Below are 54,677 nucleotides of genomic sequence, written 5' to 3' on the forward strand. Positions count from 1 at the left end.
ATCCCTGACAGATGGTTGTCCAGCTGCCTCTTGAATGCCTCTAGTGTGGGAGAGCCCACAACCTCCGTAGGTAGCTGATTCCACCGTCGCGCTGCTCTAACAGTCAGGAAGTTTTTCCTGATGTCCAGCCGGAATCTGGCTTCCTTTAACTTGAGCCCGTTATTCCATGTCCTGCACTCTGGGAGGATCGAGAAGAGATCCTGGCCCTCCTCTGTGTGACAACCTTTTAAGTATTTGAAGAGTGCTATCATGTCTCCCCTCAATCTTCTCTTCTCCAGGCTAAACATGCCCAGTTCTTTCAGTCTCTCTTCATAGGGCTTTGTTTCTAGACCTCTGATCATCCTGGTTGCCCTCCTCTGAACACGCTCCAGCTTGTCTGCGTCCTTCTTGAATTGTGGAGCCCAGAACTGGACACAATACTCTAGATGAGGCCTAACCAGGGCCGAATAGAGAGGAACCAGTACCTCACGTGATTTGGAAGCTATACTTCTATTAATGCAGCCCAAAATAGCATTTGCCTTTCTTGCAGCCATATTGCACTGTTGGCTCATATTCAGCTTGTGATCTACAACAATTCCAAGATCCTTCTCTTTTGTGGTATTGCTGAGCCAAGTGTCCCCCATCTTGTAACTGTGCATTTGGTTTCTATTCCCTAAATGTAGAACTTGGCATTTATCCCTATTAAATTTCATTCTGTTGTTTTCAGCCCAGCACTCCAGCCTATCAAGATCACTTTGAAGTTTGTTTCTGTCTTCCAGGGTATTAACTATCCCACCCAATTTTGTGTCATCTGCAAATTTGATCAGCGTTCCCTGCACCTCCTCGTCCAAATCATTAATAAAAATGTTGAAGAGCACTGGGCCCAGGACTGAGCCCTGCGGCACCCCACTCGTTGCCTCTCCCCAGTTTGAGAAGGTTCCATTGATAAGTACTCTTTGAGTCCGATTCTGTAGCCAACTGTGGATCCACCTAATAGTTGTTCCATCTAGCCCACTTTTAGCTAGTTTGTTAATCAGAATGTCATGTGTTACTTTGTCAAAAGCTTTGCTGAAGTCAAGATATATGACAGCCACAGCATTCCCACAGTCCACAAGGGAGGTTATCCTATCAAAAAATGAGATCAAATTAGTCTGACAGGATTTGTTCCTGACAAATCCATGTTGGCTTCTAGTAATCACTGCATTGATTTCAAGGTGTTTACAGATTGACTTCTTTATAATCTGCTGTGATAATCAGAATTTGATTCATGTGCTTATTTGAGTCTAATTCTAGAATCAATGCCCTTATTTGATTGTGGGGGTATGGTTAGAGCCTGGATTGGGGAGTAACGGGGCACATAAGGAATCAATATACAGAGTGTTTAGATGCTTGGGTTATGGGAAGCTTTTAAAATGAAGCTGGGGGTGGTGGTAGTATGGTTTGATATCATTTAATATATTAGAGCTTTATCACACCAGCGTTATACTGCGCAATCACTGCGGCTTGCGTGCAAAGGATTCAAAAGTTTTCCATCTTATAATCTGCTTTTATTGTGAAGTACTCCCATGCATCCTGCTTTAATTGCACTTCTTAACCAAAAGAAGTGCAATATTTTGCTACTAGCTTTCGAGTGTATCATTTGTTGTTTTCCAAGTGGCCACTGGGGCGCAGGAGCAGGATTTGAAGAAAAATTAAACAAATGCTTACATCTGCATAAGTTTTAAAGATAAAGACATCAAAATTGGCACAGTAACAGATATTAAGAAGAGCTTTAAGCATACCACATTTCAATTGGATTGGGTCATCCATTGATTTTTTAATGATTTTTTTACATTTCCTCCCTTAAACCCATTTCCTGGTATGCAAAGGATCTAGCCGCCCGGTTACAACAACAACAATGGTGACAGCTTAGCACTGTAGGGGATAATTCGAGGGAAACCAGTATGTGGGATGAAACTCTTAGTCATAGAAACATGTGGCTTATGCCAATGTTCTTATTCCATATAAGGGGGTGAGGGAACTGCTATAAAGTTATTGTAGGAGAGAGTTGCAGTTTGGAAACCCCTTACTATTGGAGAAACAAAAGTAAAAGAGGGCTGCTGACTACTAATATAAGGACCTGGACCCTTCTTTGTAGTAAACAAGGGGCTGTTCCAAGAAAGAGGGTGGAATTTTCCCAAGAAGAGGGTGTTCTTAAAGGTGATGAGGACCACAGAAGCGGCTGTTGCTGCTCTCAGAATGATTAGGGTGACCCTATGAAAAGGAGGACAGGGCTCCTGGATCTTTAACACTTGTATTGAAAAGGGAATTTCAGCAGGTGTCATTTGTATATATGGAGAACCTGGTGAAATTTCCTCTTCATCACAACAGTTAAAGCTGCAGGTGCCCTGCCCTCTTTTAAATCTGGTCACAGTATAGCTGCAGTAGTATAGCTCCTGCAGCTTTAACTGTTGTGATGAAGAGGAAATTTCACCAGGTGCTGCATGCATACAAATGACACCTGCTGAAATTCCCTTTTCTATGCAACTGTTAAAGATACAGGAGCCCTGTCCTCCTTTTCAGATGGTCACCCTAAGAATGATGTCATCAGTGGAATCTGGAGGCGGGGGGGGTGGGGCAGCTGCACCCTCCTGCCTGTATGAGCAGATGCCCATGCTTGGGAGCTTCTTTAAACTCTCTGGGGCATGTTGTACCAAATTAATGGGAGCAATTCAAATTAAGTCAATGATCCATTGAGTACCCTATAGAGCTCTCTAGTCCATCCTTGTTTCCTGCTGCTAATTACACTTACTCAGGGCCAAACTACATAAGGCCTTAATTACAACGTTGCCTCTTTACTGTAGGATTTCTCATTGAAAAACAGGCCAACATGATTTGGGGATGGAAGTGAGGGAATCTAGGTTGGTACTTTAGGATAGAGAGGTTTTAGCCCTAAGTTCCAAATCTGGATGGGGGCACCCCTTCCACTTGCATGGGGGAAAGGCTACCATTAAAGCAGAAAGGAGCTTTATTCCCACGCAAGTTGCAGGCACAGGGGGTCTCCAAGGTATTTAACTGGTCACGGTGCGTCATTTCACAACTCCTTCTGTGTTATATGCCATCTCATCGTTGATTTTTTTTTGTTTTTGCTTGAATGTATAGCTGGATGGCTCATTGTGCATTCTTATAACGGTAAAGCAGTAGAAGTGCCCCAGACTAAATGTCGCCAAGTAGATCAAAAGATCTTTCCAGTCACCATGTTTAATACTCTCACTGGACTGGAGCCAGATGTGGTCATGCATCAAGTAAGATTCCATTGGCATTACATAATTGATATCTCTGGACTGGCTCCAGATTTTGAGAGCTTGTTCTGTGTATCCTTGTTGATCACTTAGACATCCTGCAAAACTAGCTGCCACCCTGAGTAGGGTAACCATATGAAAAGGAGGACAGGGCTCCTGTATCTTTAACAGTTGCATAGAAAAGAGGATTTCAGCAGGTATCATTTGTATATATGGAGAACCTGGTGAAATTCCCTCTTCATCACCACAGTTAAAGGTGCAGGAGCTATACTAGAGTGACCAGATTTCATAGAATAGTAGAGTTGGAAGAGGCCATCGAGTCCAACCCCCTGCTCAAGAGGGCAGGGCACCTGCAGCTTTAACTCATGTGATGAAGAGGAAATTTCACCAGGTTCTCCATGTATACAAATGAGACCTGCTGAAATTCTCTTTTCAATAGAATTGTTAAAGATACAGGAGACCTGTCCTCCTTTTCATATGGGGGGCGGGAATCTACACTACTGCTTTAAAGTGATTTATAACAGTTTTGACAACTGTTGGGGCCCAGGACGTATTGCTTATACAGGTTTCAAAACGTTTTCAAAGTGCTTTAAAGCGCTTTAAAAGCAGTAGTGTATGGTCATTCTAAGGAATCCTGAGAAGGGATAAAAGCCATGATAGTTTCTTTTCTTTCATGTCCAAAAGCTATCCAATGGAACACAGCTTCTTCCTGCAAATTGGGGGGCTGCAGATGGCTCTGATTTGGCTTCTGGCAGTCTGTTTTCCTCTGCCCCAGTCGAGGAGGTAAGTCCCCACCTATAGCCAGAGATAAGCCACCAATCCATATGCAATATCACCCTCTTTCATCTTTAAAGAAGTACTTTGAGCTGGGGAAATGGTGGGCATGCTGGAATGGATGGGGAGACACCCAAAGCAGTACCACCCACAGGGGCACCCCTTTCCTTTCCCACCCCACACCTCCCTACTTCCAAGTAAGCCTCTTCCCTTAGACTGGAAGAAAAGAATTTCTTCCGCGTCTTGATGTTGATCCCAGGCATGTGAGTGGGTGGCTGCTTAAAGGCCCTGACTGGAGTGGAGGAGAGGAAAGCCAGAGCTATCTCCTCACAAATTAGTCCCTTCCTTTTCATTAGCTCATTCCTTTTCTAGCACATGCTAGCCCTAATGTGAGAAATGGGTTTTCCCCGTCCACGTGCAACTTCTGTGGTTATTGAAATGGGCTAGGCCACCCTTCCCAACATGGAACCTTCCAACAAATGGGAAAAGTTATTTTATTATGCAAAACACAGGTAATGTTTGAGCAGTGCTGCATCACTAAGCATCACTATCTGCTATTTATCTCTTGTTTCAGAATGCAGGAGTTTCTTGTGCTGTCTTCTGTAATGCATTGTTCTGCCACTAGGTGTCAATGTCTTCTGCTTATGATATTTGACCTTTAAAATGTGAATTTATTATTGATGTGCTTACTCCATTTATATACCGTCTTTTTGCCAAAGAATTCTGCATACTTTACGTTTCAATAACAACAATAATCTAAGAGCTACAGAACACAAAAGGGAAATAGGAAAGGATGAAGAAAATAAGCAAATTCAATTCAGGTACCAACCATTTTCTACTATTCCAAATAAATTTACACAATGATCAAGTGGAAGGGCTCATGGGAAGTGTTTCTGGAAAAGGAGGCACCAAAATGGAAGTTTCTCCCGTCATAAAAGCTAGAAGCAACTATTTCTGGATTCCTGCATTGAGCAGGGGGTTGGACTCGATGGCCTTGTAGGCTCCTTCCAACTCTGCTATTCTATGATTCTATGATTCTATGATTTATTTGCATGCTGCTGTTCCTCCAAAAGAGCTCCAGGATTTTAGATTCTCAAGCAGCACTTTTTTCGAGTATTTTTGAGGCCCAGCTCTTCCCAGCTTCTGTGACAGAACAGTTTTGGAGGGCTTCAGGCCATTTTCCTGTAATAAAGAACAAAAGGAGAACCCACATTGCAACAGGGCGTGCTACTAAGGATAAAGCGTGCAAGCTATTGGCAGCACATGATACAAAATAATCCATGTCCATTGGCCAGTATGGAATCCTGAACTCTGTTCAGACAGCTTCATGTGTGCATTTTTTATGCATCCTGTATAAGACAACATAATAACAGAAGCCATCTTTGATTTGATGTACCAAATAGTTGACAGTTGTATCAGAGTTTCAGAACAACTATATCAGTCAGGCTGGTCTATTTGACAACAACTATGAGAGTAATGTCTGATCTATTTGTTGTTAAGCTGTAAACTATTTGGCACAATTGCACTTGCAACTATTTTTATTACAGATTTTGCAATTAATGGGCCCAGTGCTGTCTTGTTGCTCTCTTACAATTATTAATAAAGGTCTTGTCTTAAACCAAAGTCAACTCACAAAGCAAACTGGGTTTAGGAAAACCTATGAAGTTTAGAATTCAGATGGAGCTATCACAAAATAATCATTAATAGAATTTAATAAAATAACTAATCCATACTACAAAATATAAAAATTGTAAAAATTAAATTATATAACAAACCATATAAAATTATACCCATATGGAAACTAAAAGAGTCCATAAACATAGTGACCTTACTTCCCCCCTAAAAGTCATTTAATAATAATAATAATAATAATAATAATAATAATAATATATTTATTTATTTCTTACCCGCCTCTCCCTTTGGATCGAGGCAGGGAACAACATTAGTACAGAATCAATACATCTTAAAAATTCTTGATTTTACATTGATCTGGATAGGCCTGCCGGAAAAGGCTAAAGCTGCCTTAAAATATAGTAGGCTATATTAATACACATCCACCTGTCCCAAACATGTTTCAACCTCAAGGGTCTTCATCAGTGGGATAAAGAATAAAGCCTGCCATGCACAGATCCTTCATGTGCAGAATTTCTATTGAAAGACTTGTTCAAGTTCTGATTGGGTTTATGGATGCTTCAGTTCTACACTATCAGCTATGAGATAGGAGGGCATGTTATTTCCCCCTTCCTCTTATGATGCATCTATAGACTGACCAAAACAAACTGTGCAAGAGGGACTTTCTGGTCTGAATTGGATAATGATAATATTAACAACAACAACAGCAACATAGTGTTTTAGGTTATAGTTTGATAAAAAAATTCTTTGTTTTAAGATAGCTCCATCTGAATTCTGCACTTTCCAGGTTTTCTGAAACCCAGTTTGCTTTAGTTGTTGCTCTCTTACACTAGGAATGTTTATATTCATATTGCTATTGGTGACCTTGTCTTTTTTGTTTTGTTTTATTGGATGGTATAGAATGAAATGAAATATAATCTAGTCGTCGTCTTCTTCTTCTTCTTCTTCTTCTTCTTCTTCTTCTTCTTCTTCTTCTTCTTCTTCTTCTTCTTCTGTTTGTACGATCTTCTATTCTTGGAATAGTAAATATGCATTTACGAATGGTTCCCCCCCCCCCTATTTTTCAAAGACTAAAAAATAAAATTTGGGGGGAAATGTTTGAAGGGGGGCTGCACGGATATGCAGGCAAGCCCAGTCCTCAGCACCTGACCTGTTTGGCAACCACATTCCAAGTGTTCATGCATAGAGGGGGGATCATGACCATATTAGATTCACACACACACACACACACACACACACACACACACACTCGGTATGGAACTCTAAGTATGTATATTGGTACACAAGTGGAGTTCCTTCAGGCACACTCTGAGTGCATAGATGGCAGGAGAGGTAGTTTGAACAGCTCTGCAATCCCTCTCACCATGTTCATAAGAATGTAAGAGGAGCCATGCTGGATCAGACCAAAGGTCCATCTAGTCCAGCGTTTTGTTCACACAGTGGCCAACCAGCTATTGACCAGGAACCTACAAACAGGACATGGGTGCAACAGCATCCTCCCACCCCTGTTGCTCAACAACTGGTGTATGCAGGCATACTGCTTATGATCTTGGAGGTAGCATATAGCCATCAGGACTAACAGGCATGTTCATTGAGTGTGCAGAAAAGGATTGCTTAAACCCTCACCTCTTCTGTATTCTCTTCCTGCTCAGGTGGCCTTGTTGTCAGATAGAGCCCCCAACAATTTCTCCCGGACTACCTTCCTATGGTTTCTAATTTAGGGTCATAAAGTAGTGATGCTGCTGAATTTCATAATTAGTTGGCTTGCAGGTCAAACTTCACTGATTCGTAATGCTCACCTTTTTTAAAGAACCTGCCCATTGCTTTACAAATTCTCTTATTAAGTTTGGAACTGGTTGTGTACTTCTGAGCATGCTCAGTCTCTATCAAAACACTGTTATTTCCATGCATGTACTGAGGTGGTTGGATTAATGTAGAAAGACCACAAGAAAACAACCAATCAGAAAAGAGGTACATTACATGACACACTAAATGGGCTCAAGTTACAGGAAGCCAGATTCCTGGCTGGATATGACGAAAAACTTCCTGACTGTTAGAGCAGTATGACCATGGGACCAGTTACCTAGGGAGGTCGTGGGCTCTCCCACACTAGAGGCCTTCAAGAGGCAGCTGGACAACCATCTGTCAGGTATGCTTTAAGGTGGATTCCTACATTGGGCAGAGGTTTGGACTCGATGGCCTTATAGGCCCCTTCCAACTCTACTATTCTGTGATTCTATGTATTTTCAAACTTCAGCTGCCAAGATGCACTTTGTTTTTGCACATGCAAAAAAGCTTGTTTTCACAGAATGAGAGTTCATTTTTATGTAAATCTCACCCGAGTTACATGGGAGCATTCATCATTATGTGAGGAAAAAACTAATTCCACTCAGGGTACGTTTTCCCATCACTACTCATAAATCCTTTCTCTGACCCTGAAGCCCTGCAATACCACACTATTTATTTATTTATTTATTATATTTTTATACTGCCCAATAGCCAAAGGTCTGTGGGCGGTTCACAAACATTATCTGAGAAGGGCTGTCTCTAATGCCACATGGTCTGTATTAACCACTTCACCCTCACAGCAACCCACCTGTGTCCTCCTCATAGTCCTCTCCATTGACACTTGCGCTACCTTTTCTACGTCACCTTCTCCCCCCATTCCACTGCCACCACATACACACACACACTTTTCACCTGAACCTGCACACGAATTCTGTCGATTAATATCCAGTCCCATTCTTTGTGCCATTCGCTTGGTCTGATGAAACAGGATATCCTTGGGATAAATCTGCAAAAAGAAAAACGAAAAAAAAAAAAAAGGGGGGGAGCCAATGGAGTCAGTGGAGTATTTTCATATTTTCGATTCTCATAGCTCATTCTCATTCTCACTTTAAGGGTACAATCCATCAACCCTTACCTGGAAGAAAATTTCACAAACGCAATGGGGCTTACTTCAAAGTAGACGTGCATAGGATAGCACTACAGTTTAGGAAACCCAAGCTCCTTCTAGCCTTTTAAAATCTATGGCACTTTTATGCCACTTGAACTGTCATTCCTTCCACCAAAGAAACCTGGAAATTATAGTTTGGTGCTGAGAATTGTCTTAGGGATCCAGAAACCCATCCACCCCCCATTAAACTAAAATCTCAACATTTAAGGGCCAAACTAGATACTTCCTTGACAACTTAGGGTGTGGGGAAATAATTAATAGCTGGCAAAAATTGATTTTCATCAGAACTGTAGTATGTGAGGCGGGGAGGTGGGTAGTGGGTTTTTTTGTTTTTTGTTAGCTCACTTGTGCGTGTTGTATTGAATAAATGGGTTCCAAGAAAACTGCAGTGCTGGGCAGGTGAGATCTTCATGATCTGGGGGGCTTCTCTGCTGATGTGGAAGAAGTTCCGCTCTGTGACATTGTAGAGTGGCCACTGCTCCCCATCGGATGCGGATCCTGTGGGATTCCTGTGAAGAAAATGAAGAGATATTGGTCATATTACTGCAAGAGAGAGTAGCCGTATTAAGGCGTTAGCAATTAACATTCAGCAAGTGCGCGATTTGGCAGAGTGTACTACACATGGAAGATAACTTCATGAAGATCCAAAGAAAATAAAGCAGGTGGCGACCAGGAAAAAGGACTTTTCTGCTGTGGTACCCTGGCTGTGGAATGAGCTCCCTTGAGAGGTTCGCCTGGCACCTACTTTGTAAGACAGTTTATTCTGAGGCATGTAGATGGGGAAACAAGATGTTATCAGTGGAAGCAACTGTTTCACTGAGTTGGAAGCATCAGAAATAAGAGTCCCTTCACACAAGCATCTCACCGTGTGATGCCTTCACAAAGTGGTTTGATTGATTTGCAATGTGGATTTAACTTTGGGGTGGGTTGAGACAAAGTCTTCCCCATCTGAATCAGTGCTGTGGAAAGGTGATGATTAGAGACCTTCAAGCTATCCAAGAATATTTCATGCAGGAATTACCACAGGACAGAAAGGTTGAAAGAAAACAAGAGTGCCCATCTTGTATGAATGAATCGGGAGGATTTCCTCGTAAGCCCACATTGCTATTTGAGCCCAACAACCAAATCAGCATAAACTGAGCTGAGCTTGATTCAGGTTTAGATATGGATTATCCCTTGAATACACTCTAAAAACAATCCAGTTTTACCAGACTTAGGCCTTATTTATTTATTATTTATTTATTTATTACATTTTTATACCGCCCAATAGCCGAAGCTCTCTGGGCGGTTCACAAAAATTAAAACCACAGTAAAACAACCAACAGTTTAAAACACAATTACGAAATACAGTATAAAAAGCGCAACCAGGATAAAACCACACAGCAAAGTTGATATAGGATTAAAATACAGAGTTAAAACAGTAAAATTTAAATTTAAGTTAAAATTAAGTGTTAAAATACTGAGTGAATAAAAAGGTCTTCAGCTGGCGACGAAAGCAGTACAGTGTAGGCGCCAAGCGGACCTCTCTGGGGAGCTCGTTCCACAACCGGGGTGCCACAGCGGAGAAAGCCCTCCTCCTAGTAGCCACCTGCCTCACTTCCTTTGGCAGGGGCTCATGGAGAAGGCCCCCTGTAGATGATCTTAAGGTCCGGGTAGGTACATATGGGAGGAGGCGTTCCTTCAGATAACCTGGCCCCAAACCGTTTAGGGCTTTAAATGTTAATACCAGCACTTTGAATTGGGCCCGGACCTGGACTGGCAGCCAGTGAAGTTGTAAAAGGACTGGCGTAATGTGATCTCGCCGGCCAGTCCCTGTTAATAACCTTGCTGCCCTGTTTTGCACCAGTTGAAGTTTCCGGACCGTTTTCAAAGGCAGCCCCACGTATAACGCATTGCAGTAATCCAAACGAGAGGTTATCAGAGCATGGATAACTGTAGCTAAGCTATCTCTGTCCAGATAAGGGCGCAGCTGGTATATCAGCCTGAGCTGATAAAAGGTGCTCTTTGCCACTGAGTTCACCTGTGCCTCAAGTGACAGTTCTGGATCCAAGAGCACCCCCAAACTACGGACCCGATCCTTTAGGGGGAGTGCAACCCCGTCCAGGACAGGGCAAACATCACCTCGCCGGACAGAAGAACCACCCGCTAACAGTACCTCCGTCTTGTCTGGATTGAGTCTCAGTTTATTAGCCCTCATCCAGTCCATTACCGTGCCCAGACACTGGTTCAGAACAGCCACTGCCTCACCTGGGTTTGATGAAAAGGAAAGGTAGAGCTGGGTATCATCCGCATATTGATGACACCTCAGTCCACATCTCCGGATAACCTCCCCCAGCGGCTTCATGTATATGTTAAACAGCATAGGGGATAAGATAGAGCCCTGTGGAACCCCATGGCTTAGGTGCCACGGCACAGAGCAATAATCCCCCAGCACCACCTTCTGGAATCGGCCATCCAAGTAGGAGCGGAACCACTGCAACGCAGTACCTCCAACTCCCAGCTCAGACAACCTATCCAGAAGGATACCATGGTCGATGGTATCGAAGGCCGCTGAGAGGTCCAGGAGAACCAACAGGGTCGCACTCCCCCTGTCTCTCTCCCGACAGAGGTCATCCCACAGGGCGACCAAGGCAGTTTCCGTTCCAAAACCAGGCCTGAAGCCCGATTGAAATGGATCTAGATAATCCGTTTCATTCAAGAGTGCCTGGAGTTGTCCTGCAACCACCCGCTCAAGCACCTTGCCCAGGAAAGGGATATTAGCCACCGGCCTATAGTTGTTAACATCCTCCGGGTCCAGATTAGGCTTCTTCAGGAGTGGTCTAATTACCGCCTCTTTTAAAGAGGCCGGCACCACTCCCTCTCTCAAGGAGGCATTTACAACCTCCTGGACCCAGCCGGCGATCCCCTCCTTATTTGATGTAATGAGCCATGAGGGGCAAGGGTCAAGCACACAGGTGGTCGACCGGACTTGGCCTTTGCTAGACCTACCTGTAAATCCATGCGGGAGGAGGGGCTCACCCTCCTGCGGGCTGTCACCCCAGTCTAAAGTCAGACGCGACGAGCTGAAGGAAAGCCCCGTCGCATCCGCCATTTTTTAAAAAAATTAAAGGGCTGGGTGCACAGGAGCACACGAACGACCAAAGGTAAGGCTTTTTTTTCAAAAAAAATGCTTTCCCCGCTCCCCCCACCCTGCCCCGATGGGCGCAGCGCTCCTGGGGAGTACTGCAGATTGTGCTCAGCTTCTCCCGGCTACGCGCGAGTAAGCGCTTATAGCCGGGAAAAGCGGCGGACCAGTCTACACCTTCCACGGTCTCAGGCTCAACCCGAGACCATGGGAAATACCGGGCTACAAGTGTACGCACAGGGGGCGATCCCAGGAATCAGCCCAGGCTAAAGCCTAACAAACTTATCAAGTACTCTGCTCCACTATGGGGGAAGAGCAGCAGCAACAGCTGGGCCTTAGTAGGGCCAGAACCAAGCCGGATGTGTCCACAGGTAGATACAATGCCTGGGCATTGTCCAAAGGCACACAATGGGCCTGTTCAGACAACACACTAAGCCATGGTTAAGCAGCAAATGGTTAATGAGCATGTTTAAACCATGGTTATATAGCCACCATGATTAGGAATGGTTCACATGACACACTAAGACATATATTTGCCTGCCCTATATATCTGCCTACCCTAAACCTGAGATCCGTCGAAAAAGCCCTTCTCTGTGCCCCACCAACGCGAGATATATGCATAATGGGGCACCCACCATTACAGGCAAAGAGTGAGGGGGGGAAAGGGAAGTAGATCCCAATATGCCATTTTTATTTTTGCACATTTTTTTTCTGTGATGAAATTTGTGCAAAATTACCGAAGGTTAGAAAAACATCCTGCATATCTGTGAAAAGTTTCAAGCCCTTTATACACAACAAACTCTTATGATAGACCCAACAAACTCTTATAATATTTCAGATCTTCAGCACATTAAGTTGCAAAGGGTCTAATTGACAACCTGCTCCTAAGAACTCATGGACTCTCATCACAGAAAAAAATGTGCAAAAATAAAAATGGCATATTTTCCCCATAGGCTAACACATGAAAATGTGTATTTTGGGAGGGATTCGCACATTTGAGCAAATGTCGAAACAAAAAGTCCAATTCCATCATTGAGTGGGTGCCTGACAATCTGCAAAACACAGATTTATTTTATTTATTTATTTATTTATTACATTTCTATACTGCCCAATAGCCGGAGCTCTCTGGGCGGTTCACAAAAATTAAAAAATGTAGATGGAGTGAATTTTACACCATCTGCACATCCCTATTTAGAGTACATAAAAGCAGATAGGAAGAGAAAAGTAGGTTGCATTAATCCCAAGATGAAAGGCCCAAGCCTATCGAACGAATGTCCAGAGGCATATAACTGGGAATGTTAATGCACCTTACCCACTTCTGGCAAACTCCGCCCAGTAGCGCATCACCCTGCGGCTCAGTGCAGCGTCAGCTTCTGTGCGTGTTTGGTTTATCCCTGGTAATGCTGAGAGGGTTCCGAACAGGTAAGGCAGCTCTGCTCCATGGGCGGCTCCCATCCACTCAGGCCAAACGGAGCCGGAGATGTGGTGGTTGAAGGAGTAAACATACACAGGACCCCCGGCTGCTGCCATGTTTTCAGCCACTTCGGCCAGTGGGCAGAGAAAGAAATAATCTCTGCAAAAGTGGGAGAGGGCCTGACGGTACCGGTCTGTCCCATGGCTATTTTCAATGTACTTCAATCCTAGAGCAGTCACAACATTTCCTTGAACATTCTTTCGTAATGAGTAAACCATCCCTTCTAGGAGCTGCTCCCAGGTCATTACTGCTTCATTTTTTAGGGCGCTGGGGACGCCAGATACCAAAAAGAGAGAGCCGTCATCCCTGGTAACACCTATGAGTAGTGGTTTAGCCCGCATGCCTCCAGTCTGTAGAAGTTTCTTTGGCTCATCAGGAAGGAAGTCCCTGTCTGAGGTGGGTAGGAATAAAGGACTCCTATAAGCAAATGAATCCCCCTGAAGGTCTGTATCCTGCAGGCAGCTCACTACAGAACTGTGATTTTTTTTAGGACAATCCCATAGGTCACCTAATGAGGAAGCAAGGCTCTTGACAACCTCAGGATCCTTCCAAGCCCAGGGGGCATTAGGAGCTCCACTCTGAACCACAGCACGGGCAAAAAGGGGTTGGCTTGTTGGGGAGAGGAGGTGGAAACCCACGGAAGCTGCTCCAGCACTGTGGCCAAGGAGAGTCAATTGAGCTGAATTGCCACCAAAGGCTGCTGCATTCTCGTTCAACCACTTGAGAGCCAGATGTTGGTCCCACAATCCCATGTTCCCTGGGGCATCTGGTGGGAAGAAGAGAAAGCCTAGTGTCCCCAGCCGGTAATTAATGGAAGCCACAATGACATTCTCAGTAGCAGCTAAAAGTGCTCCATTGTATAAGTCCAGAGAGCCTGCTCCGGCTATATATCCCCCACCATGGATCCATACAAGGATTGGAACTGGCATGGAGGGCCTTGGGTGAGGTGCCCATATGTTCAGGAAGAGGCAGTCTTCTGAATTGGATGTGTTGGCAACCCATATGTTTGAAAAAGCATAGCGAAAAGAACTTCTCTGGTGGCAGGGGTTGCCATAATTGGTGGCCTCCAAGACATGGGTCCATGGCTGATGTGGACGGGGCTTCTGGAAACGCAATTTCCCCACTGGGGGCTCAGCATAGGGAATGCCCAGATAGGCAGTCACAGAGCCAGAGCCAGCTGGGAGATGCTTGCCTTTGATGGGACCACTGCTGGTGACCACCACGGTGTCATCTTCAGAGGCAGAACTGGAAGCCAATAGGCAGAGGCCCAAGAAAAAGCAGAGGAAAGAGGACATTGCAGCAGCAGCTGAAAAACATACAGTACTTTCAGTCATGCACTCAATTCTCATTCAGAATTGAACAATGACATTCACCAAAACTTTTATAACATCTAACAACTTTGGGCATCTGGTGACACCTGTTCTGGCCTCCACAACCTCATGTTAGGAAAATATCCGATCTTTTTTCTATTTTTTCCCAATAAAGATTGGCTGTCAGGTGGATCTCTTGGACTTGGCCATAAAAGAGAAAGTAGCATTTAGCAGGTGGCAGGTAAGCAAAATACGTCTAAGTACTTGGTCCATGTTCTAAGAACTATTTGATGATTAGCCTAGATCTCTGAGGGAATATGAAAACTATTATTTGGAAGTCACCTTCTCTGTCCCCTTCACTTCTGACCCTATGCCTGCTTCCCCCTTGCCCTTTGTCTCTTGTGTATTTGATTTGTTTGTTTCTGTAAGTCTGTATGTGTGGCTATTTGTTGTAGAGTGAATACTAGTTGCGGTTAAAGACCCGGGTTATTACACAGTATGGGGAAGGAATAATTTTAAGGGAGTGAGGTTGGGAAAATGGTATGTATTCATCTGCTTTATTACACAGAGCTTTATCACACCAGCGTTATACTGTGCAATCACTGCGAATTGCATGCAAAAGACTCTGAAGTTTTCCAGTTTATAATCGGCTTTGACTGTGAAGTACTCCCATGCATCCTGCTTTAATTGTGCTATAAAGGGAAAAGAATCAAGGTATTTTGCTAGTAGTTTTCAAGTGAATAATTTTGTTGTTTTCCAAGTGGCCACTGGGACGCAGGAGCAGGATTTGAAGAAAATTTAAATAAATGCTTACATCTGCGTAAGATTTAAAGATAAAGACATCAAAATTGGCACAGTAATAGATATTAAGGAGAGCTTTAAGCATGCCAAATTTGAATCAGATTGGGTGATCCATTGATTTTTTATGATTTTCTTTTACATTTCCCCCCTTAAACCCTTTGCAAAGGAGCTTAGGAGCACTGCCGCCCGGGGTGTGATTTAGCAACAACAACAATGATGCCGGCTTAGCGCTGTAGGGGATAATTCAAGGGAAACAGGTACATGGGATGAAGCTTAAAATCTAATACAGATTATGACAGTGATGATGGGCTGTCAAGACAGAATGTTGTAATCCCCTGGCTGGAATCTGTCAATTTCTATCCTTGTCCTCCTCTATTTATCAACCTTGAATTCCTTTAGCAAATATGCAGTGGTCACTCAATAACCTGGCATCTGGCTTTGTTAGCCCCTCGAACACCTCTCTCCTCTTTGACACTCACAAACATCTGCCCAAAGCGTTACAGCTGAGAGGGAGATGCTAGCTAGATGGGGATTAATTTCCAAAACTCTGAACAGCTAAAATAAAACTAGGCAAGAAGACATGGTGCTCGGACTCAGGATTCCTGGCTCCCCTTTCTCGTTGCCATCTCTCTTGTTGCTTTGCCCCCCCCCCCACAATATCTCACCCCAATTTCCATCCATTCTTCTTCTATGCCTTTAGGACTCACCTCCTTTCTTCCCTGGGGGGTTTGGCTTTGGCTTCTCCTCTGTGTCCCCCACAGCTCAGGCCAAGGGGAAAGGTGGCTTTCGTGATGCTTCTAGCTCTTACAAATAACAGATAGCCTAGGGAGAAGGCAGCTGCCCACGTGTATGTATAAGAAGGGCAACGACCTCCTGGGCTCTGCTGTTCCCTGGGAGGAATCTGCCCCTTGGATGACGTACATTTCATGGGTCAGACAGCGTAGAGTGGGAGGTGCTGCAGGTGAAAGGGGCAGCAGTGATGGAAATGCTTCTGTACCTGGATGCAGGCAGTGACAGACAGCAGGGCCTTCAAGAAGAATAAAAGACAGGCACCGGCTGTATCTTTGTTTATGGGAAACATAATGCCCCACCATATGAATGCCTGATGGAGTGCTGGTGCCACCGCATTAACCTTTTCCTGTCTGAAATTCCAACCCCGATTCCTGCCACCAGTGCAGCACTCCCCTCCCTCTCCCCCCACCAAATCCCCCCCACAGTCACTGCTCCCACTGCACTGACCACCACTTCCTCTTCCTCCCATGTGAAATTTCTTCCCCCCACGCACACATCACCCACACACACCCACACACACACACAGTTGCCGCCTGCTTCCTCTTTAGGAGAATTCCTGCTCTCTCGTTAGGGCTGCTGAAATGAGCATGGAAAACAGTGGGGAGGTAGGTGGGTAGAGAGGCAGGAGGAAATCCCAAGGACTCCTGGGTACACTCAGGAGTCCTTGAGCTCCATCACACCAGCGATTTACCCAAGAGGGAAGGTTGCAGGCCCTGGATCATTTCCCACCCCATCCCAAGATGTCCCAGTTACAAAAGTCCTGCCCTGAATGGAGGGTTTGCTTGATGGGATCATGTGACCATTCTACGAACTCCTCATGCTATTGTAGCCGAATTGGAAGAGGTGGCATGATGGGTTGATAAACAGGTCACATGATCTCATCAGGTGATCACTCCCTCCAGGGTAGAACTTCTTGGCATGGGGTTGGAAATGACCTCTACAGGGTCACTCCCAGTCCCCCCACATATACAGCAGGGGTTTACGCCTCATCCTATTGGTCCATGGGGGCATGATGAGTTTTTAGAGGAGTCACATGACACCCATCCAGTGATCCCTCCTTCCGGGGCAGGACTCTGGATGTGGGACTTGCGGGAATGGGATCAGACTTCTGGCAGGGGCTGAGTTAACCACTAGGGCTGTGCACGGACCCTCTGATCCGCTCCAGACCCCGATCTGCTCCTTTCAGATTGGGTCCACTCCACTTTGGGTCAATCCACCTCTGCTCCACTCCACTCCACTGTGGATCCGGATCTGGATCCGGAGCTCCGTTCCCCCCCCCCAACTTGCATTGCAAATGTAAAACACCTATAACTTTTTTAGTTTTCAAGTTAGAAACATGAAAATGGGCACCATGATAGCTTCTAAATAGATCCTTAGTCATGGCCACTTTGAAGGAAATGGGATTATCCCCTGATTTGGGGGGATTTTTAAAAAGATTTCCCCCATTTACAGAAATGCAGTTATCTCCATTATTTTTTTAAGCTACACACATGTAACTTGGCACCATGATAGCTTCCACATAGGACCTTAGGCATGGCTACTTTGAAGGAAATCAGATCATCCCCTGAATTTTAACGAATTTTTAAAGATTTCAGCATTCCCCCCATTTACAAAACTGCATTCATCTCCGTCATTTTTCGAGATACACCCATGTAACTGGGCAGCATGATAACTTCTAAATAGATCCTTAGTCGTGCCAATTTTGAAGCAAATTGGATCATCCCCTGATTTTTAGGAAATTTTTAAAGTTAAACCTAAACCACAAAATCCTTCAGAAATAAAGGAGATAGTGAAAGTGCATCTCAGGACAATATTAGCACTTCAAAGGGAACACAGTGCAAAGGGAACACTGTGTTCCCTTTGAAGTGTTAATATTGTCCTGAGATTGGACTGCCCCTCTAGTGGAAGGGACATTAAACAGATGACAGTCCTCTGATAAACCCTGAAATAGAGGACTATCTTCAGTAAAATAGCACTTCTGGCCACCCTAGTCCTGGGCTCTACAACGTGGTTTCTTTTGGTGCCTCCTTTGGTGTCCGCCAGACTCCCTCATTTTTATCGTATTTCATAAGATTTTTTTTTTAATTAAAAAGCATGTGTGTGTTTGTTTTGTAAAAAACTGAGAGCTTAAAGTGCCGCCTTCCAGAGCCATCTTTACTTGGGTTCAAAAGAGCAGTTTTGTGTTTTGGAGCTTGAACCCCACCTCTTCCTTGGACTTAAGTTCTTGGGCAAGTTCCTTTTCTTTTAGCCTCACCAGTTGGCCTTCTGGGAACCAAATGTTTTGTGAGCAACCATGGCAACCAAATGGACAACTTACCCCCATTGGCAGCCATTTTGTGAGACAACTCATGACACTCTCTCAAAATCCTAAATGTGCCCGCTGACCAAAAAGATTGGGAACCATGGTGATTGCTGCTGTTTTGTCCTGGCCTTTTCTCAGCCTCCTCAGGGCCTGCTTTTTCTGTCTCCTTTTCCCATTTCCTCAGGACCTTTCTTCACCATCTCAATCTCCCTTTTTCTCCTGAAAACCTCACTTCCTCCTGTAGCCCTTCAGGGTCAAAAAGGGATCAAATCTGAGATATTTTCCCCTGAGGGCTACATATTGCAAAGAGTTGCTGGATCCTGGAATGGATCCTGGTTATGTTTTCCATTGATTTGTTAATTGCTGAGGATCTGGACGAACAGAGGACTCAGCAGAAACTTAAAGGTCAACGCTACACCTGGACATTGAGTGTCATAATTGAATAATTGTCTAACTGATTGTCTTCAATTAAGGGTTGCAAGGAGTTGCATCATTGTACAGGTTGTCTATAAAAGTAAATGTATTTTCATGTGCAAGTATAACTTCCATAACTTCCATGTCCCTCATGTGAGCTGTATTGACTGACCGTTTGTAAGTATTTGTATCTGTACTGCCATAACTAAAGTATATATTTATTTGCCAGTAAAAAGGTTTATTTGAACCTACATAAATCTCTGTCTTAATTCACGTCTTTGCTGACTTGGCTGAGAACCGCTGTAATCTCTGCTAGTCTCTGGAAGGCCCAGACAGAGGCTTAACACAAAAGGTTATGTGCCAGAAGCCCAGTCTGTGCAATAACTGAACAGCTTATAAAGCCATAACTCAACAAGAGTTACACTAGTTTTGTCCATGATGTATTAAACCATTCGAGTCTCTGAATGAGACCAAAGAGCAACACTGAGGTGGGGACATGCAATTTACTCCTCTGCCTCACACAGTAAATTGGCTTTTGGCCAGCCTGTTGGGTAGGAAAGTGCAACTGAGATGGTACACAAAACTATGTAGGGCCAGGAAACAACTGGGGGTAAAGCGAGATCTGTGGATGGGGAACATGTTCAGGATTACATCAAATTTACTGTGCAATCCTAAACATGTTTACTTAGAAGTAAGCTTAAGTAGGGTTGGAGATTTACTCCTTAACATACTGCAACCTGCCTTATGCACCCGGAAGCTAGTTCCAGTATATGGATCTAGAGAGAACCCTTGGGATTTATAACTTTGGTAATTTAAAAAGCAAATAACCAAAACGAAGGTAGCCATGTTGGTGCATGAGAAATAAAAACCCCAAATCCACAGTTGCACCATGAGGAATTGATTAGGAATGTTGTTGCTTGGTCCTAATAAAGGTACCCAGCTATGCAGGATCAGGGCTAGTGTGTTACTCTTCTTTGAGCTGCCTAGAAGGGAGAAAATGCCTCTAAGCATGTGCAGAGGGCCTCTTTCTCTCTCCCCCTCCCACAGTAAATCAAAGCTTAAAGCCCATCCCCACCTGAAAGCTCTCATAATAGTGGTGTTTTACTCAGGGCTGTAGCCAGAGGTGGGATAGTGGGCCCAATCATAAAAATAACACCGGATGCTATTTCCGTTCTATTTGTATCTCAGCAGTTTATTTTCTTGGTTTTATTTATTTATTTATTTATTTATTACATTTTTATACCGCCCAATAGCCGAAGCTCTCTGGGCGGTTCACAAAAAATACATTTGTTCAGGTTCACCCCATAAACAATCACCACATTACATATTTGCACCTGGATACAGATGCCACAATGTATGTACCTTGCTAAACTGTTTCTAGGCATCTGTGATTGACACTGTAAGCAACTGATCAATTGTCACAAGTAACGCAAAGTATTTTGTATTCTGGCTTTGTAGGTTCTTGCAGCGTTTTTCGAGTCTTTCTCTAAAATGGGTCAAGCCGTGTCTTCTTCGGAGTTCTCTGCAAAAGAAAAAAGGCAAGAGGAAATAATTGAGGAGCAGAGGGCCAAATGACTCTTCACACAGGAGATCTGATTGGTCTCCTGGCTTTTGTTTTTAATTGAAATGCATCCACAAAGGACTACCAAACACTTTGGAGTGCCAGCAAAGTGGGGGTGTTAACCCTTCCCTCACCCTGTTGCTTTCCTGATAAATATTGCCTCCCATCCAAGTTGTTGTTTGACCCATAGGAGAAAACTTATATATACTATATTGATAAGGAAAACAGTACAGGAAGAAAGGATAAACTTCACATATGCTCTCTACTATGAACTCAGGTGCAGCCCCTGCAGAGGCATTGGAATGAGATTAAAAAACTTAGGAGATCAGTCATGGGTCTCCCACGAAATGTGCAGTTCAGCCTTGAGTACAAACACATCACTTTCAGAATCCAAAGTAAGATGGAATTGGAGGAGCCGAAGACCATGAGAGCTGTAGTAGTATTCTCACAAATTATTATTTTTTAATGTAATCTTTGAGATGTTGCAAGTTTACACCTCATAATGAGGGCCCAATCTACACGATCAATACAATACAGAGAGAGAGCGCATCAGGGTCATTCAGCACAGATGATGCTGTCACCAATATGCAAACAGCCTTGCATTATCCAAGCACATAAAGCCAACTTTTGAACCTATTAAGAGAAAGCAACTCCTGGGGTTGCTAGGTACTGTCTCCTTCTTCTGCACATTTGGAAAACGTTATTTTCTTCCTCAAAACTCCAGATCTACACCAAGCAAGATAAGGCACTTTGAAAATGGTTTGAAAACTGTGTATGGAGTGTGTCCTGGGCCCCAACAGTTGTCACTACTGTTATAAACTGTATTAAATGGGGCTGTGCAACGCCTCGGGCTGAGGCCCTGAATCTGAGCTGAGGCAGGCTGATTTGGCCCACCTCGCCTCAGTTCCAAGGTGGTTCTGGCTCAGCCCGAGGGGCCCGAAGCTGAAGCCGATCAGCTCTGAAGCTTCAGGGCACCTCGGGGCACTTCAGAGTGGCACTGGGTGGGTCTTACCTGCTGCCATCACTGCCACTTCCTCGTCCTCCTCGCTACTGCCAGCTGCCGCCGCCGCCGCCAACACATGTGAGAGGAACTAGGCTGCGCACGATTTTACGATATCGCAGGGGCTCTGAGTGATTAGTTTCTCTATGGCCACCATAGCTTGTGGCCATATAGGTACTAAACTGTTTAGTTTAGTAGAGAGCAGGGAAAGAGAGACTTTTCTGGTTGCCAGCTGCACAGCTGGCACCTAGAAAAGGCCAATCACTGTGGAGGGCCCAAATCTCACTTCGGCTTTGGCACCGAGGCAAGGCAGGCAACCCCTGAAGCACCCCGAGGCGAATCGGGGCTGCTTCAGGGGCTCCGAACCGGCCTCCAAGGTGAATCGGGGGGTCCTTGCACAGCCCTAGTATTAAAGCACATGTGTAGATCCTGCCTGCATTCACAGAAGAGATGCCACATTTCCATGATATCCCTTCTCACTGGTGTTTTGACCTAGCATACTTATACTTTTACCGCCAGGCCCTAGAGGTGCAGATTCCAAGGCCCAAATTCCATTTAAAGACACTCTTGAGGGCTACATTCCAGTGGTGGATGGGGCCAAAATACCAGCATGTTGCAACTTAAAGTTCTTACTATTAGTAATTAACCATTAGGAGAGGCATTATATCTTTAGAATGGGGGGTGGGAACTGCACAAAGGCTGGAAAACCATCAAACTATTGGTGTTTGGGGAAAAGGGAGCGGGGCCAAAGGAAGGGGTGGGGGCTTCTGAAAAAACCCAGAGGGCTCCATTGAGCACCTTGGAGGGCCAGATTTGAGCCCTGGACCTGAGGTTCTGCACCCCTGCACTAGGAGGTGTAGTTTCCCAACCCAGAGAAAGGCCTTTGAAGATTGTCTTCAGAAGTCCTGAACTCACTTGTCCGTATTGCAGTCACACGAAGTCCATCCAGGAAGTCACAGTGTGGGGCAGGTGATGGGTGTTTGACCTGGGGAGCATCTGTGCTGATGCAGAAGACTTTCTTCTCTGTGGCGTCGTACACTGGCCATTGTACCTTATTCGTGGATGGAGTGGGTTTCCTATGGGTTCAATGAAGTTATGTTACCAACATAGGCCTTAGCTAGATCTAAAGTTTATCCCGGGATCGACCCGGGGTCATCCCTGCCTGCTCCCGGGATATCCTGTGTGTCATTTACGTGAACAGGGATGACCCCAGGATGATCCCAGGATAAACCTTAGGTCTAGCTAAGGCCATAGATTCATTCAGGATGTTCCCCCCTCCCCAGCACATGAAGTAGAAAAAGGGGCACCAGTCAGCAGCAAATTTCTATTAGAACAATTTCTAGAGCAACTTATGCCCCATCCCCCCATCATTCCTCATCATTGGTTATGCTGGCTAAGACTGATGGGAGTTGTAGGCCGAAACACTTGCAGGGCCAGAAGTTGTCCACCCCTGCATTGGACCATTTTCAAACCTGAAATGATTTTCTGGTTTTGTAAACCACCCAGAGAGCTCCGGCTATGGGGCGGTATATAAATGCAACAAATAAAATAAATAAATTATCAAGTTATCATGAGAATATTTAGATCTGTATATATCGTAATGTATTTGTAGATGAGTTTAATAATATTTTTTATGGTTTCAGAAATCAGAATAATATATCCATGAACCCTAATCATGTCATGGTTGCAGGCACAGATTTGAGGAGCCCCTGAGGAAATTCCCTCTAATTCACCTCCAATCCGTCAGTAGGCCTCCAAATCTGGCAGAGCACCTGACCAGATAGCCATTTTAATTTTCCAACATGCCCCTGAGCACTGGGCTGCAAACAAACTAAAGGGGCTACCTGGCAGGCATCAGCAATGGGCAGTAGCTCGAGGACTCCAGTTGCTGATACCATCCCTACATGGACATCAAATTGTCCTTAGTCAAAATGGCTGAATCACAAAATGTTGACCTTGGCCCAGAATTACTATGGTCTGATTTACATTTATTCACAGCTGCTATCAGGTAAAAATCCACAACACCTAGAAAACTGATACCTTTGGCAAAGCCAAGAGGCTGGGATGTCGACCACCCACAACATTCAAGGTGAACCACGTTCATGATGCAAAGGTGCCATCTACCAAAGGGATGAGCACAGGTTGCTCACAGACTGGCACATTTACCACACGGATGCACACAATTATATGGCACAGAATGGTTAATGCCTTACCCACTTCTGGCAAACTCGGCCCAATATCGCATCACCTGGCGGCTCAATGCAACCTCAGATGGTTTGGCTGATTCGTTTCTTGGCAACACTGATGCTAAGCTTCCAAATAAGTAAGGAATCTCAACTCCATAGGGTGTCTGTACCCATGCAGGCCATTCAGAGCCTGAAGTGCGATGATCGAAGGAATAAACGTACACAGGGGTCTCCATATCTTCATACACGACACTAAATATATCAGGTCTGTAATAAAACGTCTGGATTTTGGTTTCTCTCATCTTTGCAGCAAATTCATCCATTGCGCACAAAAAGAAATAATCTCGGAAATACTGAGCGAAGGCCAAACGGTACCGTTCTGGGCCCTGGTAACCTTCACTAAACTTCAGCGCTACGGCCTTGGCAACGTGTTTTTTAGTTCCTTTTTTCATGGTTCCCATCACTCCCTTAAGGAGCTGCTCCCAGGTTAATATCCCACCATTTTCTTTGGTCTCAGGATACATAAGTAACACATAGGGTGACCCTTCATCAGCTGTGATTCCAGTGAGAATTGGTTTGCCCCGAAAGGGTATGGTCTCCAAGAGCTTCTGGGGCTCATCTGGGAGGAACTCTCCATCAATTGTCAATGAGTTGATTGTATTGAAGTGAGAAAATGCCTGGCCCCCAATCTCTATATCCTGTAGGCAGCTGATCACGGCACTCTGGCTATCATTAGCACACCCCACAAGGCCGCTGAGCATCACTGCATCTAGTTTGGCCTCTTGGGGGCTCTTCCAAGGCCAGATGGCATTGGGGACCCCACTCTGAAGCACAGCACGGGCAAAAAGAGGGTTGCTTACTGGTGAGAGCAGATGGAAACCCACCATGGCTGCTCCAGCACTGTGGCCAACGAGAGTCAATTGATTCGCTTGACTACCAAAGACATCAGCATTCGCTTTCAACCACTTGAGAGCCAGCCATTGGTCCCACAAGCCAACATTTCCTGGGGCATCTGGTGGCATGTATAGAAAACCCAGTGCCCCCAAGCGGTAATTGATGGAGGCCACAATGACATTCTCAGTTGCAGCTAATAACGCTCCATTATAGATATCAAGTGAGGCTGTGCCAGTTATAAAACCCATTCCTTGGAACCATACAAGGATAGGCATTGACCCCAAGGGGGGTGGATGGGGCACCCAGATGTTGAGAAAGAGGCAGTCCTCCGAAAGTGGTGTGTTGGCAGCCCATATTTCTGCATTGGGGAAGCCAGAAATATTTGTCTGGGGACAAGAGTTGCCAAATTTGGTGACCTCCAAGACTGAATTCCATGGCCGATGTAGGCGGGGCTTCTGGAAACGCAGTTTTCCCAGAGGTGGCTCAGCGTAGGGGATGCCCAGATAGGCTGTCACAGAACCAGCGCCAGTTAAGACCCGCTTGCCTTTAATAGGACCACTGCTGGTGACCACCATGGTGTCATTTTCAGAGGCAGAGGTGGACGTCAGTGAAAGGAAGAAAAAAAGGCCAAAGAATGGCAGGAGGAGATGAGGCATAGCAGCTACAGCTGAAAGAATCAGAAAGAATTAGGTGTTTTTTTATTTCTTTATTGAATTCATATCCCTCAATTCCTTCAAATCAATTGATTTAAAAAACAAAACACTCATATAACTAATAGGTTTACTTGACCATTTTAAATTATATTGTTGGACTATTTCTTCTCTGTCTTGTTCTTGAACATGTATTCCCATAATTTTTGTCTTTATTTTAATTTATATCCACAGATTTGGCTGTATTGATCTATTATTTGTAATATGTGAGCCAGAGATTCCTCAGAGCCTTGTAGTGATAACATCACATCATCAGCATATAAACTGAACTTTAAGTCCTGATCTCCGACTCTTGTTCCTTTAATATTCTGACTTTTCCTAATCTTCTCTGGTACAGGCTCTATGCTTATGGCAAATAAAAGTGCAGATAATGATCGGCCTTCTTGGGTTCCTTCATTGATAGGGATGGGCAAACTCACGTGAGTCCAACTTGTGGGACACTTGGCCCACCACTACCACTGTTCACCCCACCCACACACAGCACAAGCTCCTTTTGTGGCTCAGCAAGCATCCAATGAGCACCCAGCAGCCGTCCACCCCCAGGAATGGAGTCTTCGCATCTTTACTCTTGCATAAATGGGGTCTTTACAGCTGCTATTTACACAGCGGAGCGGAATTACATAATTTTTGGAGCCCCCATTGTCATGCACAAATGGAGACCCTGGACAGGTCACTCGACCCATGGGTCCAATCGGATCCCAATCAGGTGCACACACCATGGGTACCCAATTGGGCTCCCGGACTCAGTCAGGCATCCGCAACATGCCTGTTCTTTGAAGACTAAACATTTTTGACAGTTCACCATTAATCATTATTCTTGCTTCTGTTTCTTTATAGTGTACTCTTATCCAGTCAAGAAAAGCTCCGTCCATATTCAATTTTGGAGAGTGGTTAATAGAATTTGTCATTTTTCAAAGGTTTTATATGCATGAAGAAAGACCATGATGGCTTTATGTTTCAGTTCGTTACTAAAAAAAAAAAAAAAGTGTGAGATCTCAGCTAGTGTTGTCTGCTATTTTTCTATTGTAAATAAATGCAGTTTGATCAATATGTACATTTTGGCCAATTACTTTATTTACTCTTAGGGATGGATGGACTCACCCATTTGGCTTCACCGGGGGCACGCTGAGCCACCAGCCTCGCCTGCCTCTGCTCACAGTGCCGCCTGAGCTTGTCAATGGCTTGCCAAGTACCCAACGAAGCTGTGGGGCCATCTGTTCTCCTACTGAACTGCCATTTTGCACAACAGTGGTGGCGCAGGCATTTCTGGGAAGCGGGCGTTGCATAAATGGAGACTGTAAGGAGCTGTTTATACAAGATTACAGGCATGAATCTTCCATTCATGGCTGTAATGTTGCGTAAATGCCCCCTTACAGGCACTCTCTTCCTGGAAATGTCTCAGCCACTCAAAATGCCATTGCTGCACAGAATGGCAGCTTGGTTAGGGACAGGAAGCTTTACTGGGCTCTCGCCAAGCCATGGAGTATTCAACGAGCGGGTCTGCAAGCATCCCACAGCTCACACTGTCCACGAGTGAGGCCAGAGGAGTTCACACGCACACCGTGGACACTCACGACATCCTTCTTTAATCTTGATGCCAATTTTTGTAACCTTAATTCAAAAGGGAGATTGGCCTATAAGAATTTGTAATAGTGGAGTCCTCTTCTAATTTGTATATTATCCAGTTCTTCTCATTTACCTTCCATTATTTGTGCATCTATCAAACTATCATGTGACGCATGCACAAGTCTGATTCATTCTGACTCAAGTCCAAATGAGTTTACCGTCCCATCAAAGAAGCAAGACAAGGAAGCTTTTCAGGTTAGAAAGGCATTTCTTCCAGTAAATTCTACTGTCTGTTGCTCTTATTTAAATACAGGGGAGTAGGCACTAATGATCACTATTGGACATTCAATTCTAGCTCAGAAAAATGTGCTAGGCCTCACTAGATACCTCGGTTCCACTCTCTTTCACTGAAAATGCATTTTAGGACACACCCCAGAATCCCTGTCCTGTTTGAGGCATCCCTGTTTGAGAAGCAGTGGCCTCCATCAAGGTCAGGCCCCCAGCTGTAGAAGAGAGGTCTCACCCTCTCCTGAGTCTCACCCTCTCCTGGCTTGTAATCAGGTGAGTGACTAGGGGCCCGTCTACACTTGTCTAGATGAAACGTAACAAGTTGGCAGAGATGACGTCAGCAGTCACGTGATGCTGTTGTTGTTACATTTCTTCTGACTTTTAAAACCGTTCCACTTTCTGTTAAAATCGTTTTAAAACTAACAATGTGCCCCAACCTTTCGTTGTTTTCAATGCCGTCTTTCAAAGTCATGTCTCGTGACCATGGTCTTTGCTTCTTGATTAGGACAAGTGAGGGCTTTTCTAGACAAGGGGAGGGAGAGCTGGCACAACGCGATGAGGGGGAGGGGGAGGGGGAGGGAGGGCGGTGAAAAAGGGGACAGAGGCTTAATTTTTTAAAAAAACTGCTTATCTTTCGGGGCGCACGTGGCCCCTTTAAGACGCTGCAGGGCTTCCCTCGTCCCTACGCGTCGCCCTGCCTCCCTGCCGGCTTATCCCGGCAGGTCTAGCTCAGAGTCACCAGAAGAAGGAGGTTTACTTCAGAGCTGGTATGAGCATAATGAAGAACGTTCTAAAGAAGAGTGTGCCGGGGTAAAACGATAGAAGAAAAGGTATTTCGATTGACTGGGCTCAAGTTGCATTTTGTAACGTAGCAAGGGAGGACGCAACAATGCACTTAAACAACGGTGTAATGAATAGTGTAGATCCTGCCTTGGTAGAACTTAATTCTCAGGCGCCTGACTTCCCACGGCTGGGCCTGGCTTCACAGTATCTCCTTCTGACTCATAATTGACTACAGATAGGGTGACCATATGAAAAGGAGGACAGGGCTCCTGTATCTTTAACAGTGTACAGAAAAGGGAATTTCAGCAGGTGACATCTGTATGCATGTCACACCTGGTGAAATTTCCTCTTCATCACAACAGTTAAAGCTGCAGGAGCTATACTGCAGCTATAATGTCACCAGATTTAAAAGAGGGCAGGGCACCTGCAGTTTTAACTGTTGTGCTGAAGAGGAAATTTCACCACGTTCCCCATATATACAAATGACACCTGCTGAAATTGCCTTTTCAATACAACTGTTAAAGATACAGGAGCCCTGTCCTCCTTTTCATATGGTCACCCTACTACAGATACCCCGCCCTCTGACAGACTGGGACAAGGTCTGGCATTTACCAGATTAGTGTTTAAGTGTTTCTTTAAACTTTTAAAATGTCTGTGATAATTTTTTTCAAGGTTTGTTAACCTATCTTATATTTCTTTTCTTTTCGTCTCATCCAGCTTGCCTATAATTTCCTCAAATTTAGTAAACTGTGCTTCCAATATTTGTTTAAATTCATCCATTTCTATACTATATGCCTCTAAGGGTGTTTTTTTCTTGAAACTTCTTGTAGTCACACTCACATTTCTTATAATTATTCTACAATTTCTTAATTACTTACTCCCTTCAGGAAAAGTCTCAAAGCTGTTCATACTAATCATTACTATAATGACACTCTTATAGGATACATTTACACTAAAAATAATGAAACATTAAGAAAAACTCCCAAAAAGAATAAAGAATAATAGAAAAAGGACTAATAATAATTGAATAACATCTCACAGATTTCTACAGAGAGAGAAAAAATCTTAAATTTTCATTGACAGTTAATTCTCCCTACAACCCCTATTAGTTCTACTCAGATAATAATAATAATAATAATAATAATAATAATAATAATAACAACAACAACAACAACAACAACAACAACAACTATATCTCCTTATCTGTCTCTATATTTCAATGTTAGGAGTTAGTTGGTCATCCCTGTTTGACTGCTTTTCCATTGACCAATTGTCATGAAACACACTCCATTAAAAAGCTCGTGACATGCAGATTCCATAAATAACAAAGGTTTTCACTATAATTCAAAGTTGGGAGTTTATTTATGATCATAAAGCCTTTTTTTTTCTTTTTAAGAATTAGGTTCTCTTCCATAACAGTGTACTATAAAGTTTTGTTTTTAATACCAAACAAATGTCAAGTATAATTAAACAAAATAATTAATTGCAAATTGAAGCAAAATGAAATATGAATACAAAAAGGTCTCTGTACACCTTTACAAACACAGATGCAGGCCAAAGTAGAATGATATTCCAGTAACATACAGGCTGGAAACAAATCATGAAGGATTAAGAGACACCTACTGCTGGAAGTAACCTGGTCCAAGTTTAGTTTACATGAAGAGCATTGTATTTAAGGAAGTTTTGTAAAGGTCAAAGATCTAACAGTTTGAATGTTTCAATAAATGCAGTTAGTTAACTTTAAACTTTTATTAGATTTGATTTTTCACTGCAAACTGTTTGCGAGTAACCAATTGCTATTGTCATCTAAAACTTCAAATAGCACAAAGAAAAACTTGTACATTGGGGGCGGGGTAAGGAGGAAAAGAAAAGGGGGGTTAAGTCATTCAAATCTTCCAAGATTTACAGCAATTTTCTAACATTGGACAGCAGTTGAAGCTTTCCCACAGTAGTTGATATGTTAATGCACAGATATCAGTGTTAAATAATTTAGGATAACAAAGGACAAGATAAAGACCTGATGAACAGAAAGTAACTTAATTGATTCATTGCACATCAATAACAGTAAGACACTCATTAGAAAATTGGTCAGTATTAATTTGTTACCTTAGGGATTAGCTGCTAATGTTGATAAATTCACCAAGACATAGGACTCATCTACACCAAGCAGATATTCCACTATGAAAGTGGTATAAAAAGGGCAGGAGCCAAATTACAGCTTTATAGCAGTATTGAAGTGCACTGTCAAATGTTGGGACCCATGACACATACCATATATCACTTTCATACCACTTTCATAGTGCTATATCCTGCTTGGTGTAGATGTGTCCTGGGCCCCAACAGTTGTCAGTGCACTTCATTACCACTATAAAGTAGGGTGACCAACTGTCAGGATTTCCCCGGATTTGTCCTGGTTTTTGTTCTTTCCATGGTGTCAGGGGGGATTTTCTATAATTTTCAATAATGTCCTGGAATGACACACCTTCCCCTTTAAGGCTGCCATTAGCATGGCAGGAGGGAATGACATGCTTTCTTGAGGCACATCATTCCCCCACCCCGAGCTCCAATTGGGGTCTTAAAGGGGAAAGTGGGTCATTCGTGGACATTATAGAAAAGGCCCCAATTGGAGTGGATGGTGGTGGTGCAGAATGAAATCCTTTCCCCTCCTCCACTCCAATCGGGTTCTTTAAGGTGGCAGGGGAATAACGTACTTTCTGCAGGACTCAGAAAGCTGCTTCCCCACACACACACTAGGTGTCCTCTTTTTTGGTTTCCCAAATATGGTCACCCTACTATAAAGCAGTAGTGTAGATCCTGCAGTGCACTTCAACACCGCTATAAAGAAGTAGTGTGGCTTCTGCCTTTTATATACCACTTTCATAGCAGAATATCCTGCTTGGTGTAGATGAGCCCTCAGTAAAGAGGAGGTCACTTGGCATACAGCTGTTAAGTCCATCAATTCTGCCAAAAAGAGAGGAGACGGCAACCACCAGACGCTTTTCAGGGCAGCTAATTTAAGTCACGTTGCACCAGGTCCTGCTTTGTTGGTCCCTGGCCAACAGCTGGTTGGCCACTGTGTGAACAGAGTGCTGGACTAGATGGACTCTTGGTCTGATCCAGCAGGGCTCTTCTTATGTTCATACCTTATGTTCTTTTTAAGTCTCCCTCTCCGCTGAAGCCCTTGGTTCATTCATTGTCCTTTGTTCCACCGCTCCTCTCCTCATGGTTCCCTAAGGGAGTCTCAAGTGCTCTTGGCTGTCCGAGAGGATCTTATTGGCAAAGAGCTGGAAGCACCCTCTCCGGCTGTAAAAAGCCCTTTAGCGGCGTCTCACGCCCTGGGACTGCTCCAAACGCTGCAGCTGGGGTAGCTTCAGGGAATTCACAACTGACGGAGCTTGTACTCCCTGTAATCTTCTCTGTGGCCCTTTCTTTCTACACCTAAGGATTATCCCAGGAAAATGAAGGGATCGTCCTTGCCTGCTCCCGGGATCCCCTGTGTGTCATTTGGATGCACAGGGATGATCCCAGGACGATCCTGGGGGGAAAGCAGGTGTAGTAACGACCTGTGACTTGGCAGCAGGATGCTCCAGCCCTTCTGCTCCTTCTCGGGGCATGGGACTGCTCCAAATACCGCAGCTGGGATAGCTTCAGGGAAATTACACCCTCTTTTTTAGCTTTCTACAACAGGGTAAAAACTTTTCTTTCTAAAAAAAACAGAAGGGGGGCATCTGGCTCGTATAAAGGAAGTTGAGCAGAAACTGTTACGCCAAATTCCCCACCCCATTCATAGTGAGAAAGTTAGGAATGCTTTTCATATTATTTCTGGTCCCTTAACCCCTCCCCCCTTTACTTCAGTGGCTTTTTAAACTCTTTGAACGGAGGACCGTCCCTTTTGAAAGTCATTTATGACTGAGGCCACTCTAGCATCCTGTAGCAATGGTTCTGTGAAAATGTCAGAGTAGAGGCAAGTGAATATCTGCGGTTAACCTGCCCAAAGTGTCCTTTATTTAAGATTTCAGCTTTAAAGATTAGCAAGTGGGTGTTTTCCATAAGCCGGGTGAGAGAAAATACGGTCCTTGAGGTTGGAAAATTGACCTTTTTTCTTTTCTTTTTTGAGGTGTTGTAAGAGTAAGTGAACAATTAAATAATTGACTTCAGGAAAGGTTTGACAGGGATCCAGCAATATTGCTCTGCCCTGAAAGCTCTGATGCAGTAGATATGAAGATAAGAAGTGCCATACTGGATCAAGTCCATCTGTTCCAGCACTCTGTTCACACATTAGCCAGCCAGCTGTCGACCAGAGATCCAAAAGCAGGACATGGGTGCAACAGCACCCTCCCACCCATGTTCCCCTGCAACTGGTGCATCAGAAAAGATTTTTGAGGGAAGGGGAGACTATCACAAAAGCTACAAAAGTAGGAATGAGTGAAGTTAATTTCAGCTACATTGAATATCTCGCTTGTTCTTTATTTCAGTGATTTTAGCATTAAGATGTTATGTAGAATAGGTTTGTCTTTATTGTGTGCTGTGAAATCAGACATGTGACCAAGGTCATGTTTGGGTGGGCACGCCCCCTTGGGGGCTGGGCATGTTGGTGGGCACGCCCCTTTGGGGGCTGGGCATGTTGGTGGGCACGCCCCCTTGGGGGCTGGGCATGTTGGTGGGCACACCCCTTTGGGGGCTGGGCATGTTGGTAAGCACATCCCCTTGGGGGCGGACATGTTGTCTTCCTTTTTGGTTTCCAAAATATGGTCACCCTACCTTATTTAGCTAGCAGGTGATGGCTTGTAGTACCCAGAACCAGAACAATTGATTCCACTCAACCAAAAGAATTAAGGAAAAACCAAAATGTACTTTAAAGCATTTATTAATATAATATGAAAATTAGACAAGCACTCTGGAACCTCCACACAGCAAAGCAAAACTAAATCATACTCACATACCCGTTCCTCCCCAAATACGACACCGGTAAAGGACTCTCTTTCCCTCTCTGAGAAAGAACGTGGCTTTAGGCCTTAGAGGCCCAAGCTACTGCGAATGTTAGTTTAAGGTCTTTTAATTGTCCGAGAGAAGAAAGAAGAGCCCCCCTTTTCCTGTGTGTCTACTCTTAAATACTTAAATTGACATCACCAAAGCCTTCCCCGGATATCTTCCAACTTTCTGAATTCATTGGTCCACAGATATTTTAGGACTCCCTCTTTCTGGAAATCCTACCTTCCTCTCACGGTAAGTTGTCAGGGCAACCCGGGACCAGCTTCCCTGTTCTTGTGGTTAACTTGTTTATTCTAAAGGAAACTGGGGTCTCTGTCCTTGTGGTTAGACAACTCTTCTGTACTTCCCCTTTTCCCAGTTGAAACCAGTCCTCCATGCTCATTTCGAACCCCCTCCCAATGCTATATTTCTCCATACCACCTCCAGTTCTATCCTTGTTACTAGTTCTGGAAACTACCTAATACTCTGGTTACAATTATGAGACCTACTTAATTACTATGAACTTACCCCTCCCATATATATATATATATATATATATATATATATATATATACCTATTCCTATTATCCCCAAGCATCTAACTCTGATACAAATGTTCCCTACTTGCCCCGTTCCAACCCCCTCTATGTTAGGTCCTCCCCAGAATCAGAAAGATGAGCAGAAATATAGATATGATACCCAACCATAACCCATATCAGACCCCGATAAGTAGAAAGATGAAAGTAACCCTCATTTTATTTTCCTACAGAGTACTAGGGTAACCATATTTTGGAAACCAAAAAGGAGGACAACATGGCCGCACCCAAGGGGGCATGCCCACCAACATGCCCAGCCCCCAAGTGGGCGTGCTCACCAACATGTCCAACATTTTCATTGTCTACATACCCCATCTCGTAACAATTACTAAAACAAAAAATATTACTCAGGGCAGTATTTTCTTTTTGACAAACTCCAGTGCTTCCTCAGAGGCTTCTGTTTGTCATAACTTGTGAGGGAAGCAGCTTGCAGCCCTGCACGCTCTCCAGTTCCATTTTATAGCACTCAGATGGAAAACAAAAACTTTGCCGCCTGTATTTCACTTTTATGGGACACGTGGATGGGAAAGTTACGGTTGTAACCTAGAAAAGCAAAACACCCTACCCCTGCCCCCACCCTACCCCACACATACATACACCTCCAGCATACCTCTTTCTTCAGATAGAAAGAAAAGCTGGTTGCCATGGCATCATTGTTTTTCATTAATGAATAGCAAGTGGGGTGATGATTGTCAGGCCTTGAAAATGTTGATTCAGTGCATTTTCATAGTATATAATGTATGCTAGCTCATACTTGATATTATGAGGCTACAGTGGAAATCAAGTAATGCCACAAATACAGAGGGAGCTGGTAGCTTATGGATTATCAGCATTATCCATCCTTCATTAATGCTTCTTAGATGGCCAATGGAAAGAACCATAGATACCACTGGTTAGGGCCGGCACCAGGGTTAGGCAATATTGGGCACCTGTTAAAACACACATAGGATGACCATATTTTGGAAACTGAAAACGAGGATAACATGGCCACCCCCAAGGGGGCAGGCCCACCAACATGTCCAGCCCCCAAAGGGGCATGCTCACCAACATGACCAGCACCCAAACATGGCCTTGGTCACAGCACACAATTAAGACGAACCTGTTCTACATAACATCTTAATGTTAAAATCACTGGAATAAAGATCAAGCGAGACATTCAATGTATCTGGAATTAACTTCACTCATTCTTACTTTTGTAGCTTTTGCTGTACCTTTGCTATGCTCTGTGATACAGTCTCCCCTTCCCTCAAATATCTTTTCTGACTGCAAAACCTTCACTGGATGACCATAGTCTCACCTTTCCTAACATTTAACACTCTTCCCCATCACCTTTCTCATATCCACACCCACAGATTCAGCCTACTGCAACCACTAAATGAATGAAGTAGTGGTCAAGTACAGAAAAATATAGTACAACAAACAAGCATACTATTACCCTGCAAACATTAGCCATGGAACAAAATGGACTAAAGGCTAGCACCTTTTAGTTTGTTTCAACTTTGAATAATAGGATCATAGAATAGTAGAGTTGGAAGTGGCCTATAAGGCCATTGACTCCAACCCCCCGCTCAGTGCAGGAATCCACCCTAAAGCATGCCTGATAGATGGTTGTCCAGCTGACTCTTGAATGCCTCTACTTGGGAGAGCCCACAACCTCCCTAGGTTCCATTGTCATACTGCTCTAACAGTCAGGAAATTTTTCCTGATGTCCAGCTGGAATCTGGCTTCCTCTAACTTGAGCCCATTATTATGTGTCCAGCACTCTGGGTGAATTGAGAAGAGATCCTGGCCCTCTTTGATTTTGCAATTTAATTATCTTGGGGACTTCAGTCTGATCCAGCAGAACTCTTCTTATGTTGTTAAGTTCTTACGCATTTTAGTGATAACAGGAGAGAAATACATGTATTTGGGAAACATAAAATTGGTATTGACATTATTTTTGGACACTTTAAATTAGCAAGCCAAAAAAGTTAAGGAAGAATAAAAAATTACACTGAGATTCTTGGCATTATGAAGTTGGAGAAGTGGCAATACCATCAAGCTTTAAAGAAACAGGAGGAAGAAAAGGAAACGAAAGAGGAGGATAAATCTTCCACTTTACCATCCCCCTTCTGCATGTGGTGAAATAGTCCTTGCCTATGAAAGCCCAAAGTACAATAAACAAGAGATGTTGTTGTAAGTATTAGCTTCTCAAAGGAATGGGAACTAATCCTTTCACTTGACATTTTCAACCTGCCAACATCCGGACCCTGCTCTGATAAACAACTCACAGAGCACAACGCAGTTTACTCACCTTGGACTCTAAGAAAATAATCTGGGCTGTGGCTTTGGTCATCTACCCTCATTCCCCTTAGTCCTAGCTTCTAGTTCCTCCACTAGCTGCACAATTTTATACATATCTACTCAAGTAGGAGTAGATATGTATACAATTCTGTAGGTCTTACTCCAGGGTAACTGGGTAAAGGATTGCAGCCAGGTGCCATATCGCACTGTCATCAGTCATATACATTTTTCCTAATATCTACATCTTAGAAATAGTTGGGGCTGAGGATCCCAAATTTATCAGATCTCTTGGGCATTCCCATTCAACTGCTCAAAGAGACCCCCAACTATTTTATACCCATTCTGGCTCTTTTCCCACTCATATTTAAACACACACTTCCATTACACAAGTGCTCCTCATGCAAGTTGGGCAGAAAAGGTGAACTTTCCAATCTACAAAGAACAACAAAAATTGTGTGAAGAAGTATTTCTTTTTGACTGTCCTGAATCTCCCATCAATCAGCTTCATAGGAAGACTCCAGATTCTAGTACTATGGAAGAGGGGAAAAAATGTCTCGCTGTCCACATTCTCCACACCATGCATAATTTTGTACGCCTCTGTCATGTCTCCCTATTGTAACTAGGGCAGTGCACCCTTTTGGGGTCCAGATTCAGATCCCGAACCAAAACAGGCCAATTCAGCCCTTTATAGCTGCGATAGTTAGCTACGGAGCCCCCATCTTCCTTTGAAATGGCGGCTCTCATGGAGGATGGATGGCTGCTAAGGTCAGAGGAGTATAATAGACTCCCAGTAGGCTTCATGACCAGCTTTCCCAGGAGCACCTGGAAAACAGCAATCTGCCTCAGGAGTGGTTTGTACCGAGCCCGAATTGGGGTGAAGCAGATCAGGGCCAAATCAGAAGTTCAGATTCAGCCCCCGAAGCAGGTTGGGGTTCCCTGCGCAGCCCTAGTTGGGAGTTGTTCTAGTCTCTCTGAATGACGTGGCAAAAAAAAAAAAGTTTTCTTTTACAGCAGTGATGATATTAAGTATACCAAGGAGCCTTTTTGAACCAAAGTGCTTTTGGCCTATTACTGGCTGCCAGCTTGACCTGGAGAAAAAACAACATGATGAGAGAAATTCTTGCTCAGTAAGGTCCATAAGGCCTCACACAGGCTAATACCACAGAGAACAAATTGGGAATTTTCTATTGAACATAAAATAAACATGACATCAGGAAATACGGATAAAAATGAAGTTTACAGTAAGAGATCACATCACATATCATGTTCAAGCACAAAGCTATAAAAGTAAAGGAGAAATACTGGGTGCGTTCAATTGTCTTAAATATATTTGCTGTTGTTGTTGGAGAACAAATGATTTAAAATATACTCTATAAGCATCTATGTATAAAGTAACTGTCTTGTCTGTATATGACTCAGTGCGGCTCAAGACACTGTGACTTCTTATCTAGTCATTTTGGTTGACTGAAGTGCTCTGACTTCCCTTGCACTCCTGACTTACCTAACCCACCTGTGAATTATGGACTCACCGTGTGTGTTTTTCTCCCGGATGGGATTGTGCTACTGCTCCGTATCAGTTCGCAGCTCCCTCTCAAGTGGCAATTTGAGTGTTGAGAGCTGAAGCTCTTACAAGTAACACCTGGAGAGACGGTAGCTGCCCCTCTGTCATGAAGCTCAATGGCCATAAAGCCTATGTTCACACCATGGGAGGAGCTACCTCTTGGCAGGGTAAAATAAATTTATCTCTGTTCTGATCTTGCCACCTCATTTGCTTGCCATGGGTAAAACTATATGCCAGAGGTCAGAAAGAGACCCAGCTTTTGCATGGAACTGGCAAGTGGAGCAAAATCAAGGGAACACTGTTATGAAATTCTTCTGTCATTAGGGCATGGAGAAATACAAGAGTCCCTGGATATTGGCAAGAGCAGCCTGGCTCCCAAGAAGATGAGGAAATTACTCAGTGGAGGAATTGCAGCAGTTCCGAATCACTTCTCAATCTCTCTGGCTGTACGAAGCACTGGATAGTCCCACAGATCTATGGGCTTTTGACAAATATGCCTTTGAGATGCTATTTCTATATATCGCTGGCTGTAAAACATGGGTGCAAAACTAGGGGTGGGTGAACTCAACCACATCCGATTCGCCGGACAGTGTCCACCACTGCTCATGGGCCACGCAAGCTTCTTTTGAGGCTCGGCAAGGCCTGAGGACCATTTGGCAGCCATTACACATTTTCCCCCATTGTGTAAATGAGGCCTTAACGGCCACCATTTACACAACATGGAAATGCACAATTTCCGGAGCCTCCATCATGCACCACAATGGAGGCTCCGGAAATTGCGCATTTCCCCTGTTGCGTAACTGGGGCCTTTACGGCCACCATTTACACGATGAGAGGATATATAATTTCCAGGTCCGGGGAGGGGGCAGACATGGGGGAGTCTCTTGGATGCCCAGATTCCATTGGACAACCAACAACATCCCTATGCCAAATCTCATGCATGAAGACCAAATCCAGATCTCTGGGATTGCCCAGAAGGCCGTGTCCCTTCCCCAGGCCCCAACTCTTTAACTCTACCACATATTGTTGGGTTGTTTCTTTCCCAGCTTTTGTGCTGTTTTTTCCCATTCTAAAGGTTTAAATGTGCCTTCCAAGGCTTCATTATTAGTAGTAAGAGCTTTAAGCTAAAATATGCTGACATTCTTGTTTTTTCTGACCCTGCCCCTTCTGCCCTCAGCCCTGCCCAACATGAGAATGCAGCCACGAAGAGCTTCTCTAAAAACACGTGGTAGTTAAGGCATCTTACCAGATCTTTCTAAATCAAGCAAAGAAAATGAGTTCTCTCTGAGAAAACTGAAATCTATGGCATTTCGTCTGCTTTTTATCCCGGTTAAATATCCTTACATGTCTTCATTTGCTTCCATACATTCACATTTTACATTTCCTCTTAATACAATAGAGGTACAAAAACATTACCTAAATCAAAAAATATGTCTAAGTAAGATTATCAACTCTTGTCACCAAACCGGATTTCTAGCTACAAAAACATCCCTATAAAAACATCAATGCATCTCATAACATGTGAGAGATGTGACAGTAACATAATGAACTCCCTGTCTCAAAGTAGTACTGCTTGTGACCCTATTTCTGCCCATCAAAATCTGATGCCTTTCATTTCAGGAATCCCTTCAAGGTTGATAATATCTCTAGTTTCAAGGCTGTTGTTGTTCATATCTTAATAGCACTGTGGCCCTCTTGGTTTAAAATGTTTTGGTGCAAGAAAACCCATGGTCAGCTATTTGCCACTCTGCATCCTGGAATGGGTGGTTCCTAGAATGTTAAGGGCCACACCAAGAATCCCATGGACTATGATCTGAGAGATACTCATTTTCAGCCTAAGAGCCCCAGCAGTGTGGCATTGGTGGCTGGAATAAAATTATAAACACTTAATGCAGTATATTCTTTGATACATCTGATCATGGGATCTCCCAAGTGCTTAGCTAGGTCAGGTTGGGAAATAGGGACCCCAATATTAACCCCAAGGCATTTTATCTACATACTTTTGTTATGTGAATAGAATGCCTTTTCCTCAGCTAAATTCTGATGAGTGTCATTCCCTGGGACTCCTCTTCTTGCAGCCTAACTCTCTTTAGATGATGATGATGATGAGGGCCAGGATCTCTTCTCGATCCTCCCAGAGTGCAGGACACGGAATAACGGGCTCAAGTTAAAGGAAGCCAGATTCCGGCTGGACATCAGGAAAAACTTCCTGACCGTTAGAGCAGTACGACAATGGAATCAGTTACCTAGGGAGGTTGTGGGCTCTCCCACACTAGAGGCCTTCAAGAGGCAGCTGGACAACCATCTGTCAAGTATGCTGTAGGGTGGACTCCTGCATTGAGCAGGGGGCTGGACTCGATGGCCTTGTAGGCCCCTTCCAACTCTGCTATTCTATGATTCTATGATTCTAAGTTGTGTGGGTGTTTGTTTTTAATGAAATCCCCAAAATCACCCTTTCTCAGTCTAGTGCCCTCTGTGTTTTGGACTTGAACTCCTATCAGTTCCAGTTAGCACAGCCCATAGTTGGCAGCCCCAAATCACAGAGACAGAAAGAGAGAGAAGAGCAAGGCTGGAGGCTAGAAAGGGAGATGAAGAAGAAGGCTAGAGAAGGGAGAGAATATAAGTTTCATCACACCAGCATTATACTGTTCAATCACTGCGACTTGCATGCAAAGGACTCTGAAGTTTTCCAGCTTATAATCTGCTTTGACTGTCAAGTACTCCCATGCATCCTGCTATAATTGCGCTTCTTAGCCAAAAGAAGTATCGTATTTTGTACCCCTTTAAGAGCAAATCTTTTGTTGTTCTCCGAGCGGCCACTGGGGGAGCAGGAGGATGATTTGATATTTTTAAACTGCAAATTAAACAAATGCTTACATCTGCATAAGTTTTAAAGATAAAGACATCAAAATCAGCACAGTAATACATGTTAAGGACGGCTTTCAGCATACCACATTTGAATTGGATTGGGTCATCTGTTGATTTTTAATGATTTTTTTTTTACATTTCCCCCCTTAAACCCTTTTCCTAGTATGCAAAGGATCTGAGGAGCACCACCACCTCCTGGGTGTGACTTATCTAACAACAACAACAGCTTTATGCTATGGGGATAATTAGAGAGAAACGGGTACACGGGATGAAGTTATCAGGGCTAGTAGCCATTGATAGCTTTCACCTCCAGGAATTGATAGCCTTCTCCAGGGATTTATCCAACCCCCTTTTAAAGCCATCCAAATTGGTGGCCATCACTACATCTTGTGGTAGTGGGTTCCATAATTTAACTATGTGCTGTGTGAAGAAGAACTTTGTTTTATTTGTCCTGGATCTCCCACCAATCAGCTTCATGGGATGACCCTTGGTTCTAGTATTTTGAGAGAGGGAGAAAAACGTCTCCCTATCCACATTCTTCACACTATTTTGTTCACCTCTGTCATGTCTCCCCTTAGCCTCCTTTTTTCCAAGCGAAAGAATCCCAGTTGATGTAACCTTCCCTCATAGGGGAGATGCTCCAGCCCCTTCAACATTTTAGTTGCCCTTTTCTGCACTTTCTCCAGCTCTATCATATCCTTCTTTTAGGTGTGGTGACCAGAGCTGTACACAGTATTCTAAGCGTGGTCGCACCATAGATTTGTATAAGAGCGGTATGATACTGGCCGTTTTAGCATCACTTCTTGAAGGAGCTCAGTATCAAACCATCTTCTTTAATGCTAGGATACATAAGTAATGTATAGGCAGACCCTTCATCAGCTGTGACACCAGCTAGGATGGTTTTACTTGGTGGATCCTCAGTCTCCAAAAATGTTCGGGGCTTACTGGGAGGATCTCCCCATCTGTAGTCAATGAGGAGATAATGCTCAAGAGAGAAACTGTCTTCTGCCCAATCTCTATCCCCTGTAGGCAGCTAACCATAGCTGTGTGTGATTATCTTTAATACACCCCATTCACTCAACCTCATACACTCAACCTCATTGCATCTTTTTTTTTTTTTTTTGGCATTATCACTTTGACAATCCAATCTGCAGCGTTGGTTATTTTAACCCATCATTGTGCTGCTTGGCAGTCATAGTAGGTTATTTTGGTCACCTTCAGAGTTGCTTGGCAAGAGTGGTCAAAACTGCTACTGCTGCTGCTCCCCTCCAGCTTTCAGATCTTTCTGTGATCTTCCTAGCAGCTGATTGTGCTTGCAGCCTGGCCTGACCCTAACCCTTCCCCCAGCAGACCAAGGGTCTGATCTTGATAGGCTGGAGTGCTGGGCTGAAAACAACAGAATGAAATTTAATAGGGATAAATGCCAAGTTCTACATCTAGGAAATAGAAACCAAAGGCACAGTTACAAGATGGGGGATACTTGGCTCAGCAATACTACAAACGAGAAGGATCTTGGAATTGTTGTAGATCACAAGCTGAATATGAGCCAACAGTGTGATATGGCTGCAAGAAAGGCAAATGCTATTTTGGGCTGCATAGCTTCCAAATCATGTGAGGTACTGGTTCCTCTCTATTTGGCCCTGGTTAGGCCTCATCTAGAGTATTGTGTCCAGTTCTGGGCTCCACAATTCAAGAAGGACGCAGACAAGCTGGAGCGTGTTCAGAGGAGGGCAACCATGATGATCAGGGGTCTGGAAACAAAGCCCTATGAAGAGAGACTGAATGAACTGGGCATGTTTAGCCTGGAGAAGAGAAGATTGAGGAGAGACATGGGCCATAGCTAGACCTAAGGTTTATCCCAGGATCATCCTGGGTTCGTCCCTGCCTGAGCGCTGGATGCCCTGTGTGGCACTTAGATGAACAGGTTTGACCCCAGGCCAATCCTGGGATAAACCTTAGGTCTAGCTATAGCCATGATAGCACTCTTCAAATACTTAAAAGGTTGTCACACAGAGGAGGGCCAGGATCTCTTCTCGATCCTGCCGGTGTGCAGGACATGGAATAATGGGCTCAAGTTAAAGGAAGCCAGATTCCAGCTGGACATCAGGAAAAACTTCCTGACTGTTAGAGCAGTACAACAATGGAATCAGTTACCTAGGGGGGTTGTGGGCTCTCCCACACTAGAAACATTCAAAAGGCAACTGGACAAGCATCTGTCAGGGGTGCTTTAGGGTGAATTCCTGCATTGAGCAGGGGGTTGGACTCGATGGCCTTGTAGGCCCCTTCCAACTCTGTTATTCTATGATTCTAGTCTAGCACTCTGTTCACACAGTGGCCAACCAGCTGTTGACCACGGACCAACAGCACCCTCCCACCCATGTTTTGTGCTATAGCGCAAAACACTGTCTTTCCATGTATGAGACTATACAAAATTCAAGGTATGAAAAGTCATCATGGAAATATGCTACAAAACACATGGGGCAGAGGGGAAAGGGGAAAATAATAATAAAAATAAAGAAGATACATAACACTACGTCTAATAACTGGTGCACACCAGCTTACTGCCTCAAATACCTAACAGAACAAGTCTGTATGAGACGGGAACTACAGTACTGCTTTAAAATGTTTTATAACAGTAGTGACAACTCTTGGGGCCCAGGACACTCTCCATATACAGTTTTCAAACCATTTTCAAAGTGTCATATATTCTAGCATTTAATTTGTTCCATGTTTCAGGATTTCCTCACACAGTGAATAGTGGCACTGTGTTTGCATGTATCAGTTATGACTTCCATTTGCACTTGATGTTTGATGTGAAATCTTTTGCATTCCACTTATTAAAATTCTTGTCTCATTCTTCAGGTCTTTCTCCAAAATGGGTGGAGCAGAATGATCTTGGGATTTCTCTGCAAAGAAAAAAAAACTCATCAAGAAAGGGCCAAATAATCCTTCAAACAGAAGATCACATAGGTTTCCTAACTTTTGTTTTCAATGGAAAGGCATCCACAGAGGACTGCATTAATGTGACCAAAACATTTTTGCAACTTCATGATTCACACAGGTGCACTCATCGAGAATGCAGGACCAGCTGGATGCAGCCAGACAGAAGGGGATGTGGCTGTAGAATCATAGAATCATAGAATAGAAAGTTGGAAGGGGCCTCCAAGGCCATCAAGTCCAACCCCCTGCTCATTGCAGGAATCTTCCTTAAAGCATACAGGCCTTAAAGCATTTAGGTCTGTACAATGGGTCCAGACCTAAATCGGATGCCCTGTAATCAGTGAAGTTGTACGACCTTGTTCTAAAGCAATCTCTCTTTCTCCACATGAGAACCTACAATTCTGAGCACACAATTAATACAAATCAAGAACTCTCTAGGTCAGCCTTCTGCCACCCATAGCCCCTCCCCCCAGCCTTTTGGACTGACTACAACTCCTATCACCCCAGTCAGAATGGGCAATAGCCCCATAGTCAAGAATCCCGGGTTAGCATCCGAAACATCTGGAGGTACCATTTGTAGGAAAGTGGATCTAAGTCCACACAGCAGATGGTTGATGTTGATTACATTCCTACCCATTTCTATTTCTCATCTGAGGATTGTGTGGGTCTTTACGGTCATGGAGGTGCAGGTTCTGATCAGGATCCCATTAGCTGCAAAATCTACTTATACTCTCATACTCCATGGATCTGAACTCACGTGTGTGTGTAGCATTGAACAGGTGTGTTGCCAAGAAGTCGCATTGTGGGTTGGGTGATAACTGCTTAAGCTGTGGTGCCTCTGCACTGATGTGGAAGAATTTCCGCTCAGTAGAATTGTAGAGTGGCCACTGTTCCTCTTTTGGTTTGGAACCGGTGGGATTCCTGTGGATGAAATGAAGAAATCCTGGTTGGATTACAGCCAGAGAGTATACTACTAGTTTATACAGAGTATACACTGCTGTACATGAAGTAGAATTAATGTCACCACATTCAGCGTCAAATCCAACCAAACCATTTTCAGAGTTGAGTTCTTTTTTTAAAAAAAAGTGTGCCAAAAGTGTGATGTGGCTGCAAAAAAGCAAATGCTACTTTGTGCTGCATTAATAGAAGTATAAAGCTCCATCCGATGAGTGTTTTATTGCACGCTCATTACTGGGCACTCATGGAGTTTGCTCAGGTCCCTCACATGATGTCATCTGCCTCCCCCGTGCCTTCCGCCCCTTCTGGCAGTTATACCTTCCACACTGACATCTGCTACATTCCTGATACTAGAGCAATAGCATATGTATTATGATTCAACACATGTGAGGAGTTTCACATTTTAAACTCAATTAAGGTGCAACCCTATGCATGTTTAGAAAGAAAAACGTCCTACAATTCTCAGTATATCCCAGCCAGCCATGGCTTTTATGACTATGCACCTTCACTTCAGATGGTGTGCTGGTGATTATTTTGAGTTTATTATTTCGCTTGGGTGGAGAAGGACAATGAGTCCTTCCCTCCCACCTTCCCTCATTCAGAACCACATCACCCAGGTAACCCTGGTTTTATGGGATGGGGAAAAAGACAACACTTTCCCTTGGGTTTCATCTGAATTCACTAACCAATCTCTAAATTAAGAAAGAGTGTCCATTACAAAAGTACTACAAAGACAAGAAGGAAAGCAAAGATGGGCACACCACCCCGCACACGCCCCATGCACCACTCGCAGGACCCCTGCCACTTACCTGCCCATGTTCGGCTCCCTAGTTGAGACAGCAGATGGTCCTCAGGTGTCTGGGGAGGGCGACTGGCTGCCCAATTCCTCAGCGAACCACCATGTTGCCTAAAAATGGCAGCTCATTGCTTTACGTAAATGATGTTTTAGGCAAATGACATCCTTGAAACAGCCATTTATGAAAGATTACATTTGTGTAAAGTGTCTTTTACGTAAATCAGGCAACTGCACAACTCTCACTGAGTCCAGGCCACCAGCTCAACCAGGAAACCAAATATGGCAGGCAAATAGCAGCTGTCTTCAGATGGGAGTTCAGCAGATTCCACCATCCTCTCCAAAGGCACAAAAACAAAATACAAAACTTACCTACTATAAGTTCAATTAGTTCTTCAATAAAATGCCAAGAATGGAAACACAAGGCACCTCTAAACATTTAGAAATATCAGGAACCCACTGAGAATGACCTTCCCCCAGCCAAGTAGTGCATACATCTCAGGGGGGAAAGACACTGAACAATATCTCAATGTCACAGTGCCATTTACTGCTTTGCCACTGGCAGCATGATGTCTTAAGCCATTTTTCACCACAGTCTAGGGTTCACTGTTACTGAAGCAAGATTTGAATCTGGTTCGGTGTGAGTCTCCAGTCTGAACTACGCTTGGGTCTGTCCAGGATTCTGTCTTCAAACTCAAATCTTACTTTGAACTGGAACTCCCACTAGAAGCACCTGCTTAGGATTCAACTATGAGTGCCACCTGGAAGAGAACAAGTTCATCCCTTACCCAGTTCTGGCAAACTCTGCCCAATATCCCATCATTTTGCGACTCAGTGCAATATCAACCTCTGATTGGTTTGTTCCCAACAAGGTTGCCAGGGTTCCAAACAAGTAAGGCACCTCAGCTCCATGGGGTGTCCCTATCCACTCAGGCCACTCAGCGCCAAATATGTGGCCCTTGAAGGAATAAACATACACAGGATTCCCAGCTTCTGCCATCTTGGAAGCAATTTCAGTCACTGGACACACAAACAAGCAATCTCTAAAATATTGAGCCAAGATCCAATGGTACCATTCTGGCTCATGGCCACTATCGCTGTATCTCAGTGCTATAGTCTTCACGACATCTTCATCATGCGTTGTTGAAGTAAACCCTTGAACAAGCTGTTCCCAGGTTAGTTTCCCATCATTTGACTTGATATTAGGAAACACAATTAACACAAAGACAGATCCTTCATCAAGGGTGACGCCAGTGAGAACTGGTTTAGCTTGAACAGCTCCACTCTCCAGAAGCTTCCGTGGTTCATTGAGGAGGAAGTCCTCATCCGTTGTCACTGAGGAGAGATAATTCAGAACGGACAACTCCTTGTGCCCAATAGTGTTCCCCTGTAGGCAGCTCACCAAAGCACTGTGATTTTGTTCAGTACATCCCAACTTGGTGCCTATAATTAAGGCATTCGACTTGGCATCTTCAGGATCTTTCCAAGCCCAGGGGGCATTGGGAGCTCCACTCTGGAGCACAGCATGGGCAAAAAGGGGTTGGCTTGCTGGTGACAGCAGATGGAAACCTACTGAGGCTCCTCCAGCACTGTGGCCAAAGAGAGTCAACAGAGCTGGATCACCGCCAAAGACCGCTGCGTTCTCCTTGACCCACTTCAGAGCCAGCCATTGGTCCCACAAGCCAACATTTCCTGGAGCATCTGGTGGAAAGTACAGAAAACCCAGAACCCCCAAGCGGTAGTTCATGGAGGCCACAATGACATTCTCTGTAGCAGCTAAGAATGCTCCATTGTAGATATCTAGTGAGGCTGTGCCAGTGATAAAACCACCACCATAGATCCAAACCAGGACAGGAACTGGCATTGAGGGCCGTGGATGGGGCACCCAGATGTTGAGAAAGAGACAGTCCTCAGAAAGTGGGGTGTTGGCAGCCAATATCGCAGCATCTGGGTAGCTAGAATCTTCTTGGGGACAAGAGTTGCCATAGGTGGTGGCCTCCAAGACATGGCTCCATGACTGATGTGGGCGGGGCTTCTGGAAACGCAGTTTCCCCACAGGGGGCTCAGCATAGGGGATGCCCAGATATGCCGTCACAGAGCAAGAGCCAGCCGGGACTTGCTTGCCTTTAACCGGGCCACTGCTGGTCACCACCACAGTGTCATCTTCAGAGGCAAAACTTGAGGCCAATAGGCAGAGGAGGAGGAAGAGGGGACACATAAATGAAGAGAAGATACCAGGCATAGTAGCTGTGGTTGAAAGAAACAAGAGTTGTTACAGAAGACACAGTGTATTTTCTTTAATGATGCCTGCCCCAAAGTAACAACCTGAAAGCAAAAGTTAAGAAGGGAAGGCATGTCAGCATGTTACAAGAAAAAGAAGCTATTTTTGTGGCACTAGTTTAAAGACTAATGGTAGAGCTCACAAATGTGGGCTTTGTATTAACATATCCGTCGCTCTACACTGTCCATTGAGACTTTTGTCTCCAACTTGTTATTACCAAGAGAATGATTTGCATATGCTATCTCTGCTTTCAGATTGTAGTTTGTTATGTCTTAATTGCTCCTCACCTAACAGTCCCTTTGTTCCCAACACGCGTGTTACACACACACACACACACACACACACACACGTGTGTGTGTGTGTGTGTATAATAAAATATTTCTTTTTCCTTTAATGAGGGGCAGAAAACCTGTGGCCATGCTTGTCTTTTTCATCAACACAAACTTCTTGGGGTGGACAGAACATATTTACAGTTTTACAAGGTGTTCCAGGGGTTGCATTTTAAAGTCAAAACTTTCTTTTTCTCACTTTGTTTTTCTACAAGTAATAGCTATTGGAAGCAGCTAGAAAATACAACTGGAGCCATGCATGTTGGAAATGTGGCCTTCACTGACAGTGTCACAGTATGAGAAAAAAGATGGCTGCCTGACAAGATACGTATTTTGATACGACAGAGATTCTGCCCAACAAGTCAACTATCCTGATATAATGCGGTTCAGTGGGTAGTTCATCTGGACAGAGAGACGGTGTTCAACCTGTTCTAGATAGAGTTGCACTCCCAAAGGGTCACGTTTAAAGCCTGTGTGTACTCTTAGATATTAGATATAGGATATTCTATTGTATATGGGCACTAAACCTTTATACAGTTGTTGAGGAACATGGGTGGGAGAGAGCTGTTGCACGCACCATGTCCTTCTTGTGGGTCTCTGATCGACAGCTGGTTGGCCATTGTGTGAACAGAAAGCTGGCTAGATGGACCCTTGGTCTGATCCATCAGGGCTCATCTTGTTTTCATTGGAGACCCAGGTAGCCTCTGCAACAACTATTTTCATCTGCTTTATTTGATGCGCTAGACACAAGCTGGACACAATAATACATGCTCTGGTACTATCTAACATTGATTACTGTAATGTGTTGTACATGGGACCAATGTCCTTGCACACTGTGGTCCTGTTCTTCGCAGCACAGCTATTATTTTGAAAGCTTTAAAATCACACATTCAGTGTACTCAAATATGTAATATCATACCCAGTTTGGCTCTTCGTTGCTTTTCCCAAAGAAAAGGTCAGGCTATGGATCCATCTAGCTCAACTTTTTCAACGCTGATTAACAGCAGTACTCCAGGGTTTCAGACAGGAGTTTTTCCAGCCCTACGTGGAAAACCATGCAAACCAGGTGCTCTACCTGTCAAAATACAACTTTGCTCTGCTCAACAGTTCAAAGACGACAGCTCTGTTTACCAACCTTGGATTCCTTCTGCAAACATACAACTCTGATCACTCACCACTCCGGAACCTGGTATTTCAACACTTCCTTGTTCCAGCTTTCTTTTAGACTCCCACCCTGATATAGTAGGCTCCACAGCCCACTGTTATTGCAACCATAGGCCAGGAAGGGTCATCAGCATCAAAGTGATACCCTAGCTGCATATAAGCTCAAAAAGTGGGTTGTATCCTATTGCAAGGGCAGATACCTGCTGCTCTTTGCCACTCCCTTAAAAAAAAAACACCTTAAATCCAGTAGATATGGTTTCTCATGTACACTGGGGCATAAGCTGTATTTCTCCAAGAAATTTGAAAGAATAATAACTTAAAAACAGTGCTAGAAATTGTGGTTCCTATATTTGGTTCTTCTGCAGTCTTTTTGGCCTTTCCCCAAGCAACTCTCTTCTGAGGCCTTTGCTAGACCTACCTGAAAATCCGGGGGAGAGGAGGGAAGACCTCACATTGTAAATAACGTGAGATCTCACCCTCATTTAAACGCAAGGAGCAACGACCTCAAGAAGAGGGGCGTCGCGCCCACCATTAAAAAAATTTTTTTTAAGAGGCAGGAGTGCTCCAGCGACAACCAGTGAGTGTTTTTTTTAAAAAAAAAATGATTTCACCGCTCCCCGCACCCTAACCCCGATGGGCGCAGTGCTCCTGAGAAGCGCTGCACCCTGTGCACAGCTCACGGCTCCACGTGAGTAATTGCGCGGAGCTGGGTAAAGCCGCAGAAACAAGCCACATGCTCGAGATCTCGGGCTCAGCCCAAGAACGCGGGAAAAACTGGGGCCAAAGGGTAGGGCTGTATCCCGGGGCCAGGGAGGGATGATCCCTCCCTGATCCCGGGATGCCCTGTGCGTCATCTGGACACACAGGGATGATCCCAGGTATCAGCCCAGGATACAGCCTGATCTAGCAAAGGCCTGAGTGGTTACAAACTCTGCCTGGTGCAGAGTTGGCCTCTCTGCTGTCTTTTTGCAGCTCACTCAGAAGGAGGAAGGCAGTTACTAGAGAACCTTGCTTGCAAGTCTTACAAGAAAAACAACAACACCTATTTACCTATAATGGGTGTGTGTATCTGTGGAGGGCAATGACTAGTTAGGCTTCCACTTTGTAGGAGTTGAGGACAACTTGGCAGGGTAGGAAGCTATGCAAGGGGCCAGCAACAGGAAGTTGTACTAACACAAAAGCACTGTCACAACTTTGTAGAACTGATCCCTTAAGATCTGTTATAGAGAAGGGGAAAGGTGAAGAAAGGTCAGCATTGGTAGAATGGATCAGGAATATATTATGGAAAACCCACAATAAAACCATACTAGAGGAGGCAAGGATGTGTCCACACTAGGCATTTACTCCAAAACTGCCACTCTCTGTTCACTCACATTTTATGTGGCATCTTTCTTTACATGGCTTATTTTCCAGAGAAGCTCACCTGGCACTGGCTTTGTTGCCATTCTGCCACCAGGCAAAGGCCTTTCAATTTCCCAGGACTTTGAATAATGCACAATGATTTATTGGGCTAGCTTAGCAATTCCATCAGCACTATTTTAGCAGTATGGTTTTTAATTGAACTTTTTTGCCTATTGTTACCAAATACTCTCTCCAGACGCATTTATGAGTGTACACATTTTTGCGGATATACCCATTAAGGGTCTTTTAAACTCTGGTAGAAGCGTGTCTTCGCAGAGCTGACCCAATGACTGACACAGGCCGCAGCTAGACCTAAGGTTTATCCTGGGATCATCCAGGGTTCGCGCCCCGCCTGAGTACTGGATCCCCCGTGTGTCACCTAGATGAACAGGTTTGACCCCTGGACGATCCAGGGATAAACCTTAGGTCTAGCTATGGCCACAGAGAGGGTGGGGAGGGAGGGAGAGATGTCTGAAACAAGGGGAATTTCATGCATTAGTACAAAGAATTAAAAAGTACACAATGATTATTATTTATTTATTAACAATATTTATACACCACTCCCTGTTCAAAATTTTGGAGCAGTGGACAAATAAAATAGAATAAAACCACATTAAAATGGGTTTTTAAAAGAAAAAAGTGCAAAATAGACCGTGGCTGGTCATTATATTATGGTTTTATACAGTTGTTTTATACTTTGAATGGTTTTAATTTTTGTGAACTGCCCAGAGAGCTTTGGCTATTGGGTGGTATAGAAATGCAATAAATAAATAAAAAACGGAAGACCTCCTGGAACAATGATGTTTTCAGGAAGCATCAGAAGGAATACAAAGTTGGTGCCTGCGACCTCCAGAGCAAGGGAATTCCACAGGAGGGGTTTAAGGTGTCTTCTAAATAGGGCCATTGTTGTTCAGAACATGAGAAGAGCCCTGCTGGGTCAGACCAAGGGTCCATGTAGTCCACCATACTGTTCACACAGTGGCCAACCAACAGCTGCCTCTGGGAAGCCCGCAGGTAGGACCTGAGTGTAATGGCAGCCTCCAATTTGTGTTCCCCAGCAACCAACATATCTTAGAGCAATGGGAATTGATCCCACTACTTGGCATTTTCAACCAGCCCATATCAAACACTACCCTAATCAACAACTCGCGTAGGGCAACTCAGGTTACTCAGCTTGGACCCTTTCAGCAAATATGCTGTCCTCAATCAGTAATCCGGGCTGCGGCTTTGATCAGCTCTTCTTATTGAAGAGAACCTGGGTCCTAGCTTTAAGTTCCTCTAGTACAATCGTTTGCATGTCTACATAGAAGTAAGTCCCACAGAATTCCATGGGGCTTACTCCGGGGTAAACCAACATAGGATTGCAGCTTATATCCCATATCCCACTTCTATCAGTCAAACACATTTGCCCTAACATGTAGGAAGAAAACTGTTATGGCTGTGGATTCCCAGCATTTTGCTACTCATTTATAAATACGTCCACCGCACAGGGCTAGAACTCAGAGTTCCTCTTTGACACTTTTGTGATAACGCACCTGCCTATTCCCAAAAAACACCCACACCCACACACACGTTCTCACACACGTTTAGAGACACTGTGTCTTCTGATCTCGTCATTTTGGTTGTCTGGCATGTTCAGAGTTCACTTTCACAACCGACTCGCCTAACCCTTCTGTCCATGGTGGACTCACCTCTTTTCTCCCTGATGGGATTTTGCTGCTCCTCAGGGTCAGCTTGCAGCTCACTCTAAAGTGGGGATTTGGGTATACTGAGGATGGACACGCTGACAACTAAGCCCCAGGGAGATGGCAGCTGCCCATCCCTACGTATGTGAAGGTCAATGACCACACGGGTGACGCCTGCACACCGGTGGGGGCTACATCTCGGCATGATTCAGAATATATGCTAGGGGTCAAAAGGACTTTGCTTCTGCATATATTGGCAACTGCTGAAGACAAAAAGGGAACACAATCATTCCAATTCTCCTGACTTACAGCAAAGGAAAAGTACAAGTTGTTCTAAAGTAGCTCTCTTTCAATGAACAGTACTGACTCCATTTTGAGCCACAGCCAAAGAACCAGGCATCTTCATCCTCAGCTTCAGCAAAGGTGGGAGAAAAGCACAGGAATGGGGTTGGGAGACACCACATAAGACTAGATCAAGCAATTCACTTTTTAATAGACTTGCTCAGCTGCATTCCCCAAAGGCAAAGGTGTGGGGTGGGGTGGGGGTGTAAAACTGAGCAAACTACGAACGTGCTGGATAGCAAGAGTGATATTTGGTAAGTTACTGGTCAGCTATTTGCACTGTGTTCCAGGTATTTCAATACTTTTATTATTTTCTACAAAAGCAAAACACATGAGGAAAAGGGAAAAGGAGAAACAGTACAAAGTACATAAAATCACATACAGTATCTCTAGAAAAAACACATATACATAAGGCTATACTCCATTTGAAGCAATCCTCATGTCAGACATAGACTATCAATCAGCTCAGAATTACATTTTTAAAAAATCATAAATCATATATAGAATCCACACACAAACAAATCATTCTTTTGCAATTCTTTTATATATATATATATATATATATATATATATATATATATATATATATATATAAAAATTCCAGTCCATTGCAAATGAAGTTGTTGATTTCTCTCTTATTAACGCCGTTAGTTTCGCCATCTCTGCCAACTCCAACACCTTGAGAAGCCATTCTTCCGTCGTTGGTCAGCTACTTGCACTGTGTTCCTATCATTGAACTCCAGCCCTGATATGTGTGATTAAGACTGTCATTCTCATGTCAGGTCATATTTTGTTAAAAAAAAAAAAAAGAGAAAGAAATAGTAACAAGAATGAAGTAAAACTTTTGTTTCTGGCAAATACAGCCACCATCCTCAAGCACTATGGCTGTGCAACTCGCTTTGGAGTGTAATCTTGCATAAATGGCTGCTTTAAAACCACCATTGGCACAGACTTTGTTTTACAGAAATAGAAAAGTCACCATTCTATTTTATTTTTAAAAGCCAGCCCCCTTGACGAGGTGGATGGCTGCGGGTGCTCACAGCAGCTCCAGGTAAGGTGTAGGTGACTTGCGTGGCTTGGGTGCATCCGGAGGGGGTGTGAGTTCAGGGGGACTGCTCAGCAGGTGCCCAGGAAGGCCAGGTATGAGGCCTTCCGTCCAGCTTATTCCAAAGAGATCTGAAATGATTCAGGTTGATCCACTTCGGACCGATCCTGACCAGCTTCAGATCCAGACCGATTTGGTCCCGATCACACTGCTTCAGCTTGGAATTCAGATCCGGATCCTAAGTAGTGCACATCCCTACCAAGCACCCACTTTTGTTATACAGGATAAAAAGCCAGCTCAGCCTTTCTGCCATAGCAAGGAGCACCATTTCCAGTGCCTCTGAGCAGTGTCTAATTCATCAAAGTTGGGATATCCTTGCCTTTCCCTCAGCTGTGGAAGAACCCTCAGGTTTGGCCAACCAGAGTTTCCAATCCCCCCACATCCCCCGCCTCCCAGAGGCATGAGACCATGCTGCTGAAATCACTGAAGGACTAGACTCCTTCTGACAGAAATCTCAAAGCTCATTGCTGGCTAGAGCAAGATGCCTCCCATAGCCCCTGTCTTTAGCGCCACAAGCTGCCTGGATCCCACACTTGTATTCCTTCCTTTCCCGTGGCGCTGAGGGGGGAAAGAACAAGGGAGCAGGAACAAGGCAGCCAAGAGGACGAGGAGAGCAACACCGGGCACCCAAACCACCTCTCCTCCCTCTGACCTCCCTCTGTCTGCCCTTTCTGTCGCCCCTTTTTAATTGCGCAGATACAGATAACAAATTAAAAGAGGGGGAAGGGTTAGAGCCCTGTTCCTCTCCTCCTCCTCCTCCTGCCCATTATTTATTGGGCTTGTTCCTCCCCTTGCCCTCCCCGTTTTTTAAAAAAATTATTTTCTAAATGGTTTAAGGTTTCTTCTGAATAGCACCATTCTCTTCAGTTGTGTCTGACTGTGGATCTCTTTGAGTGCCATCAGACAAGCATTTCATTGCATGCTCGTTACTGGCCCTAATGGATTGTTGCAGGTCCCTCTTATGACGTTGACTGCCTCCCACACACCACCTGCCCCTTCTAGCCTTCTTCACTTGACAAGAGAACATTTCAGTAAGTCTGAATTATTTTCAAAGATGAAAGTTGCCCCGATCACCTGCTGTGTGCAGGAAAAGCAGCGGGATCAAAATGGCCCACTGAATGGGCCATGCGCACGTCGTTTGCTTCCTCTGTCTGGCTGTTAGAGCAGTACGGCAATGGAACCAATTACCTAGGGAGGTTGTGGGCTCTCCCACACTAGAGGCCTTCAAGAGGCAGCTGGACAACCGTCTGTCAAGGATGCTTCAGGGTGGATTCCTACATTGTGCGGAGGGGGGGGGAGTTGGACTCGATGGCCTTGTCGGCCCCTCCCAACTCTACTATTCTATGATTCTATGATTCTTTCAAAAGGGGAAGTAACATAGATGCCCCATTGCCAATGTCTAAAGATTCATGATAATGTCTAAAGATTCTACCTGCAGAATTCTGATGAATGAGTTTCCCTGGGCCCATCTAGCATTCTGTTTCTCATTCCAACCAGCCAGGCAATGCTGCAAGCTCACAAGAAGACTGCCAAAGCAATAGAGCCTAGTGGCTCTGATTTCAGTGAAGCTGTGA

At 44.3% G+C, this 54,677-nt stretch overlaps 2 protein-coding genes across 4 annotated transcripts; both read right to left on the reverse strand.

Annotated features, from left to right (window-relative positions):
• Window positions 1-4,514: 4,514 nt before the first annotated feature.
• On the reverse strand, window positions 4,515-16,175 carry LOC134395927 (cholinesterase-like). The gene is made up of 5 exons (XM_063122201.1): window positions 16,039-16,175; window positions 13,059-14,526; window positions 8,968-9,131; window positions 8,367-8,460; window positions 4,515-5,216 (listed from the first exon to the last, which is right to left on the reverse strand). The coding sequence occupies exons 2-4, from the start codon at window positions 14,513-14,515 to the stop codon at window positions 8,393-8,395; spliced, it is 1,689 nt and encodes a 562-aa protein (XP_062978271.1). The 5' UTR covers window positions 14,516-14,526; window positions 16,039-16,175; the 3' UTR covers window positions 4,515-5,216; window positions 8,367-8,392.
• A 3,914-nt stretch (window positions 16,176-20,089) lies between these two features.
• Window positions 20,090-51,748, reverse strand: LOC134395924 (cholinesterase-like). Of its 3 annotated transcripts, none has more exons than XM_063122188.1 (4): window positions 51,663-51,748; window positions 45,585-47,043; window positions 22,316-22,476; window positions 20,090-20,361 (listed from the first exon to the last, which is right to left on the reverse strand). In XM_063122188.1, the coding sequence occupies exons 2-4, from the start codon at window positions 47,036-47,038 to the stop codon at window positions 20,336-20,338; spliced, it is 1,641 nt and encodes a 546-aa protein (XP_062978258.1). In that variant the 5' UTR covers window positions 47,039-47,043; window positions 51,663-51,748; the 3' UTR covers window positions 20,090-20,335. The 3 variants fall into 3 exon arrangements, with proteins under 3 accessions (XP_062978258.1, XP_062978257.1, XP_062978256.1); XM_063122187.1 differs by lacking the exons at window positions 45,585-47,043; window positions 51,663-51,748 and adding exons at window positions 23,614-25,147; window positions 30,971-38,292; XM_063122186.1 differs by lacking the exons at window positions 20,090-20,361; window positions 22,316-22,476 and adding exons at window positions 42,816-43,012; window positions 43,804-43,967.
• Window positions 51,749-54,677: the final 2,929 nt, after the last annotated feature.

The sequence above is a fragment of the Elgaria multicarinata genome, chromosome 3 (assembly GCF_023053635.1).
Source record: "Elgaria multicarinata webbii isolate HBS135686 ecotype San Diego chromosome 3, rElgMul1.1.pri, whole genome shotgun sequence".
Lineage (NCBI taxonomy): Eukaryota > Metazoa > Chordata > Lepidosauria > Squamata > Anguidae > Elgaria > Elgaria multicarinata.

Coding starts and splice junctions, on each gene's coding strand:
- LOC134395927 (XM_063122201.1), bottom strand. CDS start 14,515: ATGTCCTCTTTCCTCTGCTTTTTCTTGGGCCTCTGCCTATTGGCTTCC. Junction 9,132..13,058: donor GCGGAGTTTGCCAGAAGTGG/GTAAGGTGCATT, acceptor TTTTCTTCACAG/GAATCCCACAGGATCCGCAT. Junction 8,461..8,967: donor ATTCAATACAACACGCACAA/GTGAGCTAACAA, acceptor TTCTTTTTGCAG/ATTTATCCCAAGGATATCCT.
- LOC134395924 (XM_063122186.1), bottom strand. CDS start 47,038: ATGCCTGGTATCTTCTCTTCATTTATGTGTCCCCTCTTCCTCCTCCTC. Junction 43,968..45,584: donor GCAGAGTTTGCCAGAACTGG/GTAAGGGATGAA, acceptor TTTCATCCACAG/GAATCCCACCGGTTCCAAAC. Junction 43,013..43,803: donor GTTCAATGCTACACACACAC/GTGAGTTCAGAT, acceptor TTTTCTTTGCAG/AGAAATCCCAAGATCATTCT.